This window comes from Peromyscus leucopus, chromosome X, assembly GCF_004664715.2.
Source record: "Peromyscus leucopus breed LL Stock chromosome X, UCI_PerLeu_2.1, whole genome shotgun sequence".
Classification (NCBI taxonomy): domain Eukaryota; kingdom Metazoa; phylum Chordata; class Mammalia; order Rodentia; family Cricetidae; genus Peromyscus; species Peromyscus leucopus.
In genome coordinates, this window is record NC_051083.1 from 50,615,146 (window position 1) to 50,687,234 (window position 72,089).

Sequence of the window (72,089 nt, forward strand, 5' to 3'; positions counted from 1 at the left end):
TTTCAATATACTTTTTTTTTTACTTTGCTGTATAATTTTGATCAGAATGGGAAAAAAATCAAATGCCCTCTGAAGAAATTCATTTGTCATCTAATTAACTAACTTCCTAAATCTCTTCTTTCAGTTTCACATTTCTAAAGCATGTTTTCTATTGTACAACTTGTTAAAATTGAAATATTCCAAAAATTTATATTTTTACTTTATAGCTATTTTTCTTAATTATAAGATTTCAAATGAAGTCAATTGAAGTGTAAAAGAAAATTTTACTGAAATGATGATAAATATTTAGGGTCAAAAGTATATTAGAAGACACCTTATGAGCCTATTAATTCTTTCTTCAAAACCAAAATATCCCCTCTTTACTACCAAGGCCTTGTGTTAAACCTCTTATGTGTTCTCTAAAAGAAAATAATAAACAAAGTTTTTCACATAGTTCTTTTTTTTTTTTGAGACAGGGTTTCTCTGTGTAGTTTTGCACCTTTCCTGGAACTCACTTGGTAGCCCAGGCTGGCCTCGAACTCACAAAGATCCACCTGCCTCTGCCTCCCGAGTGCTGGGATTAAAGGCGTGCGCCACCACCGCCCGGCTCACATAGTTCTTTTATTGGCAAGTCTCAAACAAATTGAGAACTAGACACTAACTTCTTAACTGTTACTATGTATTTCAATATAAGAAAGATACAGAAGATAGACTATAATTAAAATCCTTTGTATTTTGTTAATGTGCTATATTTGGATTTTTTATTTCAGAAGTCATTTTAAAAGCTTAATTTGAGTTTTATGGTGTAATAATAAATACATGGTTTATGTCTGTTATATCAACATGGTTTTGAAAATATGAATTAAAAAATTAAAATTCCTGAAAGGTAAGATAATGAGAACATTAAAATAGAAATGATACTGTCTCAAATTCAAGGAATTCTCCTCTTGCTTAATCTCTCTGTCTCTGTCTCTGTCTCTGTCCCTCTCTGTATGTGGTGGGTGTTTGTACAGGATGTGCTTATTACTGTGTATCTGCTTATGCATATGTGTGACTATGCATGCAGATACAAGAGATCAATATTTTGTATTGTTCCTTGCTAGTGCTCCATCTTGTTTTGTTGTTGGTTTTTTTGTTTGTTTGTTTTCATTTTTTTTTTTTGGAGACAAGGTCTATTACTGAACTGGAAGCTCTATGATTCAGCTTGGCTGTCTAGCCAATGAGCTTCAGAGATCCACCTGTCTCTGCCTATTAGCACAGAACTAGAGTTACAGGTATGTGTCTCCATACATGGCTTTCTATGTGGGGACAAGTGTGCTGAAGTCAGTTCTGCATGCATGTACAACAACCACCTCACCAGCATAAACACAACGAGTTTTAATGACAAATTTGGATATTATATCCAGAAAAGAGCAATTAAGATAGACTGTGGTCATATTAAAGTTAAAATGTGTTAAAACAGTACCCCATATTCCTAATGATTGAAGTAATTTTATTCAGTACCCAAACATCTAAAAATATTTTCAAGTCCTCTTTATTTAGTACAGTAAACAGTGCTAGAAAATTGAAGAAAAAATATCCCTTGAATCAATAATCTTCACATCTTTGTGAAATATATGGAGGAATACATGTAAAACTCCATTTTCAAAAACCACTGTAATGCCTAAGGACTCAGCAGAGATACAGCCAGTCTGTGATGGTGATGTGGCATGCCAGCAAAGTTCTCCCTGAGGAGCTGCTGTCCAAGTTTATATATATGGAGAGAGCAGCTGGGTCACAGGTGTACATTTGTTGAGCTTTAGTGGAAACTGTCTAACAAAGTCCCCAAATGTTTGCCTCAAATTACACTTGTGCCAGCAGTATATGAAAGTGTCACTTGCTCTATGACCTTGTGCCTTCTTGGTGAATGAAATTAGAACAAAGGAGGAGTGGGGGAATTGTAGATGTATTTTGTGAGTTGAGTAAAATGTCAAGATAGATATCTCTGAGAGATAGCCCATACTAAGGCCTATAGGAAAATGAAAGCATCATTTATTAGAGGAACTCAGTGTATCATGATGTTATATGAGGATGAACATCAGTATGAAATAAGTTTAAATGTTAAGCATGCATGAAATGATGAAAGGCTTTTCATGTCAAATAAATGCATTGGAGAGAAGAGTGCAAAATAACAAAAGGATGTCTAAAAATGTCATGAGGAATCATACTAAAATACCTATAGTATATGTAAGTCTGGATATACCTATACATCTGTAGTTTAAATGAGATATTTTTCTCTGCTTTAACACTGCTTACCCCATGTATCACAGACTAGCTAACAAAACGCCTAATAACAGGCATGAAAAGCCTTCATTTGAATGGCTGATCAGGGTTGTCCAAGAAGACTCCCCAAACATCAGGCTCTTGTTATTGCCCTTGATTGCCCCAGAAGTGGACACTATGTCCCCAGTGCTTAAAATACCAAGCAATTCAAACAGAAGTCCAAGAGAGCTCAGAGGACACGAGGTGGAACTTACCTGAAAGCCGACTCCCAGTGGACTAGATTTTATGGTACCAGAAAGTGTCATGAAAGCTTCCAAAGGAAGGAAGCAGTCAATAGTCCTACTCAGTTACGATGCCTATGAACCACAAAAAGGACCAACATGACATGATAACCCTACATTGGCAGGAGTGGTTACTTGGTGTTCTCTAATTGAACTTAAGATCCACTCAACAAGAGGGAAATCATTCTTGGTACTGGAAACCTGTCAAACTGCCCTGTGGTAATGATCATTAAGGAGGAACTAAAACCAGCACTTTATTAAGCCATCATAATCCCTAACTATATTGTAAATATTTATCTTTATGCTCACATAAAGTGTATCCCTCACCCCACATCAAGGAAACTTCCCTTTGGTACAGATGGAAACCTTTTGGGAAACCACAAACAATCAAATACATAACTGTGGAGCCCAGACACAACTGATATATCTACAACCCAATTCTTGCACCCAAGGCTCAAGAGGGAGTGGAATGACGATAAGAGCCAGGAGAAGAGGGTGTTTTCTGTGAAATTGTCTCTCTTAGAGGTGTTAGAGATGCTGTAGCCACAAATTCTCACCCACATGGCTACCACGCATGAGCTGAACAAGGATGACACAGATAGATATGCTAGTATGGAAGGGAGAAAGCTCATGGAGCCTTAACCCTAGACAAAAAAAAAATAAAAAGCAAAACAGCAACAGCAAAAAACCTACAGGCAACTGAGGGATGCTGAGAGATGGAAAATAGTCTTCCCTAGGAAGGAGTACATACACTGACATCCACTGATTATCTAATACCAAATGGCAAGCCTTGAAAACATATACATAATATGCATACAAGTAACATTATATAATATTATATAGAATGAGCATGCTGTGTTTATCTGTTTAGGAACACACATATGTATGTATTTATATAAATAAGTAACAGTAATTAAGGAAACGACACATAATTTGTGAGGGAACAAAGGGATACAGGATACATGGGAAGATTTGGAGTGAGGGAAGGGAAGAGGGAAATTATGGAATTATAATCTTAAAAAGTAAAAACAAAAATTACCTTGAAAGTAAGATGTAAGCAATAAAATATTTTATTATTGGAAATCCATTAAGGTACTATAATGAAAAATGTGAAGGCAAGAACCATAAGGACCCATTCAACAAACATTATGCAGATAGTTGAGAGAATCCTATAATGATCAAGGACACTGACAATTGGGGGTTAAAAATTAGTGTAACAGGCAAAATAAATATGACTATTGACTACAGTAGTTAAGAGAGAAACTTTATGAAGTGTTCATAGTGAGCTGGAAGTGCTTCTAAGATACTTAAATAGAAATATCTGCCTGATGAATAAAATATGAAGGTCCAAGTCCCTGTATAAATGTTCTATACTTGTGATTTTTTTACTTTTGAAGTATCAGATGTAGTCTATGACAGAATTTATGAGAAGCAATGTGTTTCCTGTCAGTAGGAGTGAGAATATAAAGGGACATGGGACAACTGAGAAATACTATAAATAGAAGGTAAACCAATAGGAGAGGGAGATATGCATGTAATGGCTTAGCAGGCTAAAACAGTTACTTTCTTGGACCCCAAGGAGAAAATGTGGTGTGGGCCTGGAAAGATGGTGCAGTGGTTAAGAGCACTTGCTGCCCTTCCAGATGACCTGAGTTCATCTCCCAGGACCTACATAGGCAGCTCAAAGTCATATGTAACTCCAGGTCCAGAAGAGCCAATACCCTTTTCTGGCCTCTACAGGTGCCTAGACACACATACACACATACACATGAATAAAAATTAAATACGCTTATCTTAGAGTTTCTCTTGCTTTGAAGAGACATCGTGAACATGACAACTCTTATAAAGGAAAACATTTAATTGGGGTAGCTTACAGTTCAGAGGCTTAGTCCATTATCATCATGGAAGGACATTGCAGTGTGCAGGCAAATATGGTGTTAGACAAGGAGCTGAGAGTCCTATATCATGATCCGCAGGCAATAGGAAGCAAACTATACCACACTGAGCATAGCTTGAGCAAAGAGACCTCAAAGCCTACCCCCCACAGTGACATATTTCCTCCAACAAGACCACACCTGCTCCAACAAAGCCACACCTCCTAACAATGCCACTCCTCTTGGAGGCCATTTTCTTTCAAACCATCACAAAGCCTTTAAAAATTTTTAACTAAAAACAAGGAAAATGTGATTTCACAAAAGTGACCTGTGGCTGAAGGTACAATATGGTTAAGAACTAATATTAGAAAAATACAGAGTAGTGAATGTGAGATTAAGATAACCATGATGTATGCAATTATAGAAGAAGCAGATTTTGAATGAAGACAAAGTAAGGAAGAGATGAAAGTGTGGATAGAAAACACTTTCTTAGTTCATCTGAAAGTGATTCAAAAAGAACAATATAGATTTAAAAAAAATGAAAACCAACAACTGAGATTTATTAGTTAAAACAATATCACCATTTTATTCCAGATAATGTCTTAATACTTCATTCTCTAGAGCTACCCTTTGTTTGTAGGATATTGATTAATAACTCAAATTTCTACCAACAGGGTACAAGTAGCAAGCTCTACCCAGTGAAACAATAAAGCATGTTTTCAGATATTGTCAAATGTTCCTTGTCTTCAAATTATCCCTTGTTGGTAACCACTTCACTAAAGTGATTATTTACACAATTAAGCTGTCTTTGCATTATTCTCCTAAGTAAGTTACAATTATAACATATTAGATATATTGGAGAACAAGTATGCATGCATGTTTACATATTTAACTTCTCCCACAGAATTACCTTAAAAATGGAGTTTGTCTCTGAGTTTTCTTTCTTTCTTTTGGCAAATGCAACATACTCATATGTGTAATCTAAAGTTGATTTCACAGGTAACAAATGATCTCTTGAGTTATGGATCTGTCCACTGTCAGAGATAATGAAAATTATGCAACAGACAATATAACAGAAGAAGAAGTGGTGGTTGCTACTCACTGCCTATGGAGCATTAGTGGGAGGGAGAGGAGATACATTTTACAAGGTACTCTATATAAAACACAGAATTCTGAAAAAATGATTAGGGTAGTGTGGTGAATGGTTTTCAAAAAAAATGGTATTAAATAACCAGAGGAAATTTGAATAGAAACAAGAGAAGAATAAATGATAAGGACGTGTTTTTTTTTTTTAAAAAAATTTGACATTAAACGTTTTCAGTGGCAAAATTTTTGCCTAATGTATTCAATCCATAGTAACACACACACACACACACACACACACACACACACACACAGTTATTGAACTTCTTTGGGTTTTATTTGGAAGAATGAGAAAATAGGGGCAAATTGGTATGACTGGATATTACAGGTACAAGAAAGAGTAGAATATCTCTCACACTGTGAATACTAAGAAGTAACAGTACACAATACTCAGGCAAATAATTCAAGACAGTAGAAGGGGAAATTATGTGGAGGAAAGATATATATGCATGTATAAATGAATGTGTGTGTGCATGTGCGTGTGCATGTGTGTGTGTGTGTGTGTGTGTGTGTGTACAACCTATATTTTCTCTTGAACAAAAGGAAGAAATTTAAGCTGTACAAGATTTTTCATTTCTTCATATAGTTGCACATCCAGTCTTATACTAGTAACAAGGCTAAAAAGGAGAAGGTTATGGTTTAAAGTGGTAGCAGTGGGCATTAGAAGAATGAGCCATGCAGAAAAATGTAATGAGATTAACAGGAAGTTTAAATTTAGAAATAATAAATACAAGAAAAGGCAATTCAACATGAGTATTTCTTCAAGAAAACTTAGTTTCTGGAAAGATAGCAGACCTCATTGATGTTGTGGGAGCTTAGGCTCTTCATTGTTCAATACTGGACATGGAATAACTGAGTGTTTAAAAATGTAACTATGCGTATCTGAATACTGAATATATGCATTTACTTTAGAAGTAAATACGAATTACAACCCTAGACATCAAATAAAAAGCCAGGCATTAAATTTGCAGATGTGAGTTTATTTATTACCCCTAAGAGGTCCTCAAAAGAACATCCCAGAGGAATCCAGCTTTAAAAAAAAAAATTCTTTAACAAACTATGTAGAGATCCTTAGAATATTAGATGACTCCGAGGCTGAGGTAAAGAAACTATTAGATTGATTTTGAAAATCTCATGATGTCAAAGAAGACAGGAAATTATAAGATGAATTGAAACAGAATAAATGACCCAACCTATGATTTCTTACTCATACTGAGCTTGAATACAATGTGAACTGGTATTTCAGTTTTCTGTCCTAAAGTCCTTGCCATGATATATGCAAAAATAAACTATCTTTCCCTTTAAAAAAGGAAGAAATGACACTGTTGCCAATCTATTTTAAAGCTAGTTTTTCCCTGTGATATATTTTCTGGACACTTTTCCACTTGGCCAGTTCTTCCCAAATCGTCCCACCCATTCAAGGCCATGGCCTTTATCTTTTTCTAGAAAACAAACAGACAAACAAACAACAAAAACAACCAACCAACTAGAAAAAGTTCCATAAGAAACACCCCTCCACACACACAGACAGACAGACACATATACTAAAAACCAAACAAAAACCAACTAAATCGGAAACCATAATAAACAAGCAAAAGGCTAGTAGGACAAAAATGCCCAAACAAAGCAATATCAGACAAAAAGTCTATAAAAAATATTGAGTTCATTTTGTGTTGGTGATAACGCTGCTTGGCATGGAATTTATCCTTAATGTGCTTAACATGCCCAGTGAAACTCCATTGGAGAAATACTTTCTTTTCAATCAAGTGTCAGTTGCAGATAGCTTTGTGGTTAAGGATGGGAACCAGTGTCCACTTTCCACTCTCAGAAGTAAGATCCTGTCTGGCTTGAACATGTTACAATCTCCCTGAGTTCATATGTGCATCAGTCCTATTGTGCATTAAGGAGATTGTTTCCTTTGGATTATCCATTCTCCCTGACTTATACAATCTTTTGCCTCCACTTCCATGTAGCCCCCTGAGCCCTGAAGGAAAGGGTTTGAGGAAGACATCCAATTTGGGGCCGCACGTTCCAATATCTACACATTGTGCAATTGTCAGTATCCATGTTAGTTCCCACATACTGCATGAGGAAGTTTCTTTGATGTTGCCTGAGCAAGGCACTGATCTATGTGTATAGATCATTAGGAGTCATTCTATTACTATGATCTTTTAGCAGAATAAGAGTATTTGGTGTGCCCCTAGGCCCATAGTCTACCCAGTCTTTGGTTCTTGGCCAGCTGAGTAATGTCAGAGATGAGGTCTGTTTTAGTCAGTGTTCTATTTCTGTGAAGAAACACTATGGCCACTACAACTATTATAAAACAAAACACTTAATTGGGGGTTGTTTACAGTTTCAGAGGTTTAGTCCTTTATCATGGTGGGGAGCATTGGTGGCATGCAGGCAGACATGGTACTGGAGAAGAAGCTGAGAATTTTACTTCTAGAACAATTGGCAGCAGGAAAAGAGAGCCACTGAGACCTGGCTTGGGTGTTTGAAATTTCAAAGCCCACCTCCAATGACACAGTTCCTCCAACAAAGCCATACCTCCTAATCCTTTCAAATAGTGCCACTCCCTGGTGGTCATGAATTCAAATAAATGAGCCAATGGGGGCCATTCTCATTCAAACCACCACAGTGTCTATTTTAGGAAGTGGGCTTAGAATCCTACCAGTGAGTTGCTGGTACATTTGTGCCACTCTTGCACCAGCATGTCTACAGGAATGTCACTATTGTAGATTGAAGGGTTTGCAACTGTTTGGAGTTTACCTTTCTTCTCTAGTAGCTGCAGAGAATATTCAAGTAGCATGAATAGTAACCAGTAGGACTGAAGTCTCTAGTTAGTTACCATCTCTGCTCTCCATGTTCAATGAGGTATGAAACTGTCCTATTCAGCAATAGGGTCTTACTATCAGTTTGTGGAGAGCAACAATAGCTGTGGAAATAGCCTGAAATATTTTGGGTTTCCATGGGTGCCTTTGGCTAACAACTCAAGTAGATGCAATCCATTCCTGGCTCTTAAGGTTTTTCACTTGGTGGCAAAAGATATCTAGCTGGGGCTTTGGTGACTCCACATAGATTTCTTTAATATATTTATATATGTTAGGAAGCTTCTACATTAGGAGGTTTCCATTTGGCCCTTTAAATAGCCCTTAGTGTTATTGGTCCCACCCATATTCCCTCCTCTACTCTTCTCTTCCATCCTCCCTCCCATTTAATCATCTCACTCTAGCTCTCCATCTCTCTCCTATGTATGTAATAAATTCCTCCTTACTTAGCAGATCCTCCTAATCCTTTACTAAGTACCAAAACTATGGTTATTGGGAGTGTAACATATCTAAGGAAGGCTTATCACCTAGATTTCACATACAAGAAAAAACATGCAATATTTTTCTCTTTGTGTCTAGGTTAACTCAATTAAGATGATTTTTTTCTAGCTCCATCCATTCACCTACAAATTTCATAATTTTGTTTTTTTAATAGATGAATAGTATTGTATTGTGTAAAAGAACCACATTTTCATTATTCATTCATCAGTTGATAGACACCTAATGTAGCCTGTTTCCAATTTCCAGCTATTATGAATAAAGAAGCAATGAACATAAGTGACCAAGCATATCTCTAGTAGGATATAGAGTCCTTAGAATATATGCCCAAGAGTGGTATAGCTAAATTTTGAGAAAGACCTATTCCCAGATTCCTGATGAACCATCACACTGATTTCCAAATTAGCAGCCATGATTAAGTGTTCCTCTTTTCCCAAATCCTTATGAGCATGAGCTGTCATTTTTTGTTGATTTTGGCCATTCTGACAGGTATAAGATGAAATCTCAAAGTAGTTTTGAGTTGCAGTTCCCTTATGGTGTTGAACATTCTTTAAGTATTTCTCAGCCATTTGAGATTCTTCTATTGAGAATTCTGTTTATATCTCTACTCCATTTTACTTTTTTTTTTATTGTTTTCTTATGTTGGTTTTTAAGTTGACTATATATTTTAGATACTAACCCTCTATAAGATGAGTATTTAGTAAAGATATTCTCCCATGCTATAGTCTACTGTTTTCTCTGTGTGATGTTGTTCTTTGCCATACAGAAGCTTTTCTCAGTTTCGTGAGATCCGATTTAATTGTTGGCCTTAGTGTCCTATTTAGAAAGTTGTCCTGGTGCCAGTTGGTTCAAGTATATTCCCCACTTTCTCTTCTATCAGATTGAGAGTATCTGGCTTTACATTAAGATCCTTAATCTGTTTAGACTTCAGTTTTGTACACAGTGATAAGTATTAATATATTTGCATTCTTCTACATACAGTCATTCAGGTTGATCAGCACTATTTGTTGAAGAAGCTGTCTTGATTCCAGTGTATGTTTCTGAATTCTTCATATATTAAAAAAAAGGTGTCCATACTGGGTTTTCAGTTTGATTCCATTGATAGATGTGTCTTCTTTTATACCAATGCCTTGCTATTTTATTACTATAGCTATGTAGTACAATTTGTGGTGGGGATGGTGATGCCTCTAGCAGTTCTATAATTATTCAGGATTTTGTTTTTAGTCATCCTGAATGTTTTTGTGCTTCAATATTTAGCTGAATTTTTTTCAGTTTCTGTGAAGAATTGTGTATGAATTTTGATAGGGTCTGTATTGAATCTGTACATTCCTTTTGATAAGATGGCAATTTTCACAATAATAATCCTACTGGTCCATGAGCATGGAAGCTCTTTCTAATATATGACTTCTATTTAATGTCATGAGGTTTTTATCATATGTCTTTCATTTGTTTGATTAGAATTATCTGAATTTTTGAGGCATTTTGGAAATTATTGTTTCCCTGACTTCTTTGTCTGTTTGTAGTTTGTATATGGGAAGGCTACTAATTTTTGTAGTTTAATTTTATAGAATGTCTAATATCAACTAGAATTTTACATGGAATTTGTAGGGTGTTTTGTGTATGCAATCATATCATCTGTAAATAAAAATACTTTGAGCTCTTCCTTTCCTGTTTATATCTCTATGATCTTGTTTAGTTATCTTATTGCTCTAGTTATGCTTTCAAGTACCATATTGTGAACAGGTATTGAGAGAGTGTACAACCTTGTTTTGTTTCTTATTTTAGTTATAAAGCTTTGAGTTTCTCTTCCTTCAAGTTGATGTTGACTGTGGGCTTGTTCTAAATTACCTTTATTATGATGCTATATGCCCCTTGTATCCCAAATATCTCTATGATACTATATCATGAAGGGATGTTGGATACTGTCAAAGCCCTATTTATTCTTCATCTAATGAAATGATAGTGTGGTTTTTATCTTTCAGTTTGTTTGTGTGGTAGGTTATGTTTATCATTTTATGTGTGTCCAATATCATGCCTGGATCTCTGGGATGAAACCTGCTTGATCATGGTGGATGCTTTTATTTTTCTTGGATTCATTTTGTAAATATTTTATTGTAAGATTTTTCATCTGTTCAAAAGGGAAACTGGTCTGTAATTCCCTTTTCCTTGGGTCTTTGTGTAGTTTAGATATCAGAGTATATGTGGCCTCATTAAATAAAAGATACAGTGTTCCTTATGTTTCTACTCTGCATTATAATTTGAGGAGTATTGGTGTTAATTCTTCTTTGAAAGTCTAATAGAATTTGCTGTGAGTCCATCTGGTCTTCAGCTTTTTTTGTGGGCTGGAGTTTGGGATACTTTTATTACTTCTATTTCATGAGGGGTTATAGATGTGATTCAATTGCTTATCTGATTTAATGTTTAATGATTTAATTTTGGAAGGTCATATATATCAAGAAACCCATCCATCTTATAGGTCTTCTCATTTGGTGAAGTACAGATTTTGAAAGTCATCTTTATTTTCTAAATTTCTTTGGTATCTCTTGTGAAGTCCATCTTTTCTTCTCTAATTTTATTAGTTTAAATCTCCTCTCTCTATAGTTTAGGTTTTTTTCACATTTCTATTTTATTGATTTCATCCAGGAATTTCATTAGTTCTTGTTATGTACTCTTTGTGTGTTAGTTCTTGTGTTCAAGAGCTTTCAGGTGTATTGCTAAATTGTTAGTAAGAGCTCTCTCACCAATTTTTTATGTAAGCATTTAGTGCTCTGAACTTGATTATTAGAACTACCTTAATTGTGTCTCATAGGTTTGGGTATGCTGTGTTTTCATTTTCATTCAATTCTAAAAAAGGTTTTAGTTTCTTTCTTTTTTTTTTTTTTTTTTTTTTGTTTTTTTGAGACAGGGTTTCTCTGTGTAGCTTTGCGCCTTTCCTTGAACTCACTTGGTAACCCAGGCTGGCCTCGAACTCAGAGAGATCTGCCTGGCTCTGCCTCCAGAGTTCTGGAATTAAAGGCGTGCGCCACCACCGCCCGGCAGTTTCTTTCTTAATTTCTGTCTGGATATGTTTTTTGTTCAGTAGTAAGTTGTTCAGTTTCCATGAGTACATAAACTTTCTGTTGTTATTATCCTGCTTTAACCTACAGTGCTCAGACAGGATGTAAGCTGGCATTTCAACTTTCTTGTATCTGTTGAGACTTGTTTTGTGTCCATGAACTGCTTAGAACAAACTATATTCTTTTGTGCTTCTGTGAAATATTTTTTAAAGTATCTGCTAGGTTCATTTGATTTATGATGATATTTAACTCTACATTTTTCTGCTTAGTTTTGTCTGGAAGATCTATCTATTGGCAAGAGTCAGGTATTGAAGCCACCCAATATCACTGTGTAAGGGGCAATATGTGATTTTTAGCTCTCATAGTGTTACTTTTAAGAACTTGGGTGTCCTTGTGTTTGGGACTGAGATGTTAATAATCGTAATTTGCTTTCTGTGTATTTTTCCTTTAATTAATATTTGGTGTCTGTCCCTACTCTTCTGATTAGCTTTGGTTTGAACTCTATTTTGTCATACATTAAAACAGCTACACCAGCTTGCTTCTTAGGCCCATTTGCTTTGAATGTCTTTTTTGGTCCATTTTCCCTGATGTGATATCTATTCTTGATAGTGAGAGATAGTTCTTGAATGATGCAGAAAAATCAATCTTGTTTTCTAAGCCAGTCTGTTACTCTGTTTCTTTTTATTGGGGGGATTGAGACTATTATTACTGAAAGTTTTCAATAACATTGTTTATTGATTTCTGATATTTGCTATTATGATGTGGGTCTCCTTCCACCAATTTTTTTTTACTGTTCTGGAATTATTTATTACCTGTTTTTTGGGGGTGTGGTTAGCCTCTTAGAGTGATGTTTTCCTTCTAGTGCTTCCTGTAGAATGGGATTGGTAGATAGGTATTGCTTCAATTTGGTTATATTTTGCAGTGTTTTGCTTTCTCAGTTGATTGTGATTGATCATTTATCTGATTATAGAAGTCTGAGCTGGCATCTTTGGACTTTCAGAGTTTGTAGAATATCTATCCAGATTTTTCTGGCTCTTATAGTGTTCACTGAGAATTTGAGTGTGTTTATTTAATAGATATACATTTATATATTACCTGGTCTTTTTCTCTTACATCTTTTAATTATATTTTCTTTGTTATGTGTGTTTAGTGTTTTGATTATTATGTGTCAAGGTGACTTTGTTTTCTGGTCCAAACTATTTTGTGTTCTGTATGCCTGATAGGCATCTCCTAATTTAGATTAGGAAAATTTTTTGTGACTTTATTAAAAACAACATTTTTTGTGTCATTGATCTGGGTTTCTTATCCTTCTTTGATCCCTATTATTTGTAGATATGGTCTTTTCATAGTGTCCGAGATGTCCTGGAAGTTTTGTGTCTATATATATATATATATATTTTAACATTTTCTTACTGAGGTATCCATTTCTTTCATCTTGCCTCCAATGCTTCAGACTCTCTCTTCTCTTATATTCTGTTTGTGAGGCTTGCCTCTGAGGATTTTGTTTAACCTCCTAAATTTTTCATTTCCAGTTATTTCTCAGTTTGGGTTTTCTTTAGTGATCCTATTTATACTTTAATGTCTTGAACTATTTTCATTAATGTATTGAACTGTTTCTTTGTGTTTTCATGGATTTCTTTGTGTTTCATGGACTTCATTAAGGGATTTATTCTTATCCTCCTTAAAGTCCTTCAACATATTTATATTTACTATTTTGAAGTCTTAGTCCTATTCTTCATCTATATTGCATTATTCATTGTCTACTGTAGTAGATTTATGGATTCTTGTTGGGTTATATTGTCTTAGCTATTCATGTTTGTCTTATTAGTAATTGGAGTTGTAATTATTGAGGTGATGCTAGATGTTGATATCTGTTATTTTCTTCATTGCATGGGTGCTCCATTCTTTGGTTTCTGTTGCTATCTTTGGATATTAGCAAAGTGTGGTGGCTGTGGGCTCCCTTGTAGAGAGTGCTTCAGCATGCTGTTGGGTGCCAGAGAGGAATAGAGATGGCGTAAGAGAAAGAAGGCTCAGAGAGGCTGAGGGAAAGAGCTAGGGGTATCTGGTCCACATTGGAAGTGTCTGAGGAAAGGCTACTGCAAGTAGGCAGCATTAAGACACAGAATATGTCTTGAGAAAAAGGGAAGAAAGGGCTAGGAGGACCCCAGATCTGTAACAAGAGGTAGAGTCTCCAGTTAATTGAGTTGACATGGGAGGTGGGGCACCTGCTATCAGACTTGCTAGAGGGTTTGCAATGAGACTGGAGAGATCGTAATGGAGAACAGGAAGGATAATGAAAATCACTACCTGAGTTCCAGCCCTGTTTTGCCATGAGGAGTCCCTGATAGGAAGTGTTTCTAGGTTTTAGAGGTGGATTAAAGAAGTGGAGATGGACAAGAAGAGAAGGATGATGAGAGCATTCTAAGGGAAGAGTTAAGCTGCATCTGCCCTAAGAGGCAGAATCCTCACAGAATCATCATAGCTAATCTTAAGGATCTCTTAACTGGCAAAGATAATGAAACTTGTTCAGAAGAACATATCAATGGGCCAGGAAATGGGGTGTTTTCCTTTAATCCCAGCATTCTAGAGATAGGCAGGTGGATTTGTGTGAGTTCAAGGCCAGCCTGGTCTACAAAGTGAGTTCCAGGACAGACAGGGATTCACAGAAAACCCTTTCTTGAAAAACAAACATAATATGAACAACAGATTTATTGTATAAAATGACATGCATATCCACAAGTACATGTGACTACAGATAATTCTTCAAATAAACAATAAAAGAAGGAAGAGCTCTTTTTCTTAGAATTCCAAATAATATATTTTGAACAAATGAAATGGAAAATTCTTATTAAACACTCATCACAATGATTGTCACAGTAAGATGCAGTGATGGATACTAATATTGGCAAACATTTGATGAAAATGTTAATTCGGTCTCTCCTCAGAAAAGTTACTAAAATCAGAAATAGCAACTTTGTAATTCAGAAACTTTAAAAAACCTGTATCAATCAAATGATCAAAGTTATATGTGAGACTCTGAGTTCTTTGCCTAGCAACACAAACACACACACACACACAGAGAGAGAGAGAGAGAGAGAGAGAGAGAGGGAGAGAGAGAGAGAGAGAGAGAGAGAGAGAGACCAGAAAAGGAAAGGCAGAATGAACCAATAAAGATTGATATTGCATTATTGATTAAAATATTCTGTCATTGCTAAATTGACATAATTTCTGAGGAATCAAGAGACAAAGTACATAAAGTAAATACACAAATTAAAATGCAACTTTACCACTTTGAAGTTTGATGTTCAGCTTTCTAAACAGATATAGTGGCTTTATCACTTCTCCCATAAAACCCCTGTTCCCAGAAGATTAGATGACTTCCTGATATGTTAAAATATGTGTATTTCCTTGGTATACTCAATTAATGATCATAATATAAGTGGTCATATCGAGGATTAACAGAGAGACAGGACTAATGGCATATCGACGGGTAGTGCTATAATATGTATGTGCTTTGTCACTCACGGTACTTTCTTCTGGAAACTTCTTCATCAGCACCACAATGTTGACATCATAGGGCCTTTTAAGAAATGGACCTAGTTGGGGGCTGGAAACAACTTCCTGTAACTCCAGCTTTTCTAGTATCTGTGGACATTGCACTTATGTGTGCATATCCCCCCACAGATATACATATAATTAAAATTAAAATTAGATCATTAGAAAAGAAAGAGACCTTATGAAAAGTTCTTAGAGAATTATAGGTACTGCTCTCAGAAGAGTACACTGGTCTCCTAGTATGAATTCTTAAGGGAGCAAACTACTAAGAAAGCCTGAGTTCAACTCTAATCTGTTATTGTTTTTCCTTGTCAATGTTCCCTTGCTTTTACTCTCTTATTATTCATCTTGCTGTTTGAGATTTTATCTTTTGGTTCCAAGCAGTTTACCACCATGACAACAGAAAATGATGCAACAATGCTTTAAGGGTTCTTGTCAGAACCGAGCATATGTTGGTATCATGTGAACCTCCAGTACTGTGAGTAAAATAAACTTTCTCATAAGAATACTGCTTCAGGAATAACAACAAAATCTATACAGATGATAGATGGATATATATATATGTAGCTGGAGAGCTTCTCTGCAGGTCCCACCAAGCCCCCATAGTCCTACAACCCACGTATAAAATAATCACTCAGACACTTATATTACTTATAAAATGTATGGCCGTGGCAGGCTTCTTGTTATCTACTTCTTTTGTCTTAAATTAAACCATTTCTATTAATCTATAAGTTGCCATGAGGCTCATGGCTTACCGGTACCTTACATGTCCCTTGTCATGGTGGCAGCTGTCAGGCCTCTCTCTCTGCCTTCCTGTGACCCTCCATTCTCCCCTCTGTTAGTCCCACCTATACTTCCTGTCTGGCTACTGGCCAATCAGTGTTTTATTTATTAACCAATCAGAGCAACACTTTTGCCATACAGAACATCAGAGGAACTTGTCATATAATTATGGAGCCTAATAAATTCCACAATTGGCCATATGAAAGCTGGAGACATTTAAATACTAGTAGCATGGCTGTTGAAATCTGAGGCTTAGAACCAATAAATTCAGTAATGTAACACTCAGCTCCAAGATCTATGACTGAAAACCTGGCAGGGAGGTAATGGAGTACAAAGGCCAGATAATCTAGATTTCTGACAGTTACAAGCAGGAGAAGGCTGCTATCCAAGCTCTGGGGCAAGTGTTGGGGGTGAGGGAAGGAGATAAATTTCCTATTCTTGTTTTATCTGGACTCTTTGACCAACTGAATGTTGTTCACACTGTGGCAACATTTTCCCACCCAGTCAACTAACTCAAATGTTAATCTTCTCTGGAATCATTGTCACAGAAACACACAGAAAATTTACTGTACGAGTCAAATAAACACCAAAAATTAACCATCACAGTGGTCCAACAATATTGGATTCATTTATAAATTTGATTTAATATGTTGGCTGGTTTCACTAAATACTTTTCTCTCCCTAGATTATAAATGTTCAATAGGTGAAAATAGTGATACATTTAGTTTTCCTACTATGAAAACACATCTCAAAATCATTTTCACATGATAAATCCAAGTAAAGGAGTTTGTTTACTGGTGGATTTTAATAAAATAAAATTGCTCTACCTTTTTATCTAAGTTCCTTCACACACAGAAATTGATTTTTATGTCATCTTCTGTGTGAATTCTTTCATACAAACTACTTGAATCAAATCATGAATCTCCCATTTATGATATTACTAATTATCCTTCCTCAACTTGCAAGATTTATCTTTAGTGTTGGTACATGAATCTTCCCTTTTAATCTTTTGCTACTTTTTTATTATACAATGGTACTAACATTTGTAAATCAGAATTTTGTCCCCACATTTTCTAGTTTAGAGAGTGCAAACACAACAGATAGTCTTTCTGTTAGTAACAACTCTTAATGAGTTTTTTCTTTAACTTAACAATAATTTATTGGAGATTCACAGATCCTGATAGGAGTTGCCATAGCGAGAGGCATATATGCTTGGGATTATTATGCTTGAGTCGAGTCATTCAACTGACTTGCTCACTAGGCTTTTCTAATTATAGTTGACTGTCTTTTGATATTTTCCACAGGGAAAGAATGTGCTGGTCTTGTAGAACTGACTGTCTAGTCAGGTTGACAGTTGTTTTCTCATGGTAAATTAACAGGTCAGTGTTCAGGTTTACTCTGAAACATCCTGGGAAATTCATTATATGGACTAACATCTCTAAATCTGATGGCAAAGAAACAGGGAAAATATTGAATTTCTAGACATGGATCATGATAAATATCTTAAAAAAATTCCACTGGGTGAGAGCCCTTTGCAGGCCATTACTTCTAGTAATTTACATATATATATCAGAATGTCATTTATCATTTTTACGGTTTTCTGTATAATATCCATAGTTAAGAAATAACAGATGGCTTGACTTCAATCTTATGTAAAATGATCACTATATTCTTATGACAAACTATGCTTTTTCATATAATATCACTTTGAATAAGCTTAAATTATCTTAAGTACAACCAAAAATCAAACATATTTGCAAAGACTCATTATCAATATGTTATTATTTGTAAAGTTTTTCTTCTCTCTGTTTGACATTTTTTACACTGAGTGATTGAGGTAAATTTTATTGGTTTAGAATTTTTCATTTTATTATATATATGCATGCTTGGTGCCTGAGGCACTCAGAAAAAGATACTGTATTCTTTTTTGGAATCCAATTGGAATTGGAATTATCCAATAAGAATCAAATCACAATGGAAATGGAGTTACAGATGGTTGTGAACCATCATATTGTTGCTGGGAACTGATCCTAGGGGCTTGCAAGAGCAAGTGTTTTTAACCACTGATCCATTATCTCAAGCCTTTTAATTTTTTATATTAAGTAATAAATCAGTAATCATAAAAATTTTGAGGAAAAATAAATCCAGATTACAATTTTGAAAAATAACTCAGGAAGTAAATGGAATAAGCTATTTATAACATTTTCCTTTTTAACCCATCATCTTGGCCAGGTACTTGTCAAGAACATTGAACCACACTCTCAATACAGGCAGATGAATAGGGAAAATGTTGCTTCCACTCTATAGGCTAAGGATTATGGGTCTAAAACAGTTTCATATTTTTTTAAGTTCAGAAAGCTAGTATGAACTACATTGATTTGACTGTATGAACTTCTATCGCCAATTTTTCTATACCTTATATAGACTTTGTAATGGGAATAGAAGAACTTTGTTAAATATGTTGCATACATGTGAAGGAACAAGCCACAGATGAGTAATTCAATTGCATTTTAAGTTATTGCTACATTATACTGAATCAGTCTGTAATCAAAATATTCTTACAACCTGTACTTCAATGTATTAATGAACAATTTTCAAGTATTGTCATTCTTCTTGTGCTCATCATATTTTGAGATGTCAGGACATGTGACTGACATTTGATTTAGCTTTATTTTGCTCTCTCATAGGAATTTAGGAAATTCAGTATATATTTTCAGCAAAATCTCCAAGGATGAGTTTCAAAAAAACTGATGGTACTTTGTTGTTTCAACAGAATGTATACACTAAGGCACAATCCAGTGGGATGATATGTAATGTATGTAAATTTTTAAATATTATCTCTTGTAGTTGTGGTACAGGCTTTGTCCTCCTACATCCATGAACAGGAATTTAGATAAAGACTTTTATTCATGCCTTTCCCTAAGCAGAAAATATCATGGTACATTTCTAAAGGCTTATAGTACTTTACCAAGATCATTCCTGGATGAAATGGATTTCAGCTTTAGCAAATTTTCATCTTTCCATTATAATCTTAAACAGCTGATCAACAGAAGAATATCCCAAACTCTACCTCCTGAATTCATACATTTAGAAGTGTTTTCCTCTGTTTCCATTTACAGTCCTTCAATGCTAAACTCCTTAGAGCATTTTAGATCACAGGAAGACTTCCATCTTGCATGTTCTTTTGTCAGCACTGTGTCAGTCTGAACACAACTACGATTTTTTTTTCTGGAAGCCATTCCTAAATAGGATGGCAAGGAATGACTTTACTTGGAGATGAGTAAAAACCACAGAAATATATTCCAGTGAATCCATGTCACATGCTGTCCAAATCAACTTCATTTCCACCATACTATTGGCACCTAACAGAAGAAAAATGTGAAAAAAAAGCATAAAATGTATATTACAGCGGAAAGAATCAGCTAACAAAAAATTTTGTCCTAAGTTACAATTTTTATAAAATGAAAAAACAAACAGGCAAGTAAAGGGTCCATAGAGGTAGGCTGGCCTTCCTTAGATTCATGGACATTCTGCTTCATCTAGATGTCTGTTATCTATTATTGTATTGTTGATATTTAATATGATGTAATTTGTGGGCTATCATATATTTTTCCTTAATCTACATATTTCTTTATACCAACTTGTTTGCCTTTCAAGACACACACAAAATCAAGTAAGCACAGTTTTTAGCATATTATCTCAAGTGTCACAAGCATCAAAGAGCTCTCATTGGCAAGGAATCCTTCAGTCATCGCCGATTCTTGAAACACAGCATCTGTTTCAATGGGTATTCCTTAGATCAATGTACCTATTTGCTAATATGGTTTCAAAGTTCGAGAATTATTGAAAATATAAATATGTTGTTTTACTGAAGACCATAGACTGATTTTCAACCATGTTATATCTTCTGGCATCAATGATTCAATTTAACTGCCTTTAATGAATGTTTCTCGGTGACAGATCCCTGGGCCCTGCACATAATTTCCAATACGTAAAAGACACTTATTTTTTTCATGAACAAGTCAATTGAAATTTTCTCTATATACAGGTCTTGCTGTTCTGTGTTGGCTTAATCTGGTGGCCCTGACTCTGAAATAATGGCTTTATATGTGTTATTCAGGACTCTTCTATTCTACTCAAAGTATTCCTGGGTAGCCAGAGACCACCATAATAAAGTTGAAACACTGAGAAATTCATAACAAATATTCCTTGTCCTGTGTATATGTGTGAGTACTTATAAATATGTTCTCTTATTTTCATATATTTTAAAAGAAAGGAAATGAGTATGTAAATCTCAGTTTTTAGAACAAAGTTAAAATAGATTTATATTAGTATCACCTGATGGTGAATATGTTTGTGGTTATACTGACATATATTAGAATATTTTTTCCAAATAGTTGAGTCCCTAAGTACCAAAACTTTTTACTGCTTGATTATAGATAAGTGGAACACAGGAAATAATCCCTAATTCTAATGTATTAACAATGGGGAAGATTAATTCCAATGGAAGTTCATTCTAGGAGAACTGACTCCTATTCATTGATTAGAGAAATAACTGTAGTGACTAAACTCTCCTTATTTATTTTATGTTTTAGGATTTTCAAATTTAATAAAATATTTGAAAAGTCAATGTAAGAACTCTAAGTAAGAAAGCATCAAATGAGTTTCAATACATTAAGGCCCATGTAGACAGGCTAAGGAAACTGGTATTTTATAAAATTATATAGAGAATATAATATACTGACATTTTCTTTCTTACATGCATTTAATAAACTCTATCATACTACTACAGCCTTGTTTTTAATTAATTATTTTTTAACAGAATGAATATACATGTGTGTTCACATGTGAGTAAATGTATTTCTGAACAGGTGCTCACAGAGTCCAGAAGAAGGTGTTGGATTCCCTGCAGGTGACCTGCCTGAGATGAGTCCTGGAATTAACCTGGGGATCTCTGCAAGAGCAACCAGTGCTCTTAACCACTGAGCCATTTCTCCAGATCCAACAGCCTTATTTTTATATTTATAGGAAAAAAATACATGGAAAGGTACAGGACAATACAGTTAATTTTTTTGTTAAGTACAGGGTTAAATAGTGATTTTATTTATATTATTGCAAGAAAATAATTTAGCTCAACATATACAGTGCCGTTTGTTGTGGCCTTATTTCTTACATGGAAGCTTAGCACTCCAGGAAGAAAACTGCATAAACTTCCATGAACGGAGAAGCTGCTTTTTGGGATTTCTTAGTGTGCCCCAATGACCTAACTGTGATATCCCTAAATACTAGAAGTCTATGTCTGTATGAAATACTTAGAATTTCTTCCTAATATAATAATCAAACCCTCTACTAGTCTCAGTAGCTACAGACACAATTATTTGAGTACACAAGGATAGTTAGGTTTCAGAGCTAGTTAAAAATTATCAACCTTATAGGTTATTAAATGAAATGTTTGCTGGTGAGGTACTAGGCATTTTTCGTACTTTGGATGCTAATATCCCCCATAGGTCCATACTTTTGAATACTTGTTTCCCAGTTGGTATTATCTAGGTATGTTAGATAATATGGCCTTGATGTATGTCATTGAAGGCAGGCTTTGAAACTAAAGACTTTCATTATTCCTAGTTCACGCTCTCTGTTTTGAGGTTGTGGTAAAGGATATGAATTCTGAACATTCTTCTCTAGCCACCATGTTTAATGCCATGTCTCCCCACCATGATTCGTACTTATCCCTCTGGAGCCATAATGGCTTTTCCTTCTATAAGTTGCCTTAATCATGGTATTTTATCACAACAATAGAAAAGTAATACAAAGCTGTTACTCGAGGCTCTTGAGATCCCCTCAAACTATATAGTCTATTGTCACTGCTTCTGGTTGCCCACCTAAACTGAATGATGAGTCCCTGTTGTTGATGACAGCTCATGCTTTACTTGCAGGACATAGAGAAATCAAGCAGAAAAAAAGCTGGAAGCTTCCAGTATGTTGGCTATCTCTTACACTACTAAAATATGTTTTGAATGCTTCCAGGGGAGAAAAAGGAATCAACAGTCTTCCCAGCTGTGCACCCTGTGCACTAAAAACCAAACTTCTCTACAGGGCATCATCATCTATGGCACTTACCTGGTGGGTGGGCTGGTCTAGTGGATCCAAGATGCCTGTACACAGATATTTATTATATTTCCCAGACTCATTGGAGGGCTGGGTTATGCTGGGTCACTCCCTTTATCATTAAGATCTTTGCACATATTTTCCCTAATAGGTAGATGGGTTTTTATTTTCAGAATTATTTTATTATTTATTTTTTTTCATTTTATATATCAACCCCAGTTACCCCTCCCTCCCATACTCTCTTCCATACCTCCTTCCTATCCCACCCCATCCCCTCCTCATAAAGGATAAGGCCTGCTTTGGATAGTCAACACAGGCTAGCATACCAAGTTGGGGCAGGCCCAAGCCTCTCCCTGCTGCATTACTGCTGAGTAAGGCATAGCACCATAAGGAATGGGCTCTAAAAGCCAGTTCTGGCACCCAAAATAAGTGCTAGTCCCATTGACAGGGGACCCACAAACACATCAAGCCACACAACTGTCACCCACATTCAGAGGGCCTAGTTCGGTCCCATGCAGGCTCCCTAGCTGTCAGTCCTGAGTCCATGAGCTCCCAACAGCTTGGGTCAGCTATCTTTGTGTTTTTCCCATCATGATTCTGACCCCCCTTGCTCCTATAATACCTCCTCTCTTTCTTGAACTGAACTCCATGATCTTGGCCAAGTGCTTGGCTGTGAGTCTTTGCATCTGCTTCCATCAGTCACAGAATGTAGGTTCTATGATGACCATTAGGGTAGATACCAATCTGAGTACAGGGGAAGGCTAGTTCAAGCATCCAGACCACCACTGCTCTGATTCTTAGCTGAGGACATTCTTGTAAGTTCCTGGGGATTTCCCTAGCTCCAGATTTCTTTCTAACACCTTAATGGTTCACTCTGTTAAGATATCTCTTTCATTGCTCCTCCTCTCTGTCTCTCCCCCATTTTGGCCATCTTGAACCCTCATGTTCCCACCCTACTATCCCCTCCTCTCCACTCCCCTCTCCCAGTTTACTCAGGAGATCTTAACCCTTTCCCCTTCCTGGGATGATACATGTGTGTTCCTCTTAGAGTCCTCCTCTTTACCTAGTTTCACTAGGGTTTTGGATTGAAAACTGGTTATCCTCTGATTTGTATCTAATATTTACTTGTAAATGAGTAAATACTGTGTTTGTCTTTCTGGGTCTGTGTTACCTCACTCGGGATGATTTTTTTCTAGTTCTATCCATTTGCTTACAGGTTTCATGATGATAATGTTTTTTAATGTTGCATAATACTCCATTGTGTAAATGTGTGACATTTTCTTTATCCACTCTTTGGTTGAGGGGCATCTAGGTTGTTCCCAGTTTCTGGCTATTCTGAATAATGCTGCTATGAACATAGCTGAGCAAATAAATGTCCTTGTGGTGTGGTTGAGTGAGACAGGCCAGCAACAGTTGAACATCTTTTGGGTATATACCCAAGAGTGACATTGCTGGGGCTTGAGGTAGGTTGAGTCTCCATTTTCTGAGATTCTGCCATGCTTTTTTCTAGAATGGCTGTACAAGACTGCATTCCTACCAGCAGTGGAGTGTAGATGTAACCGACCATCTTATTAAATAAGAAACACAGAACCAATGCAAAGAAGAAAGCCAAGAGGTCAGATCTCAGAGCTAAAACCTTACCCTTCCGCCAGCGGTGGTCCTACCTCTCCGAAAGAGAGCTACTTCCTATGTTAAAGTCTTTATAAAGACTTTCGGTTCTACCTTCTCATTGGTTGTAAACCCAACCACATGACTTCCTTGTCACTGCCTGTCTGTACAGACCTCCAGGTCTTCTATGGTTGGTAATGAGATTAAAGGTGTGTGTATCCAATGCTGGCTGTATCCCTGAACACACAGAGACCTACCTAGCTCTGCCTACCAAGTGCCGGGTTTAAAGGCATGCACCACCATCACCCAGCTTTCCTTTGGCTTGCTAATAGCTCTGACCCTCGGGCAACTTTATTTATTAACATACAAAAAACATTTTAGTACAAATAAAATATCACCATAGTGGAGGAGTATTCCCCTTCCTCCACATCCTCTCCAACATATGCTGTCATCTGTTTATTTTTTACCTTAGCCATTCTGACAGGCTAAGATGTAATTTCAGAGTAGTTTTGATTTGCATTTCCCTGATCACTAAGAATATTGAACACTACTTGAAACGTCTTTCAGCCATTTGAGATTCTATTGTTGCAAATTCTCTGTTTAGACCTGTGGCCCATTTTAAAATCAGACTATTTGAAAATTTGATGTCTAGTTTCTTGAATTATTTATATATTTTGGAGATCAGCCCTATGTCAGATGTGGGGTTGGTAAAGATCCTTTCTCATTTTGTAGGTTGATGTTTTGTCTTATTGACAGTGTCCTTCACCTTAAAGAAGCATCTCAGTTTCAGGAGGTCCCATTTATTAATTATTGCTTTCAGTGTCTGCTCCTGGTGTTATATTTAGGAAGCGATCTCCTGTGCCACCAATGTGTTAAGGCTACTTCCTGCCTTCTTTTCTATAAGGTTCAATGTAATTGGATTTATGTTGAGGTCTTTGATCCATTTGGACTTGAGTTTTGTGCATGGTGATAGATATGGATCTATTTGCATTCTTCTACATATACACATCCAGTTATGCCAGCACCATTTGTTGAAGATGCTTTCTTTCTTTTTTTTTTTTTTTTTTTTTTGGTTTTTTGGTTTTTTGGTTTTTCGAGACAGGGTTTCTCTGTGTGGCTTTGCGCCTTTCCTGGAGCTCACTTGGTAGCCCAGGCTGACCTCGAACTCACAGAGATCAGCCTGGCTCTGCCTCCCGAGTGCTGGGATTAAAGGCATGCGCCACCACCGCCCAGCTTCTTGGGAAACATTTGATGACCTTTTTCCTTAGGGGCTTTAGGTCTATTTAAATTGTTTATCTGATTTAGATATGATTTTGGTATATGCTACCTATCTAGAAAATTGTCCATTTCTTTTACATTTTCAAATATTGGCATAAAAACCGACATGTGGACCAATGGAATCAAATTGAAGACCCTGACATTAACCCACACACCTATGAACATATAATTTTTGACAAAGAAGCCAAAAGTGTACAATGGAAAAAAAGAAAGCATCTTCAACAAATGGTGCTGGCATAACTGGATATCAACATGTAGAAGGCTGCAAATAGATCCATATCTGTCACCGTGCACAAAACTTAAGTCCAAGTGGATCAAGGACCTCAACATAAATCCAGCTACTCTGAACCTGCCAGAAGAGAAAGTAGGAAGTAGTCTTGAACGCATTGGCATAGGAGATCACTTCCTAAATATAACACCAGTAGCACAGGCACTGAGAGAAACAATCAATCAATGGGACCTCTTGAAACTGAGAAGCTTTTGTAGAGCAAAGGATACAGTCAACAAGGCAAAGCGACAGCCTACAGAATGGGAAAAGATCTTCACCAACCCCACATGTGGCAGAGGACTGATATCCAGAATATATAAGGAACTCAAGAAATTAGACATCAAAACGACCAACAGTCCAATTGACAAATGGGCTTTAGAATTAAACAGAGAATTCTCAACAGAGGAAACCCAAATGGCTGAAAGACATTTAAGGAATTGCTCAACATCCCTAATCAGCAGGGAAAGGCGAATGAAATTTTGTTAAATGCAGGTTTTTGAAGTATGATCTAACGATTCTCTGGATTTCCTCAGTGTCTGTTATTATGCTGCCCCCTTTCATTTCTGATTTTGTTAATTTGGAGATTCTCTCTCTGCTTTTTGGTTAGTTTGATAAAGGTTTGTCTATCTTATTGATTTTCTCAAAGAACCAATTCTTTGTTTCATTGATTCTTTGTATTGTTCTCTGTTTCTATTTTATTGATTTCAGCCCTCGATTTGATTATTTCCTGTCATCTACTTCATAGGAGTTATATATTTTTTAAAATGTTTATCTGGTCTTGATTTAATTTTGGTATATGTTACCCATCCAGAAAATTGTCCATTTTGTGGAGTACAGGTTTTTGAAGTATGACCTGATGAGAGAATTCTAGATTTTCTCATTGCCAGTTGTTATGTCTCCCTTTTTGTTTCTGATTTTGTTAATTTGGATATTTTCTATCTGCCTTTTAGTTAGTTTAGACAAGGCTTTTTCTATCTTGTTGATTTTCTCAAAGTACAACTCATTGTTTCATTGATTCTTTGTCCTGTTCTCTTTGTTTCTATTTTATTGATTTCAGCCCTCAATTTGATTATTTCCTGTTGTCAATTCCTCCTAGATGAGTTTGCTTCTTTTGTTGTAGAGTTTTCAGGTGTGCTATTAAGTCACTAGTGTGAGATTTCTCTACTTTCTTTATGTAGGCACTTAGTGCTATAAACTTTCCTCTTAGCACTGCTTTCATGGTGTCCCATAACTTTGGGTATGTTGTGCATTCCTTTTTGTTGAATTGTAGGAAGTCTTTAATGTCTTTATTTCTTATTTGACCCAGTGGTGATTCAGTTGAACATTGTTTACTTTTCATGAGTTTGTAGGCTTTCTGTAATTTGTGGTGTTTTTGAATTCTAACTTTAAGCCATGGTGGTCTAATAAGATACAGAGTGTTATTCCATTTTTTTTTTTTATATCTATTGAGATTTGTTTTGTTACCAAGTATATAGTCAATTTTGGAGGAGGTTCCACAAGGTGCTTAGAAAAATGTATATTCTTTTCTGTTTGGGTGAAATGTTCTATAGATGTCTGTTAGGTCCGTTTGAGTCATAACATGTTAGTTCCCTGTCTAGTGGTGAGAGAGGGGTGTTGAAGTCTCCCACTATTATTGTGTGGGGTTGATGTGTGATTTAAGCTTTAGTAATGTTTCTTTTATAAATGTAGGTGCCTATGTATTTGGGGCATAAATGTTCAGAATTGAGACTTTGTCTTGATGGATTTTTCCTGTGATGAATATGAAAAGTTCTCCATCTCTTTTGATTGATTTTCGTTTGAAGTTTATTTTGTTAGATATTAGGTTAGTTACACCAGCTTGTTTCTTAGGTCCATTTGATTGGAAATCTTTTCCCAATCCTTTACTCTAAAATAATGTCTGTCTTTGAGGTTGAGTTGTGTTTCTTGTATGCAGCAGAAGGATAAATCATGTTTTTGTATCCATTTTTGTTAGCCTGTGTCTTTTTATAGGTGAATTGAGTCCATTAATATTAAGAGATATTAATGATCAGTAATTATTAACTCTTGTTATTTTTGGTTTTGTTGGTGGTGATGGTAGTGTGTATGTGTTTCCCTTCTTTGAGATTTGCTGGTGTGAGGTTCTCTACTACCTGTGCTTTGGTGTTACAGCTAACTTCCTTGGGTTGGAGTTTTCCTTCTAGTATTTTAATGTAGGGCTGGATTTGTGGATATGTAATGTTTAAATCTGGTTTTGTCATGGAATATCTTGTTTATTCCATCTATGGTGATTGAAATCTTTGCTGGGTGTAGTAATCTGGACTGGCATCCATGGTCTCTTAGTATCTGCAGAATGTCTGTCCAGGACCTTCAGGCTTTTAGATTTTCCATTGAGAAGTCTGGTGTGATTCTGATAGGTCTGCTTTTATATGTTACTTGAACTTTTCCTTTGCTGCTCTTAATATTCTTTCTTTATTCTATATGTTCAGTGTTTTGACTATTATGTGGTGTGGGGAATTTTTTGTGGTCCAGTCTATTTGGTGTTCTGTATGCTTCTTGTACATTCATAGGCATGTCGTTCTTTAGGTTGGGAAAGTTTTCTTCTATGATTTTGTTGAATATATTTTCAGGGCCTTTGAGCTGGAACTCACCTTCTTCTATCCCTATTATTCTTATATTTGGTCCTTTCATCGTGTCCCGGATTTCCTGGATCTTTTGTGTTAAAATTTGGTGGATTTAACATTTTCTTTGACCAATGAATCTATTTCCTCCATCATATTATCAATACCTGAATTTTCTTTTCTATCTCTTGTATTCTGTTGGTTATGCTTGCCTGTGTAGTTGCTGTTCATTTATGCAGATTTTCCTTTTTTGAATTTCCTTGGTTTGTGTTTTCATTTTTGCCTCAATTTCATTTTTTAAGTCTTGAACTCCTTCTTTCACCTGTTTGATTGCTCTCCCTCTTGCATTTCATGGTTTTCTCTAAGGGATTTATTTATTTTCTCCGATTTCTCGTTTGTCTTTTCCTTCATTTCTTTAAGGGTATTTTTCATTTCTTCTTTTAGGACCTCTATTATCTAGATAAAGTTGTTTTTAAGTTTGTTTTCTTTTGGATAATCTGCGTTGGGATATTCAGTTCTTGCTGTTGTAGGTTCACTAGGTTCTAGTGGTGTCATATTGCTCTTTATGTTGTTGAATGGGTTTTTACACTACCATCTACCTATTACTTCCTTTAATCCATACAGGTGGAGCTCCGGGTGGCTCTCCTTCCAATCAGTGCAGGTGGGGTCTGTGGCTCCAGTGGTTGCTCTTCTTCCCAATTGGTGAAAGAGGTTCCTGAGGGGTATATGGCACTGGTGGTCGCTGGTGCCTCAGGAGATGGTTGGTGAGGTAGCAGGGGAGGAGGCTGCTGCCTTGTCTCTGAGGCTTCAGTGGCTCGGGGGAGGGGCACGGAGTTTGCCTAAGGGGCTTAAGGAGCTGGAGAACTGGGCTGTCCAGTCAGGAGATCAGGGCCTTACCTTTTTCCCAATCTGTTTGTGTGGAGGGTGTGTCGGGGGGGCACATATGGCTCCAGTGGTCACTGGTGCTGCAAGGGATGATTGTTGAGGGAGTGGGCGCAGGTTTCTTTTTTAAATAAAACTGTATTAAATTTATTCTTTGACAATTCTTAGATGTACACAGTTCATTCTTACTCCTTTTTAACCTTTAAGTCTTTTTCCGCATTCGTGTCTTTGTTTTGTTTTGTAGCTTGCTCAGTTTAACCAGGGACATCTGTGTGAGCATGGGTTTGGAACTAACCACTAAATCTCAAAAGAAAAGTTACTATATAGTTTTTTTTTTTGAAGGGAGATGGCCTTAAATGAAAGGCATGATAGATTATCTGCTTTTATTCTTCAGAACTTTTCAAGATAAAATGTTTAAATCCTTCCATTTGTAAAAAATGTACTGAATAAACTAGGAAAGACCTAGTGATGATCATCTGGAAAGAGAAAGATACCAAATTACTTCCCCTGAAGGAAAGTAAATGAGTCCAGGCTGTTGAGCCACAATAAATGAAGCCATTGAAGCTTAATAGATATCTTCCAGTATATGAGAGGCTAGCTTCAGAAGGAAATTATGCAGTTGATCCATTTAAAACTGCAGTTAGAAAAATTGACTTACATCAAACAAGATAGAGAGAGATATGATCTTTCTGTCTATCAGAGAAACAAAGAATTTGAAGCAAGATATTTTAAAAATAATTTTTCATTGGCTATTAGCTAGGTAGAATTAGTGTAATACAATTTACTGTTTAACTGTACAGTTAAGAGGAAAGTAAAATGAACATCAGAGTAAAGGAAGAGGAAGAATACTGTGCTTTTATACCATGTGACTCTCGAGTGTTTACAGTCTATTTGGGAAGACATTAGACATGAAATAAGTAATTTTTTTACAGATAACTGAGAGAATATATAAATATCTATGGACTTCTACCTGGGCCGAACTGCACAAATGGACCATTGCAGGCACATACTTATTGTTTCTATATGGAATACTCATTATGTCTTCTTTTGATAGATTCAGAGGTTTCTCTTCAGTTTTAGTGTTAACACAAACATATGTATGATAGATTTTAAGTATGGTAAAAGTGTTTTCAGTCACAATAACATATATGGAAGTAACTTGAATAAATATGGTCACAAATATCCAGTAGACACTGTCCCAACCTGCTGAATTAGTTGCCACTTAACAACTTTTTGTTTGGTATTCGTCTAGCTTGAATGTTCTTTCTGGTTTTAAGTCATAAAATCATAAGTTTACTGTCCCTGCCTTTTTTATCTCCAAGTTTATGCTTCATTGAATATGTGTGAACCACTATCTATAAAGATGAACTAGGGAAATCTAAATGAACTATAGATAAGAAAAGAAATAACAGATTTTCTGTTTTCATTAACAAATCTCTGAAGGTGTGGTGAGAAGGGAGTTTCTGAAAAGACAGACTTTTGAAAGAAATGACAGTGACTCTGTTATCTTATAGTCTGCATACAAAGTGCCATATCTATTTTAGGAAAAGCTGTAAGAAAATTATCAGTGGCATATAATGGTTGAATCTTGGCAATAACCTAAAATATATTACACTTTAATCCTAATTACTGAGATGATAATCTTCTTACATATTTCATAAATGTGAGCCTTTGAGACTCTAAATGTCTTACCAAAGATAATTCACATTGTAAGAAAGAAAACAAGTATAGTAGCAAGTTCTGTCATTTTTAAAGCCTCTTCTTGCATTTTCTTTATACATGTGTTAACATGTGTTTACATTTTAAGTCATCCAAGTTTTATTTAACATACATCTGGAAAGGCTTAGTTCTATTTTAAGCATGATTTTACATTCACCAGTGTTGACCAGCTACACCTCTGCTTGCAATTACAGGCCTGTACCACCACATGCATTTTATACCGTGCTGCCAATCTAACCTAGGGCTTCTTACAAGCTAGGTGAGCATTGTACTAACTAAGCTACAAGCACAGTCCCCATTCAAATTTATAACACAATGCTTAATAATTGGCACTTAATTAATAGATAATGAATTGAGTTAGTGTCCAGACAACAAAATTACTGGAAGGAGAGATTAAAATTTAACATCCGTGTGTATAAGTTCCAAATGCTTAAAGGCTGGTAATAGAAAAATTAGGAACTAGATGCAAACTAGTTCATGTGTCTTGATACTAGCTTTATATACGTCCTAACTCTATTAAAATGTCATGAAAACATTTCGATATAAAGCCTCATTTCTATCTTCCATAACTGAGTTTAAGTTATTTGAAAGTTTTTTTGTTTTAATATTTATTTTGCAGCTGTCTGTATGTATTATGGACAGTTATGTGTCATGGCACAGGTGTGGAGGTCAGAGGACAACTTGAAAGAGTTGGTTCACCTACAGTGGTATTAGAAAAAAAAATAGGTATGTAGTGTAAGGATTCTAAAATGATAACATACAACTTTAGGTTATTCAATTTAAAAAAAATATTTATTTAAAAGCAAGACTTTAATTCACATCATGGTTTGAAGCTTAGTAACTCTAAAAAAGGTCATGGCAGAGGTAGATCAGATTTTTTAAAGGCATTGAAGCTTGACTTCTTAAAGGAAAAAAATGCACTTTTATCTCTGAGAAACATCAAGAAGATTACTTATTGGAGTTTTCTGCTCCTGGTTTTGATATAAATCTTAGTTTCAAAGAAAGTTTTCTTCTATAAAGAAAGGTATATGCAGGAGTAGACATTCTTATATCACATGAAATAGACTTGAAATCAAAAACTATCTACAGAGACAAGAAACATTATGATACAAAGATAAAAATTCAATTCAACAAGAAGGTAGAACAATTATAAATATATACTCCACATCAGAGCCCTTAACTATATAAGCAAATACAGGCAGATCTGATGACAAGGATTGATAGCAATATGATAATAGTATAGAATTTAAATACCCCTCCTATAACATAACAAACAGAACAGCCAGGCAGAAAAATCAATAAAAACACAGTTGACTGGGATACCATTGTAGAGGAGATGCATCCACTTCACATATCCAAAACTTTTTAAAATGCACAAGGAATATTCTCCACTACATATCACTGGTTACGTCACAATCTAAGTCGTAACACATATTAGAAGACCAAGTTATTCTACATGTCTTTTCTGACAACAATAAAATGGAACTAAAATTTTAACTGTTGTAAAAACAGAAATACAAAAGCATATGGAAACTAAAGAGCGCAATATTGAAAACCATAATGTCAAATATGAAATCTAAAGAAAATTTCAAATTATTGGAAGATAAAGGAAAATGAAAACATGGTATAATAAAAACCATTGGATTCAGTAAATAAACAGTATCCAAATGGGAAGTTATAATGATAAATTTCCACCTTAATTCATTCATAAGTGGATATGAGCTATTAAATAAATGAGAATCAAGCTACTATTCACAGCCCGAGAGAGCTTATGTAAAGAAGGGGGCTCTAGGGTGTTACACATGGATCTCTTTGGGAAGGGGAAATAGAACAGACTTTGTGGGCAGACTCGGGGTGGGTGGGGATAGGAGTGGGAAGGATCAAGTGGAGTGGGAAGAGAGGGAGACGGAGAGTTCAGAGAGAGATAGCTGGAATCTGCAGGGGGCAGTACTTAGAGGGATATACAAACCTACTGCAATGTAAACTTCCCAGAATCTATGAGGGTGACCCTAGTGAGGACTCCTAGTAATGGAGGCTATAGCATCTGAATTGGTAGCCAGGCAAGACTTACAGTGATAGGACAGAGATACGTTCAGTTGAATTGTTGGCTGAGCCTGTGGAGATCCCTAAACAACCCAGGCTGATGTGAGGACAGAGGGTCACTCTCTGAAAACTTAACAGCGGGGACCCACACAACTCATTGAATTAGGTGGAGCTGGTGTTTGCATGGAGACTTCACCCATACGTTCTAGTCCTTTTGGCATGGGAAGGTACTTTACAGGCTACGGAAAGAGAAACCTGTACACCAACCCAGCCACAAAACCCTTGAACCTTCAACCTGTCCTGCCTGCCAGGTGTGCTGGAGCAATGGTGGCACAGAACTTGTGGGAATGGCTAGCCAATGCCATGGTAGCCGATGGCTGGTTTAACTTGAGGCTCATACCACAAGAGGGAGCCCACGCTCTCAACTGCATGTATGGCCAGGAAGTGGAGACTGAATAATGAGGAGAGACTTAGGACAGAACCAAACATGACTGGCCAAATAAAAAAGAAATCAATGAAATGATTTTTTTTATTCCTAATGATATTCCGCTCTTCTATAGTCATAGACTGGTACCTTGTCCAGTCATCATCACAGAAACTTCCTCTGGCAGCTGATGGGAACAGATGCAGAGACCCAAAGCCAAAAATTATGGAGAGTCTAAATTAGATATCTTGATTGGGTCCTTCCCCTTGGAGCTCAGGGAACCCAGCAGAAGAGGCCAAGAAAAGACTATAGGAGCCAGAGGGGATGGAGAACACCAGAAGAAAACGGCCCACAGAATCAACTAAGTAAGGCTCACATGGGCTCATAGAGACGCAAGCTGCAATCATGGACCCTGCATGGGTCTACACAAGGTCCTCTGTGTATATATTATGCTTATTAGCTTGTGTGTATGCATGCTCTTGGGACTTTTTTCCTCCTATTGTGGTCCAACCTTGATATGAGGGCCTTGGTTTTGTCTTATTAAAACTTGCTTTGTTATATTTGGTTGTTATCTCTTAGAGGCCTGCTCTTTTTCTGAACAGAAACAGAGGGAGAGTGGATCTGGGGAGAGGAGGAGTAGGGAGCAGCTTGGAGGAGTAGAAGGAGGGGAAACTGTTGTCCAGATGTATTGTCTGAGAGAATAATTTATTTTTCAGGAAAAATATAGATAAAATAGAAAGAAGGAAAAAAATAGAAAGACTTTACACCTCAAAAAAGCTATTAAAAATCATACTAAGTGCAGTATTTGGAGAATGAATAAAATAAATAAAGTACACAAGATATCAGAAAAAAATGAATAAAACTAAAAGTTTGTTTCTTAAAATTCTAATGAAAATTAGCAACCCCAATGTGATGATGGTTCCTGAGACTACTTAAGGACAAAACAGAAGAGTCAAATATAATTAGAAATAAAAGAGGAGAAATTTTAGTGTATGTTTCAAAAATGGAAAGGATAAAGACACTTGAGTGTCATATCTCATACTTGAATTAAATTCTGGAGTCCACATGATAGAAGGAGAGAATGTATTCCATAACATGCCTTCTGAAACACACATCATGGAACATCCTCTACCACACACATGCAAAATACAAACACACATATACCTGGTCATTAATAAATAAAACCAAAAATAAATAAAGAAAAGAATAGTGAAACACTGTAAAAACTTGTATGTCAATAACTTGATAACTTGCACATTTGGTTTAATTTCTGAAAACATTCAACCCACTAAGCTTGAATCAAGATTAGGAAACCAATAAATTAAGAGATGTGATAATTAATCAAATATCACAAAACATAGAAAGATACAAAGCAAGATGGTTTTATAACAAAACTTTCAAAATAATTAGCCAATTCATTTTAAATGATTGACCTAATAATAAAACAGAATAAAAGGCCTCATTCCAAAATCCTTTCTATCAGGTCAGTGTCACTAGATACCAAAGACAAGGGAATACTGAAAAAGAAAATAAAATTACAGATCTATAACCACGATAATCATAAATGTAAAAATCCTTAATAAAATAACAGTCAATTGACTTCAACAGGACATTAAAAAAACTTCATACATACACTACAGCCAAATAGAACTTCCCCCTGGATAAATGAGAATGTATTAACATATACAAATCAATCAGTATGATAGAGCATATTAACAAAACAAAAATAAAAATACAAGACATGGCCATCAAAATAATTGCAGAACAAACATTTATCAAACTTTACCAACCATTCCTGATTAAAACTTCCAACAGCAGAACCCCTACACATGAGGCTCAGGGACCATCCCTGAAGAGGGGACAGAAGCATAGTTAGAGCAAGAAGACCAGAATATCTCCTGTGAGAGCATCTTCTAGAAATGGCAAACAATCTAAACCCAGAAAATCTCAAGAATGTTTTTGTTCCTAAATAAGAATTGAAAAGGGACTCCAATTGACATGCCAGTGTGGATGGAGGAAATCTCACAAGGCTTCACACCAAGAAAAGCTAGAGGCAATTAATAGCTGTTCAGAGAAGAAGAATCAGTCTTCTCCAGAAATGAGGCCCTTAACTCATTATCCAATCTCACATAGTTGGACTTAAAAACACATAAATATGATGTGAACAATGTTAAAGTGACTTCAGTAGGTTGTATTTATAAGTTTATAAATGTGCATATATGTAACAATAATTATTAAAGAGTAAGGCACTATTAACTTGAGAGAGAGCAGGGGTGCACAGGAAGAGTTGAAGGGGAAAACAAAGTAAATACAGTACTCATGTGAAATTCTCAAAAAAATCAAGTCAAGATTATATATACATTAGAGGAAATATGAAATGACAGGAAAGAATACATGGGAAATTGCAATACTCCAGTTACTAGCAAGCAAACACAAACTGTCATCACAATATAGAGGGAAATTATCTCAGTATAATAAAGGTTATATATAAAGACACCATTTATAAGTAAAGGGAATTATCTCAAAATTTTCCTCTGAGACCTAGGTTAAGGCAATCGACAATGTCCATTCTTTCTATTCTTTACAATTAGTATTTGAAGTCATATTCAGATCAAGTAAATGATTAAATGAAACAAAAAATACAAATCAGAGAAAATAATGTAAAGCTACACTTACTATCAAATAACACTATCATGGAAAAACATCTCAGTTAACTTTTGAAAACTTTTGTCACTAATAAATGAATTCAAAAAAGTTGTAGGACACATAATTGTAGCATAGTCACAAAATCACATGTTACATTAAAACATTTCATACATATATCGTGTATTTTGATCATATCCACATTTCCCTGTCACTCAAAAGTTCCCCATCCCATTCCTCTGTGCTGCTTCCTCTTGCCCCTTCTAATATGTCTTTTTAAAAGTTTAGATATCACACATGACAGAAAACATGTGACACTTGTTCTTAGTCTTTTCTTCGCTTGGCAGGCTGATCTCAGTTTTATCTTCTTCTCTGAAAATAACGTAGTATCCAGTTTCTTTGTAGCCTCATAGCTCCATGATATTTCCATACCACATATTCTTTCTCTATTCATGTATTGTTGGACATATCAGTTGATACCATAACTTTGCTACCATGAAGAGGATTGCAATAAACATGAATATGCCTTTATCTGTGTGGTATGCTAACTTCTACCCTATAGAGTAGATAGATACCCAACAGTGGTATGTTTGGATAATATTGTGGTTTCTTTTTATGTTTTAAGTTTATTTTATTTTTTAATAATTTACTTTTGAGATTATAATTACATCATTTCCCCCTTTTCTCTCTTCTCTCAAATCCTCCCATTTACCCCTCCTTGCTCTCTTTCAAATTTACAAATGCCTCTTTTATTTATATTTTTTTATTATTTTTTCTTTCCTTTTACATACCAACCCCTGTTCCCCACCTCCTCTTCTCTTGCTCCCCTACACCTACCCCCATATCACCTCCCCTCCTCATAGAGGGTAAGGCCTCCCTTGGGTAGTAGTCAACACAGGCTGGCATAACAAGCTGGGGCCAGACATAGCCCCTCACCCCTACATCAAGGTTGAGTAAGGCATCACACCATAGGAAATGGGCTCTAAAAAGCCAGTTTGTGTACACAGGATAAGTCCTGGTCCCATTGCCAGAGGACTAACGAATAACATCAAGCCACACAACCTTCACCCACATTCAGAGGGCCTAGTTCAGTCCCATGCAGGCTCCCCAGCTGTCAGTCCAGAGGCCATGAGTTCCCATGAGCTTGGGTTAGCTATCTCTGTGGGTTTTTCCATCATGATTCTGACTCCCCTTGCTCTTACAACCCTTTCTCCCTCTCTTCAACTGAACTCCAGGATCATGGCCAAGTACTTGGCTGTGGGTCTGTGCATTGTTTCCATCAGTTATTGGATGTAGGTTCTATGATAACAATTAGGGTAGACACCAATCTGAGTGAAGGGGAAGCGTAGCCTCTTATTTTCACTAACTGTTGCTAGATGCATATATATATATATGAGTAAAACTGCTCAGTCTGTATAAAGTTACTTGCATATATGTTTTCATGTCTGACCATTTGGTATTGTATAAATAATTGTGACAATGACCATTTTATTAAAGCTCTTGCATATTCAGTGCAGTCTGACTCAAAATCCCCATTTAATCACTCACAGAAATAGAGGAAACTATCCAAAATTTACTTTTAACATTTCATTATTAATATTTTAATTACGTTAATGTGTGTGTGTGTGTGTGTGTGTGTGTGTGTGTGTGTGTGTGTGTGTATGTGTGAATGCAAGTTCTGGCAGAGGCCAGAAGACCAGATCCTTTGGAGTTGTTATTGATGGTTGTGAGCTACCATGTAGGTGCTGGAAAACAAATCCAGGTCCTCTGTAAGAGCATTAAGTGCTCTTAACTGCTGAGCCGTGTCTGCAGCCCCTAGATTCTTGATTTCAAATTATATTCCAAAGTAAAGAAAGTAATTGAAAGTGTACTGTACTAGTATAGAAGTAGCTATATTTATTAACTCACACTTTTAATTCCAGCACTCTAGAGGCTGAGGCAGGACTTTCAAGGGCACCCTGGATTATATACTGAGTTCTAAGCCAGACTCAGATACATACTGAGATCCTGTGTCCAAAAGTAATAGTTTGGAACTGGCTTGAATGTAAACAAGTGGAGCAGAATAGAGAATCTGGAAATAAATGCACCTTCACAAGAGTTTCAAGCACACACAAAGGGAAAAGATAGTGTCGGCAACATATGATGTTGGAACTCATTGTCATGCAAACATATGAAATCGGACCCTTCTGTTACACTGTGCAAAAAAATCAACACAAAATGGAATTGAGAACACGGCCTCTAAAACAGTTAACAAAATCAAAAGTGCTGATTGAGATAGTATCAAGCTAAAAGGGTCGAGTACAGCAAAGGAATAAATCAAAAATTCGAAACAGCAGAAATACGCAGATTTCTCAAATAATTAAACACAGAAACAGATATCACACAGAAATTTAAGTTATATGTATTAATCCCATGGAAATAAAAGTATTAACTTAAATACTTGTGCTCCATTTCCCTAACCTTTCATATTCAGTCTGATAAATATTATGGGTTTTATTTAAAATTCAAAAAGACTCTCAGATGTCCTGATGGGGTATAAAAGTGCATGCTCTCTCTGTCCCTGTCTCTGTCTCTGTCTCTGTCTCTCTCTGTATGTGTGTGTGTGTGTGTGTGTGTGTGTGTGTGTGTGTCTGCATGTCTCTCTCTCTCACACATTTGGTGCTAAAAGTTTACTCGTTTACCTTTCATTTCAATTCATGGTGATTCATTTTCTTTAAACAATATATACGGACAATCATTGCAGTCAAATAGTAGAAAGTACAGGACAGTATAAATTACTTATCATAAGAGACAGTCACTTGACCATCTTCAGAAAAATTATAAGCTATTAAATACTGAAGTCATTAAAGTGAATCTCCTCTTATGAAGAAGATCAAATGAACATTGTATGAGAAAGTCATTGCCAAATAAAAACATATTAATGTATATAAAAAAAGTCAATCTTGATACTCATCTCTATAAATATATTTGAAAACTACTTGATATTAGTAGAAAATGGGTAGTGTCCCTCTCACTTAATGTAAGAATTCCAGCATGATTTCCCTTTATAGTAATTTTTTCTGTGTAGAAAAATTGCCTAAATTGATTTTGATTCTTCCAAGTGTATATTGTATTACATTTTATTCTAGATAATTGCACATCAAAGAGAAAATATCTAAGACTAGGAAGATCAGTGTATTTGCAACATAAGAATAAATTATTCAAAGTGTCACAGCCAAATATATAAAGGTCAAATTATAGATTTAGCTACAAAAATGTGAGAAATGCATCTATGCTTCCCCCTCAAGGCTAGTGAACTCTGGAAGAAAATTTACCTTATATTTTGTATAAAATTAAATGACTGCCAGAGACAAGTGTTTTCAAATGAGAGAAAATCATTTTAAGTAATATCTAATATTTCTAAGAGTTAAGAATGTAAACCAACAGGTCAAAGAGTGTTTATTTTTTTCTTTTTTTTTTTAAATTCACGGCTAAGTAAGTCTCTCAGGCTGTGAGATGATATGTTTCATTATGAGAAACCATGTTGTGTTGTTATTTATACAAGATGATAAATATGCAGAAAATATAACTACATGGATATAAGTAAATAACTGAACAGAAATTAACTACATATATTATCTATAAGCACTTTATAATCATTGTTAATATATTGTTTTAATTAGTGAATATTTGGAGATTACTTATCAGGATCATAAACTGTAATAAATTGAAATTATTGGAAAGACCTCCACATTGTGCTGAAGTACAATATATGTCCCAAGTAGACTAGTGTGACACTCTGCTTGCCTAGAAGTAAAGTTCCAACATCTTACTGTGAGAGGTCAAGTAGATTAGGTATACCTGTTCAAATCTTTGTAGTTTTATCTCAGCTACATAGTATAGTTTTAAATTAAAGTCACCCTCTTATTAGGCCAAATAAATTCTGATGTCTACACTGGTGAAACGCATAAACACCTGCCACTTTCTGCTTAAATTTAGACAAGATTGCTAGGCCCATTTTCCCCTTGACTTCAACCTCTGTTTCTGTTAATACATGTTGATTTTAATAAATTCCTTATACATCAAATCTGTCTCACATCTACTTCTGAAAAACCTAATCAGGAACATTTGGTACATGGAGTGATTTGAGAAAGTAGGCAATAAGATGGTGTTTTACAGCAGTCATGTAAGAGAGAGAAGTTGAGAAACTCCAGGTACAAGGTAACTACTAAACTGTTAAAAATTTGACTAATAATGATTAATAATGTGTGCCAGAAGAATGCCTTAGCAAACACAGTGCACTTGATTCATAATACTCATCAAAAAACAACAAATAAAATTATACTTGGTTATGTGAAAATATAGCATTGTAAATCATCAGGTAATGCAAATGAAAACCACAATAAAATGTAATTTTGAAGCCACTAGGATGTTTCTAATTAAAAAGATAGAAAATAACAAATGCTTAAGGGTATTTGAAAAATATTTTTCTCCATCTACTCTGTTGAGAAAAATGTAAAATGATTCAATCATGTAAGAAAACAACTCTTTAAAATTCTAGCCATGGTGATTCTATGCATCAGTCAATGAATTAAAGATAACCTCAGAGGGCACTAAACTACATGGGTGTTGCATTAAGGAATAAAAACAAACAACTTCCTCTTGAATTACTTCAACCAAGAGTGAGACCAAATTTGAATTCCCCACTTCTCTCCAGGTGCCTCCCTGGTGGTTACTGGCCTATCTGTAATTTATCCATTGTGTCTAGGAGTAATGCCTATTAGTCACGCCTGTGTCTATTCCTAGTACCAGTTCTGTGAGTGTGTGTGCATGAATGCATGTGTGTTTTTGTGTCTCTCTGTCATTAACAAAGGGCTTTGCTTTGCAGTTACTGAACAACATAGAAAACATGGTAGATGTCATAGTTAGGGCTTCTCTAGCTGTGATAAAACACCATGACCAATATCAACTTGGAAAGGAAAGGATTTAATTCATCTTATGCTTTCCAGGTAAAAGTCCACCATTTGATGAAGTCAGGGCAGGAGTTCAAGGCAGTAACTTGGAGAAAGGGACTGATGCAGAGGCCATAGAGGGTTGCTGCTTACTGGCTTGCTTCTCATTATCCATAGATCTGCTTTGTTACATTACCTAGTACCACCAGCCTAGTAGTTTCCCTTCCATATTAATCACCAATTGAGAAAATACCTTATAGCCCCATCTTATTATGTTGGCATTTTCTCAGTTGAAGTCTCTTCCTCTCAGATGACTCTAGCTTATGTCAAGCTGACATAAATTTAGCCAGGACAACATGGGAAAGAAGTGAAGGATTATTTACAGAAATCTTTAACAGAATTTCACAAGGGAAGAAGTTACTTTACTGACTCTGATAAATAGTAAACATCGCTGCTGCCAATAGACATTATCAAGTTATAGCTCCTGTTGTTTGCAGCATTTTGGTGGGTATTTGTTGTACAAGTTTGCTTTCAACCTGTTTGCTGTTCTCTGCAAATGATTACCACTACATACAAATAGATTATTCTGGGTCAGGGACAGCAAGGACTATGTAAATTAAGATTAAATTTATGTATTTGACTTCGTTTGTAAAAAAAAAAAAAAAAGACTGCAGAGGAAATCTAAGCCACCATGAGATTGGTTACCTTGTTCTCGAAGTTGAGTTAACTAAACCTGCTATCCTACTGTGTACTTGGCCCATTTAAGTACATAAATGATCTCATATTATGAACATGGCTGCAATGCCCAGCAAATTATCAGTCCAGTGTGTGTCAAGACATGTTTCCTAGACAAAAAAAGTATCATTAGAGTTCCATATTGTCTTTAATTCCTTTTTTTTTTCAAGACAGGGTTTCTCTGTGTAGCTTTGTGCCTTTCCTGGAACTTACTTTGTAGACCAGGCTGGCCTCGAACTCACAGAGATCTGCCTGCCTCATTCCACTTCTGGATTAATAATTCTAGCAAATTAAAATATTTCTAGATAAAAAAACTTACATAGAAAGCATTACTCATAATAACTCAAAGTGGAAACAAAATAATTATCTATCAAAAGTGGCCCGTAAATCCAAAGAATAGGAAAACAAAATATCCTATGTTAATAGAACTGAAAATTGCTGCACAATAAAAAAAATATGAAGTATTGGAACAACAGTAAAATTTGAAAAAAATACTAAATCACAAAAAAGGTAAGTCCCAAAATCAATTCTATTGATAGCAAACACCTACAATAAGCAAACCCAAACCCACAATGTTAATTAACAATTTGTTAAGAAAGAGAATAAAGATGCCACTAAAAGGTGTTCATTTTTTAGGGAAATCAAAAGTATTATAAATTTAGATGATAATGAGCACTGTGCAAAACTTATGTAGTAAAAATTATATTGAATGCAGATTTTTAAATTGGTATTTTATATGGCATGTGACCAGCATTTCAATAAAGCTGTAAGAAGTTTAAACTCACCATGTCTTAAGAACAGGGCCAAAGCTTCTTATTTAAAAAATAATAAGGAAATTGTATTATTCTAGCTAAATGCAATTGAGGCTCTACAGAAGATCAAAAAAATATGAGGGGCAATAACAGACAACTGAATATGAAATTGTGAAAAACAGCTGACCTCTTTGGTAATATGTATAAATGCTAATATGCAGACTCCTTGGGAGAGCACAAACTCTAGAAATAGAAGTAAGCTCTATAAAGATTCAGGGCAAATCATATCTTTAAATGTCAGAGTCCTTTATTACCATGCTTGGACATCTCGTATAATTCAAAACATAAGTTAATTTCTTCAGGTTCCAAAATCCACATATTCAACTCTTTCTGGGTAGTTTTCTCACCCAGATAGTTTATGACATAAAATAATAAGGTCTTTAAAGAGTACCCATACATTGAAGAGGCTGTGCAATAATTCCCCTGCCAGTGTGGTTACAACCTTCCTAATTAGTCCATGAGATTTACAAGGTATTAATTATCAAGATGGAAACATTGAGAATTGGTCAGTACTCTAGCAAGAGGATCACCATATGATTTCTCTGGGTTTGGAAACAAGGGTGTGTCATCCATAAGTACAGTCTTCTGGAAAACAGCTTCTAGTGTTCTACTGGTTTCTTGCTCAAACGCATTGATTTTTCATAGAATGCTAACTGACCATGTAGTCCATGTAGACCAATTCATCATGAGTTAAGATATGTGAAAATCTTAAGACTTGGTTCATCCAACAAAATTCCAGTGTAAGATTGCACTGATGTGTCACATTGATATCAGGTAGTAGTGGGTACAAGTAAGATGTGTAGTAGGTTCTTCAGACTACCTTGCAAACTATCACTGTTCCATGAAGGTCACCCCTTCAGCTCACTTCTGTGAATACAAGGGGGAATTCTATATTACTAGCTTAAGAAAAGAAGGCAACCCAAGATCCATTTGCCTTAGTATTGGATACAAGTAAAAGTGGATGGTTGGTGAATTATATTCTCTGTAGCTGGAGAGTTTCTCTCCAGCTCCTGCTAAACCCAGGCAGTCCCACAGCCCACTTATAAAATAAACACACAGACTCTTATATTATTTAAACTGTTTGGCCTAATAGCTCAGGCTTCTAGCTGTCTAGTTCTTATCTCTTAAATTAACCCATTTCTATAAATCTATACCTTGCCACATGGCTCATGGCTTACCAGTATCTTACATGTTGGTACTCAGAATCTCCTGAATCAGCCTTCCTGTTCCCAGAATGCTCTTCTCTGCTTGTCCTGCCTATGCTTCCTGCCTGGCTACTGGACAATCAGCATTTTATTTATACAGAGCAATATCCACAGCACTTCCCATTTTCATTTTTTTTCAAAAAGGAAGGTTTTAACTTTCACATAGTAAAATTACATATAACAAAACAATTATCAAGCAAGAATTACAGTTACAATACCAAGTCTATTTATAATATCTAGTCTATTTGTCGTTGGCAAAATTAAAGAAGATATCCTATCTATCCTATATTTGTGAGTCTAAGGTTTCATATCTAACTTATCTTTTATCATAACTAAGGAAAATTATAACTATCTAGTCTTCAACTACACCAAAGACCTCAGAAGGATATACTATTATCTGAGAAACAGGAGAAGGATGCAAGCAACTTTTGGGAGTCTTGCGAGAGTAGACAGAGACAGCTGGCAGCCTGGACAGTCATCCAAAGTTCCTCTGTAAAGTTGGGGCATCTGTATTCAGTTCATGGGCCTAGGGTCTCCCAGTCATTTCTCTCTGTGGCCTGTAAAATGTCTGGCAGTTTCCTCTGTGAAGCTGGAACCTGAATGACCATTTTGCCAAGCAAAGTTCAGTGGTCACCTCCTATTGGTCCTGAATGTCGAGTCGATACATTTTTTCAAGTAGATCAGGCAAGAACAGTATCTTGCCCAAATAGCTATTTTTGCCAAGAAGAAGATAAACTCCATATGAATGTCTTCGATGCCCACCCTCCTCTCTGAAGTAAATCAATACTGCCAGGAGCAGATATTTCTCACTGTCCAGAAAATCTAAATTTTTAAATCATTTTAAATGCCATATTCTGTAGGTCTTTGATATGTTTTAAGATTACCTACCTAATTCAATTATATCTATGTATACCTAGAAAACTTAACATGATTATAACTTTAACTATCATAGAAGACTAGTTATTAATCTGTATTTCTTAATTATCCATTATAATTTAAATGAGTTACATAAACATAATACCTTAAACAGGAGTAGAAATATACATATAGTATAACAAAATTCACTTTAAATTTGTATCAATAAACTAAAATCCATAGTGATGTAAAACATTTTTAAACAAGTTGTTGCTCTTAAAACTAGGTTCAACAATCTACCCTTTTGTCCTATCATATCTATATCATACCCCATTTCTTCTTTTAGAAAGATATTGGATACGGATAATTGTAAAGATTACTGTTAATAGGTAGGGCTTAAGGTGGTCCACCTGTAATTCTTTCATAGGGAACAAAAAAGCACCCCATGTTTAAATGATAGACAGTAGATATTGGCACTCTTCCTCCACTTGATCAGAATTTATTTCTTCTATCCAATAAATGGTATGTTCTCATGCAAAATTATAGTTTAATGAGATTTTTGCTCTGTCTATGGTGGAACTATGTCCTTTGGTGAGAAAGATATATAGAGAGTTAAAGTCTAGTGAATTGTCAGTTGCCCAGAGGGAGAAAGATAAAAGGGTTAGGAAAAAGTGAATTTTGACATATATACAAGTAAATAGACACAAAGGGGTATTATAAAGTATGAGTTATTGAATCTTGTGTTAACACATAATAAATATCACCCTTCATGGACATAACACTAAGCAGAAAAGCACTTTTCCACTTTAGGTTCATAAGTCCCTGTTATCAATGGCCCAGTGCTGGAAGACTAGCAACATGAACAACATAGGCACAGTGTCAGAAGAGGCTATTCTGCTTCTATGTAAAATTGTGGACTCCCATTGACCAAGATTGCCCTTGTTACTGGAGCCAATGATTGCCAAACCTGCTATTAGCCTTAATATGTTCTTGTCCCTTAAGAACTACAACTTATCACTTGGTGGCAAGTAGATAACACTAGGCTCCTTCTATTCTGGCAACTACTTCATTTCTATAACAGATACTTAGGGTACTACTTTGTCTTTATTGCCTGCAAGGCTTCAGCCAGCACCACTGTCCAAGGGTTTATATAGTGCTGAAAATAGTGATTATACATAACAGAGTTGCAGACAAGAGTTATATATTCACAGTAAAGTGGCATGAGATTGGACAACTGATCATAGTCATCATATCATAAATCATGTCATAGTACACCAATCATATTATTTTTTATAATTAGGAATCTTTTATTCCCATATAGTATTGGAACAGCTTGCTGAAGGCAGTTGAGGCATAAGCTCACAAGCTTCCAGATGTTGTATGCAGACAACTCTGGAACCAAGAAATGAAATCAGCAGTTTCCATGCACTTGTCATTATCCTTACTGACCAAAGGTGAGCTTGTGTTTTCTGTAATTCTGCACCTCTAAACTCTGCGTGGTTAGGAATCCTTTTGTTAGAAAAGGGCACAACTTCCCCACTAACACAGTGGAATTCCCATAGAACTATAAAGTACAATATCACACAAGCAAAAACGGTCACTTTTGACAGGCCCATGCAGGAATGTGTGAAATCCAGGTGCTGCACATGAGTGCGTCATCTTAGCCCTTTTCTCAAATGTAACTATAAAGATACAAGTATGGCCACCCTGTTATGAGGAGGAAAGAGTGGCCAGACACTCAGTGAACTAAGGGGTAAAAATTCAAGTTTATGTGTCTTCAAATGGTAGGGTTATTTAAAGTGAAATTAGAAGAGGGAACTGGCTAGCAACTGTGATCAAGTATTTAAATGTAGCAGTGGAACATTTGCCTTATTGATCTTCTTCTAAGTTTCCCCAAAGCAACAGGAAGTCATTGGAATTTTCTAGATCTTTCCCCAAATGAGAAAGCAGGTCTATGTGACATAAAACATGATTCTGATAGAAACTAAGATGTGACATTTAGATCTACTTTCAAGGAAGGCATATTGTTCAACTCTGCATAAGACCGTCTCATCAGAGGTCACATTCTTCTGAGGAGTTCCAGTATGCCTCACTGAGCAAAACAGGAGTACAAAAGCAGAGCCCTTACAGCCCTTTGTGAGACACCAGGAAAGCCTAAATCACACTTTGTTATCTCTCTGCCCTATAAACACTTGCTTCTGAAACTCTAACAGAAATTGCCTTCAGAGAATCCAATGCAGAATAATAAACCTAATAGTATTTTTTCTCAAATTCAGACATATACTTATAATAGTAATGCTTGCATGATATTCTTTTCATTTAATTTGATATTCTTCTAGACTATTAAAATGCCATGGTTAGTATAAATCAACCTTTGGAAATAATTTTTAATAACTAAAATATTATAAAAGTGAACATTTAAATTTTGACATTTTCTTTTCTTTGATGCTGGGAAGTGCTACATTGAAGGTTATTTGATCAGCTCCTGAAAACAATATAACATGACAAAAAATATCTAATATTTTGAGCATTCAAGTTGTTAGGCACCTTGGACTAGAAAGATTAACATTTGAGTATTGAATGACTTTTTGTTATTTTAGGCACTTTTCAATGTGATATTTAAAAATATTTTCAAATCATTTGAATAGCTCAGGAACACCTAAAGATTGTTGAACCTATTTTTGTATTTTTCTATACTGCTAATTTCGAAACTTTGAAACATTTTAAAGCTATTAACCAAGGGAAAATATATTTGTGTATAAGTGGAGTGTAAGTAAGTATTTTGGGAGGTAAAGTAAAGTTATGAGTGTTTAGGATCTCCCTAATCTTATCTCACCATTTGCCACACACTTTCTTTAAAGGATGCATTTGTCAGATGAAAAGCATAGATGACATATCCCATAGCATGCTCCTAACAGCTGCTTCTGATGCTGATGTGATCTTCCTGGTTACATTAGCATCCAAATGTGTGATAAACATCAACTGCCTGGGATGCTTAAGCTCTATAAATTTACTTGGGTGCCCTTATAGTCTTCTGTTCCTTATTCTGATCCTATGGCACTTCAGTTAGAATTCCTCCTCTAAGTAAAAGTTTATGGCAAGGAAAGGGAAGTTTTACTGTATCACACAGTCTGGCATTCTCAGCTTTTCTGCATGAATGACAATGGTAATTTGGAAAATAATCCATAAACAATGTATCATATTTTGAAGCCAGGCACCCATATCTTCATCATTGTAGACTTTTTCATGAATAATAAAATACTAGCTTTACAAGTCTACCATTCAATATTCCTAATATAAAACTAAGAGAGCTTGTATTCATTTTGAATGTTGCACCTTACAAAGTATCTCTATCTATCTATCTATCTATCTATCTATCTATCTATCTATCTATCTCTGTCATATATATATGTCATATATATATATATCTGTCATATATATACATATATATGTATATACATACATATATATATATATATATATATCAGCTGATCCATAGAAACATCATGTGAGCATGGCTAGGCAGGCTTTAAATATTTCAGTTTTGTAGGAAGTACTGGGACCAAGAGAAAAAATGAAATTGAAAATAGAATGTGGTTATAATTAAACACTGGGTTGACAAATTTAATTTATGATGCTGTGATAAAACTTTATGACTAAAATCAACTTAGAGAAAGAAAGAGTTCATTTCACCTTCAGGTTATTCAGAGAAGTCAAGTAAAGAATTCAAGCAGATTCTTGAAGCAGAAGCCATGGAGGAATGACACTTGCAGGCTCACGTGTAACTAGCAAAACAAACTGTCCAGGGAATAGTGCCACCCATGGTGGGCTGGGTCACATGCCAGTCTTATCTGGGAAATGCATCAGTTGGAGAGATTCCTTTCTCAGGTGACCAAATGCTTTGTAAGGCTGACAGTTAAAGCTAACTAGGACAGCCTGTGAAAAGACAGTTATAAAGTGAATCTTAAAAGGTCTTATTAATAAAAATCTGGAGCCAGATATTGGGGTGAAAACAGAGAGATCAGAGGAATGGGACAAGCCACAGCCAATTTCACCTTACCAACTCCTCAGCCTCCAGAGAGAGCTACTTCTTGTATACTTACATTTATATCCTTTCTGTGCCCTGCCATCTCACTTCCTCTCTCTACCCAGCTTCATTACTTCCTCTTTTTGCCCAGCTCTATCATTTGCTGTCTGTCTATAGAGACCTCCAGAACCCTATGGCTAACTAGCATGGGGATTAAAGGCTGCCACCCCTCCTGGCTCTATTTCCAGTGTGACCTTGAACTCACAGTAGGTCAAGATGAATCTCTGACTCCTGAATGGTAGGATTAAAGGCATGAGCTACCACTGCCTGACCTCTATATTTAATGTAGTGGCTGGCATTATCCTCTGATATCAGATAAGCTTTATTGAGGTACACAAATAAAATATCATTACATTTCCCTTTTTTGTCTAAAATAAAAAAAAAGTTATAAATAATACAAGAAAAACTATACACACTAAGTACAATAACTATATACAATATATACAAGCAATAAATACATCAACAATGTCTAGTCCATTTGCATTTGACAAATTCAGTGAGAATATTCCATTATGTGTTCTATTTTGATGAGTCCAAAATATACCTAATTCACTTTCTATCCTAACTTGCATTACCAACCAAAAACTATCTTTTAATGTCTTTTAAACTTATATACTTTACACCTATTAGTGAATTTCTTTTCTGAATTTTTTAACAAGGAAAACTATAACTCTCTAATATTCAACTCCCTCAGAGACCTGAGAAGGAAATAATATTACCTAGTTAACCAGGAAGTGCAAAAAAGTGACTTCCAAAAAAATGTGAGTTATAACAGAAACAGCTAGCTGCCTGGGGAGTCACCCAAGGTTTCTATGCAACATTGGGGCACCCACAGGCCTAGCATATTTGACAGACTCATCTGTGAAGCAGGATTTTCTAAAGAGCCTTCCTATCTGGTAAGGATCAGCAGTCCTTTCTTTTGTGTCCTGCTTATCCATTTTGGACAGCATACTCTGAGCAGTCAATGCAAGGGCATTTTCTTGCCCAGTGGCTATCTATTGCCAGAATGAAAGTAAACTCAATAAGGAGTTTCTTAAATGTCCATCATCTTCTTTGAAGTAGATTGGAGCTGCTAGTTGCAGACATGTCTCCTAGTCACAATGACTGAGGGAACTGGATGCAGAGATCCACAGCTAGGCCATGGGTGGAGCTCCGGGAGTCCAATTAGTAAGAAAGTGGAGGGTTTATATGAGCAAGAATTGTTGAGACCAAGGCTGGATAAAGCACAGGGACAAATAGCCAAATGAATGGAAACACATGAACTATGAACCAATGGCTGAGGGGCCCCCAACTGGATCAGGCCCTCTGAATAGGTGAGACAGTTGATTGGCTTGATCTGTTTGGGAGGCATCCAGGCAGTGGGACTGGGTCCTGTGCTCAGTGCATGAATTGACTGTTTGAAACCTGGGGCTCATGCAGGGATGCTTGGTTCAGCCTGGGAGGAGAGGACTGGACTTGCCTAGACTGAGTCTACCAAGTTGATCTCAATCCTTGGGGGAATGAGGGGTTGGCTGGGAGGAGGGTGGGGGGGAGAACAAAGGAATCTGTGGCTGATATGTAGAACTAAATTATATTGTAATATAAAATAAAATAAAATTTTTAAAAAATCTATGTTATTAAAACATCTTAACTGCCATATTCTGTAGATCTCTAAAGTGCTTGAAGATGAACTCTCTATCTAAAATACATCTCTGCTTGACCTTGAAAACATACTTCCCTGTTTCCAAAAACCAAAAACCAAAAAAGAAAGAAAACATACCTAATATGACATACAAGTTCAACTGTAATGACTAACAACCTGCATTTCTTTATTATCCTAAATAGTTGGTAATAATAACTTTCTAGGACTAGAAAATTACATTACATTTTAAAATGAACTATATAGGTACAATACCTTGAACAAGATTAGAAATGTATATACAGTATTTTCAAACAAAATCAATCTCAAATTTGTATCAATATACCTAATTTGTATACAATATACAAAAATGTAATCCAATGTAAAATATTTAAAACTAGTAGTTGCCTTCTAAAAGTAGATTCACTAATGTACCTTTCTATCTTATCATATCCATATTCTCTCTTTTTTCTTTTCAGGGTAGATTCAATAATCTACCCTTTATTCTATCATTTTTATGTCTTTTTTAAGAGTAGATTCAGTAATCTACCTCTTATTTAAATCCACTTTTTTCCCAAACAATAACCCTGAATCTAATTTCCTTTGTTTAGCCTTTTTCTTGACCATTAACAATATAACCTGTAACCAACCATCCTAAACAATGAAAATTATGCATAACCCATTGAACGACCAAAAACCACCCCATCTCTTGGGAATGTGGGCATCATGTTCTTAAAATTACTTCCTGCTATCTGGGGGCTCAGGCATCTTTAGGAGATCCTGAAAAGAAAATTTTTGGGTTAAGTGTCAAGTCCTGGGAGAGGTAGCTCTATCATTTGTTGTCCAGTCTCTGCAGAATGCAAAATACTTGTCTAAAGTCCTTGCTCAAGTAGTCTGTGAGGCTGGATCAGTGGTATTATCATCATCCTGATAGAATCATCATTGTGGGGCCCCATTATCTTTCTATAGACTTCAAATTTGCTGTGAGGTGTGATCATGATTCCCTGCAGAAAACTGATAGACACTCAAACATGAAAACATATACAGATAGATAGATGGAGCCTTTTTCCTACAATTAGTTAGTACTCTATATGACCATTAACATCATGACAAAAGTTTAACATATATATGTATATATACATATAAATCTTAGAAGTTTTGGTATAAAATTCATACGTTAAGAAAAGTTTTAAAGAGTCAAAATAAAACCAAAGAATTATGAAATTAGTAGCAATAGAATAGTCACTTAATTTTGGTTTTCTTCTGTCCCATATCAGATGGCTCTTCTGACATGATACAGAGATTTTGCATTATCTTTTAACAAGCATGCTTGGGTTTAGAAGAGAGAGGCATGTTCCGACTCCAAAGCCACCTTTAATTTTTAATTGACCTGGGACTACCTAAAGACCATTTGTGTAGCTGAAAGTTTTCCTTTGTCCCACCTGGTCTGTAGCTACTTGGACCCAAGTAAACACACAGAGGCTTATATTAATTAAAACTGCGTGGCCATTAGCTCAGACTTATTACTGACCAGCTCTTACATGTAAATTAATCCATAATTCTTATCTGTGTTTAGCAACATGGCTTGGTACCTATTTTCAGTTCTGCTTCACATCTTGCTTCCTCTGTGTCTTGATGGTGACTCCTTATTCTACCTTCTTCTTCACAGAATTCTCCTTCTCTGCTCATCCCACCTATACTTCCTACCTGGCTACTGGCCAATCAGCATTTTATTTATCAACCAAACAGTGCAACATAGATTTACAGTATACAGAATATCCCACAGCAGTTCCCATTTTCTGTCTAATCTAAAAGGAAGATTTTAACTTTAACATAGTAAAATTACATATAATACAACAGTTACAAAGCAAGAATTACAGTTACAGTATCTAGTCTATTTGTATTTGGCAAAATTAAAGAAGATATCTTATCTGTCCTATATTTGTGAGTCTAAGGTTTCATAACTATCTTATCTCTTATCATAACCGAAGAAAACCATATTTACCTACTTTTCAACTACATCAAAGACCTTAGAAGGATATAATATTATTTCCTAAGTAAACAGGAAGTGCATTGTAAGAAACTTCCAAAAATTTAGAATGACAGAGACAGCTGACTGCCTGGACAGTCATCTAAAATTCTTCTGCAACATTGGTGCATCCATTTCAGCCCATAGGCCTAGAGTCTCTCAATCACTTTTCTCTGTGTCCTGCAGAATATCTGGCAGTTTCTTCTGTCGCACAAACCTGAAGGACCATTTTGCTTTACAAAGTTCAGTGGTCACCTTCCTATGGGTCCTGCATGTCCAGTTGATACAACATTTTGTCAAGAAGTCCATGCAAGAACAGTTTCTTGCCCAAATGGCTATTTTTGCCAAGAAGAAGATAAACTCCATATGGAGTGTCTTCAATACCCATCTTTCACTCTGAATTAAATCAGTGCTGTCAGGAGCAGACATGTCTTATTGTCCAGGAAAGTCTAAGTTTTTAAAACATTTTAAATGCCATATTCTATAGGTCTTTGAAGTGTTTGATGGTTAGCTACCTAATTGAATTATATCTATGTATACCTAGAAAACTTAACTAACATGACTATAAGTTTGATTAATATGGATGACTATTAATCTGTATTTCTTAATTACCATTACAATTGAAATGAGTTACATTAACATAAAACCTTAAAAGATAGTATATATATATATATATATATATATATATATATATATATATGTGTGTGTGTGTGTGTGTAGTATAACAAAATCAACTCTAAATTTGTATCAATAAACTAAAATCCATAGCAGTGCAAAACATTTTTAAACAAGTTGTTGCTCTTTAAAAGTAGGTTCATTAATCTACCCTTTCATCCTATCATATCTATATTCTATATTTCTATACCATATCCTCTTTCTTCTTTTAGAAAGAGATTGACTATGACCAATAACAATTTGCAACCAATAACCTAAACAAAGACAAACATCCACAATCCATTTGGGGGGAATGTAGTCATAGTTTTCTAGGCCACTTTTTGCTGATAAAGGGCGCTGTATTTTTGTGGGGTCCTGAGAAAATTAAGAATTATGGTCAAGTCCTGACTGGAATTGTTGTGGATATCGTTCTGTATATATAAAATGCTGATTGTCCAGTAGCCAGGCAGGAAGTATAGGCACAACAAGCAGAGAAGAGCATTCTTGGGAACAGGAATGCTGAGTCAGGAGACGCTGCCAGCCACAGCCATGGGTACCAACATGTAAGATACTGGTAAACCATGAGCCATGTGACAAGGTATAGATTTATCGAAATGGGTTAATTTAAGATGTAAGAACTAGATAGCTTGAACCCTGAGCCATTAGGCCAAACAGTTTAAATAATATAAGAGTCTATGTGCTTATTTTATAAGTGGGTTGCCAGACTGTCAGGGCTTGGCAGGAGCTAGAGACAAACTCTCCAGCTACATGGAATAGTTTGTGAGGCTGCATTGTCTGAGCTAGTTGCCTTGAAGCTGTTTTTAGATGTTGGATGATGTGGGCCATGGTGTCATTGGATACCTTTGAGGGGATTGTGGCTGGTCAAACCACATTAACCTGGAAGAAATCCACATGTTCTCATCTTTGAGGAAACAAAAGCAGAACCTCTTTTCCTAAGCAACATATCCTTGAACATAAACTTTGAAATTGAGATACCTTTAAAATATACGTATTGATTTAACTCAGCAGCTTTTACAATCAGTTGTCTCTCTGCAGTTAAAAATCCCAAAGACAATATAATCCAGACTCTTTTTCCCTTGACCCTTGCCCTTCATTACCCCAATCACATCCAGGTAGTTCATGTAGATGTCATCCATTTCTCTGTCATTGGGCGATCTCTGTGTCTTTCTTGGGGTCCTGTTTTCTAGGTAGCCTCCCTGGAGTTGTGAGTAGCAGTCTAGTCATCTTTGTTTTACATGTAGTTTCCTCCTATGAGTGAGTATATACCATATTTGTCTTTCTGAGTCTGGGTTACCTCACTCAGGACGATTTTTTCTAGATCCATCCATTTGCCTGCAAACCTCATGATGTCATTGTTTTTCTCTGCTGAGTAGTATTCCATTGTGTATATGTACCACATTCTATTTATCCATTATTCAGTTGAAGGGCATCTAGGTTGTTTCCAGGTTTTGGCTATTACAAACAATGCTGATATGAACATAGTTGAGCAAGTGTCCTTGTGGTATGATTGAGCATTCCTTGGGTGTATGCCCAAGAACTCTCTGTGTGATTTCCATCTTTATGTGGCTTATTTTTATGTTACCTTTACTGTTTCTTTAAAGACTTTATTTTTTAAAACTATTTCTTTATATAACCGTCTATTCATGTTCTTCTCTTTTCTAAGCCTAGGTACATTTTTACATGCACTGTAAACCATTTAAAGTCTTATTCCATCTGAATCTGCCTTATTGTGAATCTATTGCTTTAAACTACAGGATTACTAGGACTGAAATGGCAGCTTTGGCTGCTGGCTCCACCCACATCAGCTTTCCAACATGGCTGAACTACATTTATCACTAGCTCTGGGGTAACTAAGCTCTCTGCCGACTCTGGGAGGCAATGGGTCCATGTCTCCATCTAGCAGCGTGCAGCCAAGAAACTTTTTTTCTTAATAGCAAAAGCTAAATCCATCATACAGCATACTGTGTGGCTTGGAAATGCCTCTGTGTACCATGGTGAAAATCCAACATGCTGCACTCAAGCCCACATGCCTCTGCAAACCTGCCATACCGTAGCTCATGGCTTGCCTGAGAGACAGAACTAGGAAGCTATCTTTAGCTCCATTTTAGAATTTTTTTTAAAGTTTTCTCAGGTTTTAGGTAAAAACTCTTGCCTCACGTTTTGGTGCCATATTTGTGTTAAGTGTCTGTAGAGAACAGCAGAAACAAACATTTAGGAAGACTTAAAAAATTTTATGCTGGGCAGCGGTAGCACATGCCATTAATCCCAGCACTCGGGAGGCAGAGGCACGTGGATCTCTGTGAGTTCGAGGCCAGCCTGGTCTACAGAGCAAGATCCAGGACAAGCACCAAAACTACACAGAGAAAACCTGTCTCAACAACAACAACAACAACAACAACAAAAAGCCAATTTACTCTTTTTCTTGGGACATTTTTTTCTAGATGATTTGTCCTTTTTCTTCAGATGTCTCATTTGTCCAGTGTTCTTCAGATTCCTTAGCCTTCATTCTCCTAAAAGACAAAAACAAAAACCCTTCATCAACCCTAAGTTTCGGGAGGTTCCCTTTTGGCAGGTTATACCTGATTATATGAGAAGCATTTGTTAGTTGTATAAGTTAATTTGAATTGAATGGTCATGATGGTCATGCTGGTTGCTGAACTATCACCTCTTCTAATTAAGAGGTCTCTCTTGTTCAAAGTGAACCTTTATCAATTTTGATGATATCCATAGCCTTTCCTCTCCCTTAGAAAAAAAACAAATCCTCATCCCCAACATAGTACATATCCTGGTTTCCATTCTGAGGTCAGCACATCTTTAAAGTATATAGGCTGATTTAATTCTGTAGTTTTTTCTGTTATCCAGTGTCTCTCTGCAGCTGTTGTTCCTTTCTCATTAGCATTAAGAAAATTCAAAGTTAATAGAGCATTATGCAGTCTATTTCTGAGGGGTTTTGTTATCCCTTTCTGTTTATTTAGCATATCCTTTAGAGTTCTGTTTGATCTTTCTATAACTGCTTTCCTGTAGGATTATGTGGTATAGCTGTAATATGCTTTATATTGTAATAAGCAAAAAACTGTTTCATTTTAACAGAGACATATGCTGGAGCAGTGTTAATTTGTGCAGGTATACCCATGATGGCCATAACTTGTAGAAAATGTGTGATTACAGAATCAGCCTTTTTGAAACTCAGAGCAGTTGCCCACTGAAATCTTGAATAGTTATCAATGGTGTGGTGTACATGTTTCTGTTTTCCAATTCTACAAAATGAAACATATCCATCTGCCAGATTTCATTCCTCTTAGTACCTTTTGGGTTACATCCTGCTTGTAATGGCATCTGACTGTAAAAAGAACAAGTAGGACATTTCCTTAGCTTGTTGTCAAGCTATGGAAAAATCATTTTTTAAACCTTTACTATTGACATGATGGTTTTTTTATGAAATTCTGAAGCCTCCAGCACATTTTTTATCAATAGTGTATCAATCATGTCATTGCCTTGTGCTAGAGGACCTGGCAGATCCGTATGGGATCAGATGTGAGTTATACATAAGGGATGATTTCTATTCCCAATTGTTTCTTATAACTGAATCAATAACGAAGTTAATTCTGACTCATCAGGGATAAATTCTGCTGTTCCAATATATAAGACCACTCTTTCTGCATGTTGAGACTCAGTGACTTTGTTGAAGGGTTCTTAAAAATCCATTAATACCATCAAAATTGCAAAATTCTAATTTATGTACAAAATTATGAGAATTTTGAACTACTTTATTAAATTTTCTGATTTGTAACCTGTCTTTCCTTGTTTCTTTGTGTCTGTATAAAATGTATGGCCTCCAGATATTGGTGTTTCCTGAGCAATATGAGGAATGATCCAGTTAGCTCTCTTTATAAGTTGAATTCTATTGCTTTGGGGATATTTGTTGTTAATCTCTCCCAAAAAAAAATTACTGCAATCTCTTTGCCAAGGTTCACTTTCTGCTCATAATTTGTCAATTTCATCATTGGTTAAAGGTACTACAATTTCTGCTGGGTCTTTTTCTTTTAAAATCAACTCAGCGATCTTTTTCCACACAAGTTTTTAATTTTTTTGCTCTCTTTATTTGGTAGGAATATCCATTCTAATACAATATCTTCCCTCTGCATTAAAATCCCTGTAGGAGAATGCTTAGAGGGTAAAATAAACAAAATGCAATCAAGCTTTGGATCCATATGATCCACATGTGCATCCTGTATTTTTGGTTCCCTAAAGACAATTCTCTCTCAGCTTCAGCCAATAATTCACTTGGACTATTTAAGTCCTTGTCACCCTCTAAGGTTTTGAACAACTACTCAGTTCATCATTTTTTACTCCAACAGCAGTCTGTAGATAGGAAATGTCTCTGAATAATCTTTGAAAGCCATTAAGAGTCTGTAATTGATCTCTCCTAATTTGCACCTTTTGGGGTCTGGTTTTTTGTAGATATATTTTGTATTCTAAATAATTAATAGGATCTCTTCATTGTATCTTTTCATGAGCAATTTGTAATCCCCAGTAATGCAAAATTTCCTTTGCTTCTTCAAACATTCTAAAGTATCTGCATTTGAGTCAGCTAGTAAAGTATCATCCATATAATGATAAATTATAGATTTAGGAAATTTTTATGCATCACTTCCAATGGCTGTTGTACAAAATATTGGCACAAGGTTGGGTTATTCAACATTCCCTGTGGAAGGACCCTCCATTGATATCTCTTAACCGGTTGAAAATTATTATAAGTAGGCACTGTGAAGGCAAATAATTCTCTTTCTTTTTCTTGTAAGGTATTGAAAAAGAAACAATCTTTTAAATCAATAACTATAAGAGGGCATCCTTTAGGTAACAGAGTAGGCAAAGAAATTCCAGATTGCAGAGAGCCCATTGGCTGAATTACTTTGTTAATTGCTCTAAGGTCTGTTACCATTCTCCATTTACCAGATTTCTTTTTAATAACAAATACAGGAGAATTCCAAGGGCTGGTTGATTCTTCAATATACTGAGCATTTGACTGCTCTTTTAAATCCTAGAGTTTCTCTGTTGTTAAAGGCCATTGATAAACCTATACAAGCTTATCTGTTAATCTTTTTGTTGCTTTTTTAAATAACATTTTATTATGGTAGCTTCTCGACACATCTATATATAAGTATACATGTACATATGCAGACAAACACACACACACACACACACACACAACACATATATATATATATATATATATATATATATATATATACATGCACTGCTCTCACAATGTTATGGAAGCTCAACTATTACCTAGTATTGGAACATATTCATCTCCCAAAAAACTTGCCTCCCCATAAGGCAGTCCCTTTCAATTTCCATACATTGGTAAAATTTATGCCTATTGTCCTACAATTAAAAGCAACTGTATGCACTGATTATGAGCACTAGGAGAGTTAGTTAAGTCACAGACTTGCCCAACAAATTATAAGGCAACATGCTCTTAATGTTAAAAAATTACATTTTTCTCATTACTCTTGCAATTTATTTTCACTATTGTGTTTGCCATAAAAATAAGAAACAGATATTGAGGCTGAGGTGTCTGTTAACCATTTTAAAGGTAGAGCTCTTGGTGTCTTTGAAAGATCAGCAGCTGTTGTGCCATGTTCTTATACAATCTGGATGGTTGGTTACTGTTTTTTTATAATACCTTTTAATATTTTTCTCAAAAACAAGTGTTAGTTTATGGTTTGTTTCTGAGGTTGGAGGAAACCTGTATTTTTGGTTCCCTAAAGCCAATTCTCTCTCAGCTTCAGCCAATAATTCACTTGGACTATTTATGTCCTTGTCACCCTCTAAGGTTTTGTTAATCTTGATATTCTATTATTGTCAGGGCCCAATAAATTCATAGCTATACTAGACACATATGGCTTTCATTTTCCTCTGTGTCCTTCTGGCCCTATATATTTGACCCATCTTGTACTCTGTTTCACTTGAGATAATGTTCCAATCCCTAATAGATGAATATTTACTTCCTGAAGAGGCCAATTTGGATGACAAGATTCTGGTACATTTATTGTTATACCCACACCTGTGTTTACAAGATCTTCAATGAGAACATCATTTATTCATATTTTTAATTTTGGTCTTTGTTCATTTATAGAAGTTTGCCCAAAAAATGCTTTATGGTTTCTCTCTGCTATAGTTGTTCTATTACCCCCAGCAGTATTTTTTTTTTACAATAGGCATTTGGTTATTTAATTGCTGTGGGAAGGAGTGTCTTCTATAATGGCAGGAAAGGACTGAACTGAATTTGCCAAGGGGTCTAAGAAAGGCCCCTCAGGGAGTTTCCCTATGGCAAAAGCAAACAATTACCTTGTCTTTCCCTTGTTGATCTACATTCTGTTGGTCAAATTTTTGCCATTAGCATATTTTCTGCATGATCCAAAAGGAAGTGGCAGTCTGTTGCCATTGTTACTTGAGAAAACATTGTTTCTAGAATGCCTTGTTACACTCCCTTTTTAGGTGACCTTGTTTACCGCAATTAAGACATCTGATACTATTATTTTTCTTCAAACCTCTGGAAATCACCTCTCCTATCCACGTACCATCATGGTCATGAGATTCTGTATTAATTGTATCTCTGATCCATTCCCCCAAGGGTGCTGATCTTGCCTTTAACAGCCTAATTACCCTTTCACATTGTACATTTGCATTTTCAAATGCCAGAGATTCAATTATTTCTGTCTAGCTTCTGAATTTGGTACCATTCTATTTAGTGCTGAAGACAGCCATTGTAAGAAATACATGAAGGTTTCTATTTTGTCCTGTATAACTTCTGTAAATGATTCAATTTTCTTTCCTACTTCTTCAATTCTGACCCAAGCATTCAAAGCTACCATGCAGCCTAGAATTAGGTGTGGTCGTCATATAAAGATTGTCTTTTTATATCAGTGTAATTGCCTTCTCCAAGAAATTGATCTTGGAAAATTTCCATACTTCTGGCCCTACATCATTTTTTTTATCATCTTAGCCTCCTCTTTCCACCAGGTTCTCCATTGTAACTGTGGGCCAGTCTCTAGGCCAGCTGTAACCAAATTTTTCCAGTCTTGATGGATAATTCTGTTACAAGTTGACCATGAGTTTAACATCTGCTTTGCAAATAGAGAATGCATACCATGTGAGACTTCCTTAAATCTCCTCAAATCTAACTTTTCCACAGAAGTCCAGTTAGCTTGTACAAAGCCTTTAGCATTTGGCAGTTTCTGTAACATTACCAGATAGATTAAGTTTGGCTGTTTGAAAACCTTAGGCTGTTTCTCTTTAACCATATAATTCAATGCTGAGATAGGTTCACCTTTAAATTCTTCTGTCAGGGTCTAAATTTCTCTATGATTTAACAAGTTTTCTAAAACTTTTATCTTTGCACTCAAATTAACCAACCATTTTAACGATGAAACAAAAGTGACCAAACAAATAATATTCATAATTGACTTAATGTAAATCCCATCAATATTAATTATCCTCTTATTTAGTTGTTCCAATTTCTGACCACCTAATTTGTTATCAAACAGACAACAAATTCCCTCCATTGTAAAATTTTTTCCCATTTTTTTAAGGTGGGAAAAATTCTCTTTTAACTGATTTCTCCCTTTAAGATATCTTAATTGACTAACCAAATTTGCCAACAATGATGACTCAGATGTGAGGCTGACTCCTCTGTGTAGAATAATAGAAGCTCAAGCAGATTTCATGACAGCTACTTATTGTGGCATCAGTCCAACATGGGGATCCAGAGAGACCCCATAACCCACTGGGACAGAAGAAGTGAAAGATCCAGCCATCTGGATCCAACTGGTTAGGGACTCCTGCCCACATAGGGTGGAGACTCTGGCCACATAAAACTCAGGCTTGAGCTGGGGCCTGTAAGGCCACAGGAAAGTTGCCTTTTAGTGAATTTGTGCCACAAACATTAGGGTGCCAGATGTAAAATAAGTCTTAAAAGGTCATATTAATAATAAAAAAAAAAAACTGGAGCAAGATACTGTGGTGAAAACCGAGAGATAAGAGGAATAGGACAAGGCACAACCAACCTCACGTTCCCAACTCCTCAGCCTCCAGAGAGAGCTACTTCCTGTATACTCAAGCCTATATACCATTCTGTGCCCTGCTGTCTTACTTCCTTTCTCTACCCAGCTTCATCACTTCCTCTTTCTGCCCAGCTCTATTACTTCCTGTCTGTCTGTACAGTCCTCCAGACCTCTATGGTTAACTAGCACTGGCTCTGTTCCCAGTGTGGCCTTGAACTCAGAAATCCAGATTAATCTCTGCCTCACAAATCCTAGGATTAAGGCATGTGCTACCACTGCTTGACTTCTATGTTTAATATAGTGGCTGGCTTTTTCCTCTGATCCCCAAGCAATCTTTATTGGGGTGCACAAAAAAAATATCACCACAGAGAGTGAGTGTAATATGTAAGAAAACTATCTTAGGGCTAGGGAAAACCTAGAAGAGAATCTCCCTTTGGTGGCTAGTGAGAAGTCATTGCCTTTCCAGCTCACCAGAAAAAGAAAATTGTGTGTGTTCTTCTTGTTTGGGCCCTGAATATGAAAGCTAACATCTGGGGGTCAGACAAGCCAAATCAGTTAGTAATGTGTAAATAGAAGGGGTGTGTCAGGGTTGAAGATCTGAACCATGATCCTAGTGTTGCCAGAGCCTACACAAAAGTGGTCACTGCACAGGGCTAGACATGAGAAAGATTTCTACTGAATGTTCTCAAACTCACACCTCTCACCAATGGCACAGCAACTGAAATCTGAAAACAAAAAAAAACAAACAAACAAAAAACAAAACCTCTGTAATGTGACTAAGGCAACCTTAACATTGGGTTCCTTGTCAAAGAAATAAATAAAATAATTCCATCCAAGAAAACAGAATAGTTGCTGAATATGGGACTGATAGAAAACAAATCAACAGTTATCATAATAGCTTACTGTAGCAGGAATCTTAGAGAGTTTTATTAATAAAAACAAACCTGAAGACATTTATTGGGGTGAATGCTGGAAGATCAGAGAAGGAGAACAAGCCACAGCTACCTTACCTCACCAGTTCCTCAGCTGATCCTGTTTCCTCAGACTGGAAACTTCTGAGTCCTTATCCAGAATGAATCTCAGCTGAACTGCTGCTCCAAAGCCTGAAACCTTAACCAGCTAAAAGCTTCTAGTTTCGCCCTTCTGGACCAGAGGTGAGTATCAGGGTCCAACCCGGACCCCATCCCTGGGCACCAGCCACTCCGGGAAGACCTGCCCAACTTGGCCACAGGTTCTGGCCACCGGGCAGGTCCCCTTCTAGCCCCACCAGGAGGGATCCCCTTTTCCAAGCCCCCCCAGCAGCCCCTGCAATCTCCACGCCCTGCCCCCACGCCCATCTGCCTGAGACCCCAGCCACTTCCTGAGACTTAGAGACCGGCCCCAGCTCCCATCCTGCCCCCGACTTCCCTTCTGGACCAGAGAGTTGGACAAGAGAACTCCCTTTTGGACAAGAGAGAGAGTCTTCCTGAATCTGTCAGCTCTTTCTGAAACAAGTACACTGATAAGACCAAGAAGGACCCACAAGGAGATGGGCAGACGTCAAGGCAGAAGTACATACAACAAAATGAAGAGCAATACAGCATCACCAGAACCTAGCCCGCCTCCAACATCTAGACCTGAACACCAAAAATTGGAAGAAGCAGAAGAAAGTAGCCTTATGAGTAACTTCATGAAGAAGGTAGAAGCTTGTGTAGAGGAAAAGACAAGAAAATTGGAAGAACGCTGTAAACAACTAGAGGAAAGGGCAAACAAATTAGAAGAAAACTACAAAGCCCTCCAAGAAAACAATAAAGTCCTGGAAGAAAACAATAAAGTCCTGCAAGAAAACAATAAAGCACTGAAAGAAAATCATGAAAAAGTAATGAAACAAACAAAGGAAACAGTCCAAGACCTGAAAAGGGAAATTGAAAAAAATAAAGAAGACACAAACAGAGGGAATGCTGGAAATAGAAAACCTGAGTAAAAGATCGGGAACTTCAGATGCAAGTATAACCAACAGAATGCAAGAGATAGAAGAGAGGATTTCTGGCATTGAAGATACAGTAGAAGAAATAGTTTCATCAGTCGAAGGAAACACTAAAGCCAACAAAGACATGAACCAAAATGTCCAAGAATTTGGGACACCATGAAAAGACCAAACCTACGAATTATAGGGATAGAAGAAGGTGAAGAATACCAACTCAAAGGCACAGAAAATATATTCAACAAAATTATAGAAGAAAACTTTCCCAACTTAAAGAAGGAAATGCCTATGAAGATACAAGAAGACTATAGAACACCAAACAGACTAGACCCCCTAAAAAAGTCCCCTCGACACATAATAATTAAACAACTAAATGTACAGAATAAAGAAAGAATATTAAGAGCAGCCAAGGAAAAAGGCCAAGTGACCTATAAAGGTAAACCCATCAGAATAACACCCGATTTCTCAATGGAGACTTTGAAAGCCAGAAGGACCTGGACAGATGTAATGCAGACACTAAGAGACCATCGATGTCAGCCCAGACTAATATACCCAGCAAAACTTTCAATCATCATAGACGGAAGGAACAAGACATTCGAAGAAAAAGCCAGATTTAAACAATACCTATCTACAAACCCAGCCCTACAGAAAGCACTAGAAGGAAAATTCCAACCGAGGAAGTCAGATACACACTCGAAAACACAGGCAATAAATAAAGCCACAACAGTAACCCCAAAGAAAAGAAGTACACACACACTACCACCAAAAATAACAGGGATGAAGAATCACTGGTCATTAATATCCCTTAATATCAACAGACTTAATTCACCTATAAAAAGACATAGACTTACAGAATGGATACGAAAGCAGGACCCATCTTTCTGCTGCATACAAGAAACACATCTCAAATTCAAAGACAGACACTACCTAAGAATAAAAGGCTGGGAAAAGACTTTCCAATCAAATGGTCTTAAGAAACAAGCAGGGGTAGCCATCCTGATATCCAACAAAATAGACTTCAAACTAAAATCAATCAAAAGAGATCAAGAAGGACATTACATCCTCATCACAGGAAAGATCCACCAAGATGAAGTTTCAATTCTGAACATTTATGCCCCAAACACAAGGGCACCCACATATGTAAAAGAAACATTACTAAAGCTTAAACCACATATAAAACCCCACACATTAATAGTGGGAGATCTCAACACCCCACTTTCACCACTGGACAGATCTCCCAAATCGAAACTTAACAGAGAAATAAAGGATTTAACTGATGTCATGACCCAATTGGACCTAATAGATATCTACAGAACATTCCATCCTAACAAGAAAGAATATACCTTCTTCTCAGCACCCCATGGAACTTTCTCTAAAATCGACCACATACTTGGCCACAAAGCAAATCTCAACAGATACAAAACAATTAGAATAACCTCCTGTGTTCTATCAGACCACCATGGTTTAAAGTTAGATTTCAACAACAACAAAAACTACAGAAAACCTACAATCTCATGGAAACTGAATAATGCTCAACTGAATCACCAATGGGTTAAGGAAGAAATAAAGAAAGAAATTAAAGACTTCCTAGAGATCAATGAAAATGAAGACACCACATACCCAAACTTATGGGACACTATGAAAGCAGTGCTAAGAGGGAAATTCATAGCACTAAATGCCCACATAAAGAAGTTGGAGAAATCCCACACTAGTGACTTAACAGCACATCTGAAAGCTCTAGAACAAGAAGAAGCAAAGTCTCCCAGGAAAAATAGACGCCAGGAAATTATCAAAGTGAGAGGTGAAATTAATAAATTAGAAACTAAGAGAATAATACAAAAAATTAATGAAACAAAGAGTTGATTCTTTGAGAAAATCAACAAGATAGACAAGCCCTTATCCAAACTAACCAAAAGACAGAGAGAGAGAATCCAAATCAACAAAATCAGAAATGAAAAGGGGACATAACAACAGACATTGAGGAAATCCAGAGAATTATAAGGTCATATTTCAAAAACCTCTACTCCACAAAACTGGAAAACCTAAAAGAAATGGACATTTTTCTGGATAGGTACCACATACCTAAGTTAAATCAAGACCAGATAAACTATTTAAATAGTCCAATAACCCCTAAGGAAATAGAAACAGTCATTAAAAGTCTCCCAACCAAAAAAAGCCCAGGACCAGATGGTTTCAGTGCAGAATTCTACCAGATCTTCAAAGAAGAGTTAATACCAATACTCTCTAAATTGTTCCACATAATAGAAACAGAAGGAACATTACCAAACTCCTTCTATGAGGCTACAATTACCCTGATTCCTAAACCTAACAAGGATGCAACAAAGAAAGAGAACTACAGACCGATCTCCCTCATGAACATTGATGCAAAAATACTCAATAAAATACTGGCAAACAGACTCCAAGAACACATCAGAACAATTATCCACCATGATCAAGTAGGCTTCATCCCAGGGATGCAAGGGTGGTTCAACATACGAAAGTCCATCAATGTAATACACCATATAAACAAACTCAAAGAAAAAAAACCACATGATCATCTCACTAGATGCAGAAAAGGCATTTGACAAAATCCAACACCCCTTCATGATAAAAGTCTTGGAGCGATCAGGAATACAGGGAACATACCTAAACATAATAAAGGCAATATATAGCAAACCAACAGCCAACATCAAATTAAATGGAGAGAAACTCAAAGCAATTCCACTAAAATCAGGAACGAGGCAAGGCTGTCCACTCTCCCATACTTATTCAATATAGTACTTGAAGTTCTAGCCAGAGCAATAAGACAACATAAGGAGATTAAGGGGATTCAAATTGGAAAGGAAGAAGTCAAGCTTTCCCTATTTGCAGATGACATGATAGTATACTTGAGTGACCCCAAAGATTCCACCCAGGAATTGATAAAGCTTATAAACACCTTCAGCAACATAGCAGGATACAAGATCAACTCAAAAAAATCAGTAGCCCTCCTATATACAATGGACAAAGAAGCTGAGAAGGCAATTAGAGATACATCACCCTTTACAATAGCCAAAAATGACATAAAATACCTTGGGGTAACACTAACCAAGCAAGTGAAGGACCTATATGACAAGAACTTTAAGTCCCTGAAAAAAGAAATTGAAGAAGATGTCAGAAAATGGAAAGATCTCCCATGCTCATGGATAGGCAGGGTTAACATAGTAAAAATGGCAATCTTACCAAAAGCAATTTACAGATTCAATGCAATCCCATCAAAATACCAACACAATTCTTCACAGACCTGGAAAGAATAATACTCAACTTCATATGGAAAAACAAAAAACCCAGGATAGCTAAAAGAAACCTGTACAATAAAACAACTTCTGGAGGCATCACAATCCCTGACTTCAAGCTCTACTATAGAGCTACAGTAATAAAAACAGCTTGGTATTGGCATAAAAACCGACATGTGGACCAATGGAATCGAATTGAAGACCCTGACATTAACCCACACACCTATGGACATATAATTTTTGACAAAGAAGCCAAAAGTGTACAATGGAAAAAAGAAAGCATCTTCAACAAATGGTGCTGGCATAACTGGATATCAACGTGTAGAAGGCTGCAAATAGATCCATATCTGTCACCGTGCACAAAACTTAAGTCCAAGTGGATCAAAGACCTCAACATAAATCCAGCTACTCTGAACCTGCTAGAAGAGAAAGTAGGAAATAGTCTTGAACGCATTGGCATAGGAGATCACTTCCTAAATATAACACCAGTAGCGCAGACACTGAGACAAACAATCAATCAATGGGACCTCTTGAAACTGAGAAGCTTTTGTAGAGCAAAGGATACGGTCAACAAGGCAAAGCGACAGCCTACAGAATGGGAAAAGATCTTCACCAACCCCACATGTGACAGAGGACTGATATCCAGAATATATAAGGAACTCAAGAAATTAGACATCAAAACGACCAACAGTCCAATTGAGAAATGGGCTTTAGAATTAAACAGAGAATTCTCAACAGAGGAAACCCAAATGGCTGAAAGACATTTAAGGAATTGCTCAACATCCCTAATCATCAGGGAAATGCAAATCAAAACAACTCTGAGATACCACCTTACGCCTGTCATAGTGGCTAAGATCAAAAACACTGAAGACACTTTATGCTGGAGAGGATGTGGAACTAGGGGAACTCTCCTCCACTGCTGGTGGGAATGCAAGCTTGTACAACCACTTTGGAAATCAATATGGCGCTTTCTTAGAAAATTGGGAATCAATCTCCCCCAAGATCCAGCTATACCACTCTTGGGCATATACCCAAGAAATGCTCAATCATATCACAAGAGCACTTGCTCAGCTATGTTCATATCAGCATTGTTTGTAATAGCCAAAACCTGGAAACAACCTAGATGCCCTTCAACTGAAGAATGGATAAATAAATTGTGGCACATATACACAATGGAATACTACTCAGCAGAGAAAAACAATGACATCATACGGTTTGCAGGCAAATGGATGGATCTAGAAAAAAATCATCCTGAGTGAGGTAACCCAGACTCAGAAAGACAAATATGGTATGTACTCACTCATAGGAAGATGCTAGATGTGGAACAAGGATGACTGGACTGCTACTCACATCACCAGTGAGGCTACCTGGAAAACGGGACCCCAAAAAAGACACGGAGAAATGGATGAGATCTACATGAACAACCTGGTCATGAGTGGGAAAAATGAAGGGCGACAGTCGAGGGAAAGAGAGTGGGAGATCCTAGCTGGATCAAGAAAAGAGAGGGAGAACAAGGAATAGGAGACCATGGTAAATGAAGACCACATGAGAAGGGGAGGAAGCAGAGAGCTAGGGAGGCCCACGGAGATCCACAAAGATACCCCCGCAAAAGACTGCTGGCAATGGTCGAGAGATGGCAGGAACTGACCTACTCTGGTGATGGGATGGCCAGACACCCTGATAGTTGTGCCATAAACCCCATCCAAGGACTGAGGAATCTGGATGCAGACATCCACGGCTGGGCCCCTGGTGGAGCACTGGGAGTCTAATTAGTGAGAAAGAAGAGGGTTTATATGAGCGAGAATTGTTGAAGCCAAGGTTGGATAAAGCACAGGGACAAATAACCAAATGAATGGAAGCACAGGATCTATGAACCAAAGGCTGAGGGCCCCAACTGGATCAGGCCCCCTGAATGGGTGAGACAGTCATTTGGCTTGATCTGTTTGGGAGGCAGCTGTGCATTGGTGCCAGGTCCTGGGCTCGTTGCATGAGTTGGCTGTTTGAATCCTGGGACTTATGCAGGGACACTTGGCTCGGTCTGGGAGGCGGGGAATGGACCTGCCTGGACTGAGTCTACCAGGTCGATCCCGGTCCTCGGGGAGACCTTGATCTGGAGGAGGTGGGAATGGGGGGTGGGCTGGGGGAGGGAGAGGGGGGTGAGAGGGGGAGAACAGGGGAATCTGTGGCTATTATGTTGAACTTAATGGTGTTGTAAAATAAAAAAAAAAGCTTCTAGTTTCTGCTCTTCACACCTTATGTATCTTTCTGCTTTTGCCATCATTCCCTGGGATTAAAGATTAAAGGCTTACTTCTTGGGATTAAAGGCTTATGTCATCATGCCTGGCTGTTTCCAATGTGGCCTTAAACTCACAGAGATCCAGAGGGATTTCTACCTCTGGAATGCTAGGATTAAAGGTGTGAGTGCCACCATTTTCTAGCCTTTGTATCTAGTGGCTGTTCTGTCTCTGAGCCCAGATAAGTTTATTAGGGTGCACAATATTTTGGGGAACACAATACCACCACACTGTACTTAATAGGAGATCAACGTTAATCTATTAAACTATCAAGTGTGATGTTTGGCAGTAATATTTAGTTGAGTGTTTTTTAGTAAAATCCCTGTCACCTTAGTTTCAGCCAATATATGTCTACTTGTTTCAAGGCATATTGTACCAGTGTTTGAAATGGCCAGTGTCAGAATCTGGCTGACATGTGCTAATTTTGTCATTCAGCATACATGTGAATATCTGAGTATATTAAGTTATGGTAAATACTCTTCCTTAGCCACACAAAATAAAAAGTATTCATTTTGTGTTCATTTTCATGCCAATCTATATGTCTCTACATAAGAACTCTCTATCCCCATATGTTCCTTTCAATGTTCCTTTTGTTTTAGGAATCTGAGCAATATATCAAGTCATTCAAAGGTGCCATGATTCCATACTATCTCAAACCACACCTTTTTTTGTTTCATGTGAATTGATAAAGGTATATCTGAGTCACTGCCCATTGGGTATATTTCCCTTAGTGCAAACATTCAAGGCTATCCCAGTGTGAGATTGCTATGGAATCACAATACATTTTCACTTTGTTTCTAAAACCAAGCTTAGCCATTAGAGAGATGGCTTGTGGGTTAAGAACTCAGTCTGCTCTTCCAAAGGAACCAGATTCTGTTCCCTGTAACTACAATCACCTGTAACTCCAATTCCGGGGAATCTGATATTCTTTTCTTACCTCTTTAGACAACCACATGCACATGCTATAGATACATATACTTAAGATCATAAAGTACATATAAAATTAAAAGACGTCTTTAAAACCAAGTTTATCGCCAGGAATGGTGGCATACACCTTTAATCCCAGAAGTCCAGAGGCAGAAACAGGTGGATCTCTGGGTTCAAGGACAGCCAGGTCCACAGAGGAAGTTCCAAGACATCTAGGGCTACACAAGAAACCCTGTCTGGAAAACCCAAAATAAATAAATAAAATCAAGCTTATGTATATACTGAGTTAAAGTTACTCATCTAATGTCTGTGTACTTAGCTTAAGATATTCTTCTATTGGGCACAGCTCATATGATTTAACAGTTTATAATGCAAGATTTTAACTTGTGCACACACTGGAAGATTGCTGTGTGTTTATTGTCATGGAAAAATGAGTAAGTGTAGCTTTGTTCCTCATAGTCCCAGATATTCTCTAGTATCTTATCATCATCTTTTCCTCACCCTCCTCTTCTCTTTACCCCAATGTTTTATTGAAGATTTTAAACTTTTACTTGAAAACAAAGCATTTCTAATCCAATACAATTAGTGTTGGTGGCACAGTGGTGATTATAGCTCCCTTCCAATTCAATAAAATTAAGTACTTAAATAATTTACACATAAAGCCAGTCGGTGGTGGCGCACGCCTTTAATCCCAGCACTCGGGAAGCAGAGCCAGGAGGATCTCTGTGAGTTCGAGGCCAGCCTGGGCTACCAAGTGAGTTCCAGGAAAGGCACAAAGCTACACAGAGAAAGCCTGTCTTGAAACCCCCCCAAAAAATTACATATAATTTTTTAAAATATTTTCCACAATAAAATTGATTTATAATAGGGTGAATTATTTTTATGTTACAGTTATTCATAGATTCAACATGTCAGAGAGCAGCAGTCCCGTTTTTAGTACATTTTATTGGAGTGTAGTTTTAGGAGACGCACATGGCTGTTACCAGACTTAATAAGGCAAAAATCTTGGCCCTGACAGGCTAGTAAGCCATGCTTTCCACCCAGGCCTAATAATCCAATTAAAGAAATAAGTAATGCCATAAAGCAGAAAACAGATTGAGTCAATGTGTCTACATTGGGAAGGGAACAGCTAAGTCCAGTGGCCAACATCCCATCCTCTGGTTCACCTTTCAAGATCCTGATATGAGGTTTAGGTTTAAGTAGAGAGACATAGATATTCATACCTTAGCAATGCCAGTCAAGAAATGGTCCAGTCCAAGTCCACCATTGTTTAGGCTCAAATCTCTCCTGCAAGGTGGTCTGACAAGTTGTCAGAACTGTGTGAAATCTCTTTCCAGGTAACAAAAACTCCTTTGACTGACATCACATTTCAGTCTTTTCCTTTTGCCATTATGAGATTCCTGGGAGAAATTCCAATTCACTGGGGTGCCTTGTTTCAGTTGTCTGATAATCAAAGGAAGACACATGAATATTCCTATAGAGTATTATTATGCCTGTCAGCATAGTTACATGGCTGCTTTAGGTTTCTTGAATTGGAACACCAAAGATACAATGGAAGCAGTAGACAGGGACCACATTCAATCCATTTTTAAATCCCCAGAAATTGCATTGTATGTGATAAAATTGGTATTCAGTAAATGTTTGTTAAATTGATGGTTTATAAATGATAGAAAATGTATTTTTGAAAATAATACACTTTTCAACCTAGAGTAAACGAGACTTGAATTAGAAAAGATGTCATCAGGAAAAAGGCAGGCACAGCTGAGAATTAGAATAGAGGAGAGTGTGTAGTTAGTGTCACTGACAGTTCCACCATCTCCAGATGAGTGCAATAGCAATTGGGAAACAAAGCAGTCACACTGATTGACCTAGTACTACAGTTGATTAACCCTGTATCCAGGAAGAGAGACTTTAAGGAGTGAAATGAACACAACTGTAAGCAGAGGGGCACTGATAACTTACCACAATGAACCTTTCTGATCACCTACAGCAACCTGCACAGCATGATAAAATGTAGAACATGGAAGTTACAACAGCTGAGAGATACAGTCTTCAAAGGAGGATAGAGACCAGTGTAGCTAAAGTCTCTCATGAGTCTCCTGGCACGGCAACATCCACATTCACTGTTTAACTTACACTAGCTATGTATTATATAATTCTCTGCACTTTGCTATGACTGACTTCACAAACTGTATGGTTATGCAAAGGCACAACCCCACATACTGCTCCGTGGACACAATATATATTCTCTTTGAAAAATATTTAATGATTTAACTGATCCAGGATAGAAAGACATGGAAATTATAGGAACATGAGATAGGAAAGGAGCCCAGGAATCTAGCTGAAACCACTCTCCAATAGCTAAGCTAGAATTACAACACAATTAACAATGGCTTAAGACCTTTCTCCCTTCCTAGGAATAAGTTTAAGATGATCTAAGAATCTCACCAGAAATGCCATTATAAGGGAAAAACATACACTAAACTCCTTGTACAATATAAATGGCTCATGATGTCACCCTATTTATATTATATTATACATAAAAACATACCATAATATAATTCTATGGCCTCCATTCTCATGTAATTTATCAAGAGATAGAAAAGAAAAACTATATAATGCCTTCACAACAATGTTTGTTGTTGTTTATACCTAGGTTTTAATTTATTTTATGCACATATGTTATGCCTACATATATGTATGTGTACCACATGCATTCAGTGCCCATGGAAGGGAGGATTCAGAATCTGTAGAACTGGAGTTAAAGATGGTGGTGAGCTACTGT